A 72089-nucleotide genomic window follows, 5' to 3' on the forward strand; every position below is an offset into this window, starting at 1 on the left:
CTCCAGTGAGTGCAACAGTAGGGAAAACGTTGGATAGCGTAGAGGTAAAAATTACTATTCCCACTCCAAAGAGTGCAACAGTAGGGAAAGTGTTGGATAGCGTAGGGGTTAAAATTAGTATTCACACTCCAAAGAGTGCAACAGTAGATAAAGCGTTGGATAGCGTAGGGGTTAAAATTACTATTCCCACTCCAAAGAGTGCAACAGTAGGGAAAGCGTTGGATAGCATAGTGGTAAAAATTACTATTCCCACTCCAGAAAGTGCAACAGTAGGGAAATTAAATACTTCATATATTATTTCAATAAATATAAATTACTATCTATAAAAAATTAATGAAAAGTAATTACCAATTTAATATAATATAATAATAAATCAATTAGAATTACAAATTAAATTTAATTAATACAATTATTTACCTATTAATACAAATTATTTACAAATTAACAATTAATAATTTAACATTTAAAAATTAATTAACAATTAATTCAAATTAAATACAATTAAATAAATTGATTTATTGAATTAATTATAAATAAATTACTTCCCACCCTATTCCCCTATAAACCCACAACCCACTACAGAAAATAAATTAGTAAAATTAACATAATTAGCAATTATTCAATTAAATAAAATTAATTGGCAATTCAAATTTAATTAATTGCCCATAAAAAAATTATTAACAATTGATTAAAAATGAATACCAATAAATACATTTACATATTTAATTAATTATAATTAAATTACTTCCCACCCTATTCCCCTATACACCCACAACCCGCTACAGAAAATAAATTAGTAAAATTAACATAATTAACAATTAATCAATTAATTAAAATTAATTGCCAATTAAAATGTAATTAATTACCAAATATAAATTAATTAACAATTAATTAAAAATGAATACCATTAAATAAATGTACATATTTAATTAATTATAATTAAATTACTTCCCACCCTATTCCCCTATAAACCCACAACCTGCTACAGAATTAAATTACGCAAAAATTAAAAAAACAAAAATAATTAATTAAAATAAATTATAACATAAATACACACTTCTCACACATATAATAACATAAAAAACACTATAAAAAATTCGATATTATTAAAAATTAGATAATTTTAATAACCTATATTATATACTTCGATATTTTAACTGTCTATATTTTTAACATTCGATATTACATTACTTACCTTAAAAACGATATTTTTGATGTCTATATTCTGTCCATTCGATATTTTGTCCATTCTATATTTTAAACTCGATATTATGTCCATTCGATATTTTGTAGTCGATATTTTGACTGTTTACCGCGTGGCACTGATGTCAGGAAGTCCATTCATGAAATTGTGTGGGAAAGAGGCAGTAGTTGGATTGTGTGTGTTGGCGTCGCGTGCTGTTTTTTATTATTTCATACATTATTGATTTGTGTTGTTTTTCAGTTAATTAACAAGTTATTTGAATGGTTTGTTTTTCCATTCTCCGCAGAAGAGTTTATGGTTCAGGGGCAAATACGCTCCAAAAGGAACAGACGTTGACATTAGAGTTGACATGTTTTAAAATAAATGCAACAAACATGTAGTTTTTTTATCAAAATTTAAGGTATTGGGAATAGTAAATAATCTGGAATGGGTGGTCTTATTTATAGTGTGTATGAATTTATGATCAAAATAAGGGCTAAATAATTCTAGATGTACCGGTCAGCTGATAAACACGTTTTAACAAATTGTTTTAATTAATGACTGGTTCAGTCGCGCGGAATGTCCTGTGTGCAGCAATCTTGGCCCTTTCACTGCCATGGTTTTGATTAATTCTTGTACGTTGTATTCAGCGCCAAGAAATCCTTTTAGGGGTGAAAGCGCGCGGTGCAAATACATATTATGGTATTTGTCAGAGAAGTATGGCTGGGGGGCTGCGACCTAGTAGTGACCTCTTGCCAGTTGGGATGGTGGTGAACGTTTTCCCAACTTTCCGGTTGCAGCTCTGAGGCAAAACATTTCGTTGGAGATATGTTTATGGTGTTCTCGTCCAAGTGTTGCCCGGGTGGTGTGATTCACTTGTCGGTGTGAGGACAGGGACACATGTTCTCGTGCTTCCCTAAGAGACAGTACCCTGAGACCAGCATTAAAAATGCAATAGGTCTCGACTTTCATTAAGCTAAAGCCATTTGCTTTGCTATACAATACCATTAGCAAAGCTAATGGCTTTAACTTAATCAAAGGCGAGACCTATTGCATTTTCAATGCTTGTTTAACACGTAAGTGCCATTTATTTCTAGAATGGATTCTTTCAGTTGATTTTTCTACAAAGTTTGCATAGATTCTTTCTTTTCATCTCTTATCCCTCCCAATAGAGCTTCCCTTTTGGTCAAGATGTGCAGGGATAACAGGGCTTTAAGTGAGCCGGGTCTTGCCAGTGCTCAGCACCGGAAGGTGCTGAAACTGGTCTATCGGGTTCTCCATTTTTACCCTCACCGTGAAAAAAAATCTTAACTCTGCAGCAGGACCACCCTTCACTGCCTTTGAAGTGACTTCAAAGAGACTCGTTATAGTTCTGTTACAGTCTAATCATTTCAGAACGGAAAGTCATAATCGTTGCTTATGTATCTTATGCAACGAACAACCATTGGCAACGCCCATAGCCCTAGCTTGTTGTAGGTGTAATGTTATTCGTTGTATTATACATTTAGAGGCAATGACAGAAGCAGCGAAATGCCACTCCGACGGCACACTATGCTAAACATAGATTTTTAACTTACATGTTTTAAGCCACGCCCTCAAGAGCGTGGGCCACGCCCCTTGGAGAGACCCCCAATTTATTCATCCCACTTAATGCCCTGAGAGTAGGGTGACCAACCGTCCGTAAATTTCACAGACTGTCCGTAATTTGGACCTCACATCCGTTGTCCGTGAGGATCCCTTTTACAGACGCCTTTTGTCCATTATTTTGGCCATCACAGGGAGCAGCACTGCTCCCTTGTGAGAAGCCTTAGTCCCTTGATGCTGGCGCCTCGCACTCCTCCTCGAGCACAAAAGCAGCCCCACCCAGCCCATTGTCATTGTGTATGCTGACTAATTGCCACATACAGAATGTCAATGGGGCAGTCTGGTGTGTGACAGCATGTGGTGGCCTCCTCCTGCCTCAGTGTACAGCAGGGCATTCTGTTTCATGGTTAAAAGGTAAAACGCCCACGCTGCAACGTGCGAATACAGTCTATATAAAGAAGCCTGTGAAACAAGTTAAGAAAAACAGGTTATGTTCTTTCACTATCTCATCATTTTAGAACTGAAGTATTTTCAGTATTATATTCAACAAAGCCATGGTTACTGTTTTTTTTATTTTAAGCAAATAACCATTGACAAAGCCAATAGTCATGGATTGTTGTTGTTGTAATGATACTTGCTATATTATATATATATGGATGCAATGACAGAAACAACAAAGTACCCGTCGCGCGAAACACTATGCTAAGCACAGATTTTTAGCCTAGGTGTTTTAAACCACGCCCTTAATTACATCGAACACCCCCTTTGAAGAGACCCCCCAGTTTTTTTATGCCACTTAAAGCCCTGGAAACAACACCATGTCACAGTCACCTCACATCCTGGCACTGTGCCTCATGCATGACTCATGACTTCTAGTTTTCTGATTGTCTATGTGCAGGGGCATGGTGAAGCCTCCCCCATCCCACCCCACCGCTTGCTTTAGGAACTACAACAAGGTGAAGTTCTTGATGGGCCTCTTCTGTCTGCAGCTCTGCAGACAAAGGCTAAGCTCACAATGTGAAAAGGTGGGTGAGAAAATAAGTGAAGGAATGTCTGAATGGCTTGATGGATTAGTGAAAGGATGAATGGATGAATGAAAGGGTGAATGGATAAATAATGAAAGAAAGGATGGATGGATGAGTGAAAGAGTGGAAGCATGGATGAGAGAAAAGGTAAATAGATGGATGTATGGGTGGAAGGGTAGATGGATGGGTAAAAGGGTGGATAGGTGTGTGAAAGGATGGATGGATGGATGAGTGAAAGGGTAGATGATGGGCGAGTGAATGGGTGAATGGATGAGTGAAAGGATGGATGGATTGATGAATTGATAAGTGAAAGGGTGGATGGATGGATAAGTTAAAGGGTGGATGTAAGGATTGATGAGTGAGTAAAAGGGTGTAGATGGACAAAAGGATGGATAGATGAGTAAAGAAGTGAAAGGGTGGATGGATGAGAGAACGGATAGATGAGTAATAGGGTCAATGGATGATTCATGAATGGATGAATAGATGGGTGGGTGGGTGGGTGGAAGGGGGATGGAGACAGAAGGGGAGGATGAATGACTAAAAGGGTGAATGGGTGGAAGAATAACTGACTGGGTGTATGGATGAGTAAGTGAAAGGATGGCTGGATGGGTGAAAGGGTAAATGGCTGGATAGATAAGTGAATAGATGGATGGGTAGAAGAGTGGATGGATGACTGTACGGATGGATGGGGTGAAAGGGTGGGTGGATGAATAATGGATGGATGAGTAAAAGGGTGGATGGAGGGATGGATGAGTGGAATGATGGATGGAAGGATACATGGTGGATAGGTTTGCAAATGGTTGAATATGCTTGGATATAGATAGGCACATAGATGGACGGACAGAATGAATGGTGAAAGACTGAATGTTATATAAAAATGATTACACCTTGTAGCACCCATCTTATCTTAAATAACATTTCCTATACATTGACTTTCATGTTTATATGAGTCATTGTCTCTACATAATGTGTGTGTGTGATGTAACGCACTCTGACACCCTGCCCTACATACTTGGGATGAGTAACACTATAAAAGAAATTAAATACACATGAGAGACGGTCTATGTGAAGATGAGGGGCACCATTGGAGGGTGGTAGCAAGGTCGCACTATCCAACCGGTCATCAGGTGTTTCCCTGGGAGGCTGGAAAGGGGGGTGAGCAGTTTTATTACTTGGGGCTGGCATGCCAAGTTCCTTGTATATCCAGTAGTTTTCAATCAACAATAAAAGCGTCCACACTTATATTCAGGTGTAGTTCACCACCGTCTGGTGACTAATGTACCTGCTGGAGCGAAATCTCAGTTTTGAATCGTCTAAGGTAGCAAGCAGCAGCCATGCTGAAAAACCGTGAAATGCACGATTGTCTCAACCTAATAGAAACTTATTTTGACTGAGGAGAACACTGGGCCCACACATCATGTTGTGTATATAAGTTCAGTTAAGGTGCACAAAGATGTGATCTGTGGGCATAGCTCCCAGCTTCAGAATCATCAGGATCCGCTGAGCTTTAATGACCACCAGTGGAACTTAGTACCAAAGAAAATCGGAATTTCAACTGCACTGCGCGCTGAATATTTTGATTTCGCCGTTCAGCCTAAACTGCATATGCCAGCTGGTAATATGTCAGTATTCTTTGTAATTGATATTAAAAAAAAAATAAGTCTGGTTGATACAACTGTATTTTATCCAGACACTCTGTTGCGTACGCTCACATTCTGCAAGGAAAGCTAACCCACTGAGGCATCCACATTTTTCTCTGGGGAGAAAACGTCATGCCCCTCTTGCAATCGCTAAGTGTTCTGCCTAGTTTGATAAAAACATGTACAATTTAATCTTCTTGCATGGCACAGATTCCATCATGAACGCTGCATGGGTCTAGTAAGAAAATGTAATAGTGTGAAATGCAAATACACGTTTTACACAGTATGGCGGGGAGATGGTGTAAACCATGTGCGTCCTTGGGGGACGTATTGTCCTGGAAGCCTGCTGCGCTGACAGTTAAATGATACACCGAGGCCATAAAAACTTGAATGAATTTTCTGCTCTGCATGGAAACCATTATCATCTTATTAAAAATAATGTGTTTGTGTCTGTATTAAAGTGAGATCTGCTTTGATAAATTGCTTAACGTAGTAGTATGATTGTTTGTTCTGTCTGTAAGCTGGAAACTATCATATGTCTTGCATTTCTAGCAGGAAATATATTTTTTTACGGTTCAGAATATAACTGTAATAATATTGCTATTTGCGCTTTCGTTTAGCTTTTGAGAGAAACTCCAGCCAATCACCTAATGTGATGAAATCTTCTTTATATTTTAGGCGAGTGGAAGTGTGACTGTGGATTTATACATTTTAGTATAACATCCGACACTATGCACGAACACACATACCCGTACTCATTTTCGCCCTTTCTCTTTCGTTCCCTTTCTTTAGCTCGATTTCTCTCCCCCTCGGTTTTTCTGTACTTTCTCCTTTTCTCTCAGCTGTCTGTGCTTCTAGTTCTCCCGCATCCTCGTTTCTCTCTCTCAATATTTCTACTTGGCTCTCTTTCTCTCTCTAGCCACCTGCAGGTGTAGTCTGTAGTTCTTTCCCTTTTGCCGGATCCTCTTTTGTATCTTCGCAGGAATCATTGATAGCCCTGTCCCCTCTCAATGCGTGACTGGTCCTACTCCCATTCTGCGAGGTTTAGCAACAAACATATGAGATGCGAGGATACATGGCTGTGGCGTTGTGGGCCCTCGGCCCACATGTTAGGTAATTGACCACACAGACACATGGTAGGAGGTACTGGAACTGTCTCAGGGCACGTGCGCCCGGCCCCTTTTATTAGCAGGGTCACCTGACCGGTGACGCCTGTGAATGGGTGGGTGTACAGTGTGGGCGTAACACAAAGCTGAACACTAGAACGTGTCCAGCAGGACACGTTATTTATTTATTTTTATTTGAGTTTTATTTAGCGCTGGTTAGACCCGGAGGTATCAGAGCTCTTTACATAAGGATCCCCAAAGTTACAAAATTACATCAGTTACAAGTTACATCAGTTCAAGATAACATTTCCAGAGAGTCAGAAGACAAAGTAAATGGAGCTTAGAAGGAAAAGGGGGTGGGGTATAGGAGGGGGAAAGGATGGAGATAGGGTGATGGAGAGACGAAGGAGAATCTGCCCAAAGACCGGCTGGGTAGGTGTGGGTTGAGGGGGAAGTCCACAGCCCATCTCCTCTATAACTATCAGGTAGCTCCACCGGGCATCAGTCAAGCGGCTAGGTCTCAATGGGAAAACTGTTAGAGAGCAAAGAGGAGGAATAAATGGAGCGTAAAGGAGAAAGTGGGTGGAGTAAGGGGTAGGGGGAAGAGTACGATGGAGAGACATAGTAAGGTCTGCCCAATGTCCGGCTCGGTAGGTGAGGGCTGAAGGGGTAGTCCACAGCAAATCTCCTCTATAGCTATCAAGCAGCTCCACCAGGCATCGGCCAAAAGGCTAGGTCTCCACGGTCAGAGGTAGGTTCACAGATTCGGTATCCTGAAGGGTAGGACGGATAGGGGATGAGTTTCAGGATCGGTCGAGGTCTGGTTTATTCTTAGAGGAGTAGCAAGACGTGGTAGGGAGCACAGTGACAGCCATTTTGGGGTCAGACAAGGGATCAACAGGTAGTAACAGGGAAGGCAAACAATCTTGCTTGCCAAAAGATCATGGTGGTCACCATGCCCTTCACCACAGACCTGGCATTGGGGCGCATCCACCGAAAAACCAAAAGTATGCAGCAGCAGCTCAGCGCGTGGAACATGGACATGCTTGAAACTTGCCGAATAGATGGGATCCATCGCTACCTCAAGATCGCATGTGGGTATGAAGCACTCAGGGCCCCCCTCTGTGCAGCGTCTGACGATCAGGCATGATGAGACAACGGGCACCACTTCCAACACGGCAACCAGGATGACTGGGGTAGCAGCATGCTTTCCACCGGTCATGACCAGCGAACTCCGCTTTCGAGGGTCCCCACTGCCTCCCAGGGCTATCCTTAGGAATTCTTTTAGGGCATTATAAGTAAATGCCTGCTGATCAAGTCTTACTGAGTGCTTGCAATTGGAGACTGGCAGGGGTGATGTATGGTGCTGCAATTTTCACTGTTGAGCGCTGTCAGTGCTTGTTGGTCTATGGGGAAGGTATAGAGCCCCTTCTACTTTAAATCTCATTTGCTGCGCTGAGGTATTTGATGTTGCTGGGGCATCTAGTGCAAATCATCTTTCATTTAGTCATTTATTCACTCTTCTGCTGAGTGCCAGCCGCCATTTTAGGGTCAGGCAAGACTCCGGTTCGATGCTGTTGACTAGCCGGTGTCAGGCTGTCAGATACTGAAATTGCTCCCGCTGCCCTTAAACCACACCCGGTCGTTTAAGTGCGCCCTGCCTCACCATAAGAAATGTAACTCCGGTCGCAATATGCAGCGTCCCGCTCACCGCTCATTCAGGGATCACGATGGGAGTGCAGCCACCACAAACCCTCCCAGTCTGCTCTGACGAGGCGTATAGGTATCAGCGGCTCTTTCTCCCTCCGAGTGCGACGGTCGCCATTTTGTGCCGCTCTGCTGCTGATCTCTCGGAGCACCTGCGATGCTCAAAAAAAGGTCTTATCTCAGTAAGCGTGGCACTCGTTAAGCCCAACAATGGCCAAGAAAGAACATACGGAGATAGGATAGGGCAAACTAAGGGCACTTGCATAAAAGCAGGTAATTACACAGAGCATAGTGCACACACATGTATTCGGTACAAGCTGCAAAACTGCAGCCCTCACTCCTGGCGAGAAGGGTATGAGCCATTGACAACCACCTGAATTTAGCAGGTTGATGAAGACTTGGAATTTTTTAGGGAAGACCACAGGAAAAGGACAAGACAGATCTATTCACTACACCCTATACGACTAAGAAAAGTAGTGCCTTATTTCAGTACTGGCAAGAATGAACTGTGCACCACACATGATGCTCCAGCCCTCCAATATGACCAGACCCACTGGGGAAAGGCTACAATCAATTATAAAGCCCAGACTCCCATAAAGAGCCACTCAAGGAGAGCTGCCCGGCTGGGCTGAAACAGTGTGAATCAATATATCTTCTTAGGACAAAAGGGGCGCTGAAATGCAACACATTTCTGTGGTAACGCTATGAGTAACTTCTGAAATAACATTAAGCACATTATAGCTCATGCATATCTCTTTCGTGACCAAACAGCATGATGGCCAGAAATGCACTACACTACAGCATGACTAACCTCCTTAGCCTCTTCAGGATAGATTAAGTTGTATGGCAGTTTTTAACATCCATATGAAGCAAATTGCAAGACAAATTGCATGACATAATTGTTACAAACTTCATGACAACTGTGTGATAAACAGCTTGACAAACGCTACATCCACACGCATGACGAAGATTGTAATGTTGTGAACATCCCATGAAATAGCGTGCTCCCAATATGAGAAAAACCACAGAGTCTCATCAGTGGTAGTAAGCAGGAGCTGATACCGTCCCATACCATACAATTGGCAGCTCTTTGTGTCTGTGCCTTGGGGAGGTTTAGCATCATGCAGAATGGCACAGGGTAAAACAGCTCCCTCTCCTGCGATCTACTTCTGCCTGTACCTAATACAACAGTGAGCCGTGAGGTCTCATTGAAAGCCTCAGAGCTGTCGGGAGATAAGTCTCAAAGGGTAATGAGCTGCAGGCCAAGAGTTGTGAATGTCTGTGTGAGTGTGTGTGTGTTTGTATATCACTGCCTGGTGACCCTTGCATGTTGCGTCCCTGGAATTTCATGTCCATTTTGGAAAACAAGAGGAATACAAAGAACTGATGGATGAAATGCTTGAATTGATCTCAGAAACTGGTAACTATCACAACCTTGTCTACTGTTTCCCCCCAACATGCCACCTCTGACAGAAAGCAGCCATATGCAAATCAGCTTCAGTCCTGCTACAATGAGAACAGCCCAGTCTGAACTCCCAGGACTGATTCCTTCGGACCAGGAACACAAGCAACTCTAGACCGGTTTTGCCCTAGTTTGGGCCTCAGTAGGATGGCTTAGCTTGAGCCCAGGACCCAAGTCTGGGTTTACTCATCACACTTAGGGCATCATACGAGAAATACAAAAAAGTGATGTGTGGAATGCTAGAATTATTCTCAGGGTCTGGTATTTACTCAAGGCCATATCCCAGTCTAGCATTCTTTGCCCACCATGCCCAGTGGCATAGCTAGGGTACGGAGGCAGGGGGTGGTCAGCCCAGGCCGGCACTGTTTTTGGGGGTGGCAGGAGTCGTCTCCGTCAACAACCACCATCCCCCGAGAACAAGTCGTCCGTCGGCCGCACCGCCATCTCCAGCTCTTACCTGCACCCTGTCGGCAAACTTATTGACCGCACAGAGTCTACAGGCCCCTCCACACAGGCAGACCATGGGGCATAATACTGCTCACTAAAAAGTACGTTCCTTTTCCCACTCGCCCAGGGACAATACGGAATGTTGCATGTCGTGTCTGTTTGGTGTGAATGTGTATATATGTTTTAATCCTTTATGAACAGGATCACTAGGAGCAGATGGAACACCACCCACTAATGTTGATAGTCCATTTGTTATAGGAGCACTGGAGCATGCACCACAGTCTTTGTTTTTTACACTTTACAGGCACAAAGCACACCAATGAACGAATGCCCTTTTTACATGGACGGCCCAATAGAGGCAGGCACTGTATACTAAGCTACAAATTCTTTTTTTCCCATTACACAGATACTACCGGTACAACGTTAACCGTATGTATTTTGACTAGATACACACATTAGGTGTGTCTATATGATATTTCCTTAATATTTAGGTTGAATCAGAGGAGTGGCATACATGGGGCTGGCCCTCATGTTGTCCTGAAGAAAAGGTGTAGGGGACACCTTAAAACACGTCGACAGGATATTAGGGACTGTGACCACATAACAGTTATTTTTCCTTTATCCACCCCCCCTTTTTTTAACATACCAACTAGAGGCAAGAATAAAATGTTGGCTTACTAGCTAGGTATTTTTAATTATCACTAATCACCACTCCACCACACACTTCACTACACATAGCTTCACAAAAAGTGCTCCTACGTATCCCTCGCAAGTCGTAGCACGCACCAAGCAGTAGATGCTTGGGATGGCCCCAATGATGTCACCTAAGGGCAACCTTGGGTGAGTGAGGGGACTCAAGAAAAGAAATTTATTTTCCAAGACGGCACAGCGCCAAATTTTGGACAGTCCTGCTAAAACCTTCTCCTTGGCTAGGTTCACACGATCCATTTTATGGATTTAAGTGTTAAACAAATAATATACACATGACAGTATTGTTTGATGACATATACATATGCATGCACATTTCGGCGTTATAGTATGCATTTGACAGTAAGGTACGTAATCCCGTGAATAACTATAGGATTAGAGAATAATGTATCTTTGAACATCATCAAAGCATTGCGGATTCTCTTAGTATATATTCCTAATCGAGTACATTGGTATTATCTGGCATTATTGGAGAGATTAGGTTTTCTCTTTGGTAGACTGGGCGTTCCAATGGATCAACAGCTTTTAATGATTCCAACATCCAGTCCCATTCCATTGAAATGGGTATTTAACGAAAACCTCTAGATTCTTCTTTACGTATAATGACACTCTCTGAGCTGCCCCATCGGGTCATTTCTGTGTGCCAGGTAAGTAGTGTAGGGGAAAGGGCTGATTTCCATCTCAGAGTAATTGCGCGATGGTTATAGGAATCGACATGTCCGCAAACCTATAGTGTACTTTCATCCCTTTCGGGCAAGGATGTAACCCCAATAGGCAACACTCTGGTGTTGTCCAGACAGTCGTGCCTGTCAGTTCTTGTATCAGGTATCCTACACTGTGCCACTATCCTCTCAGGCGTGGGCACTCCCAAAGCATGTGGAGTATATCTGCATCAGGTCCTGACATCGAGGGCAGGAGAGTCGATCCTTCGGTACATACTATTAAGATGGTGTGGTGTAAGGTACGCCCTATGTAAGATCATACACTGTATATATTTAAATTTAGCATTCCTAGATACCTTTGTAGGAAATTCTAATATAGTTGCCAATTCTTTGTCCGTGAAATTCCTGCCCAGGTCGCCCACCCATTTTTCACGCATCGAGGCGAGTGATATTTTAGAGTGTGACCTAATGCCCTTATATAACCGTCGCGTTGGGTAAGATGTCATCCTTAACCCATTAAATGTACCACATGCATTAGTTCATGAGTAGAAGGCTCCACTCCATCCGGGGACCAGAGTCTTTTCATGTAATGAGAGATGGCAGAATAAATAATGTCTGAGGGACACCTTGTGCATGAGTGAAATAAAAATGATCTACTAATGCCTTATCTATAAACAATGCCACAATTGTCGACACTTATTCCTGTGTCCATTGTAGGATTTTGCAGGCAGTGATCAGTCCATTGGCCACAGGTATTCCCAACAAGGGGATTTTGGGTGAATACGGGGAGGCTCGCTTAGTGTATTGTAGTGTTCGCTTCCAGTCCAAAATCGAAAATTTAAGATAGCGAATGTAGGCCTTGAGACCTCAGCCTAGACTGACAGAGTTTGAGGCCCTAAATCTTTGGGAACAGGTTGAGAATAAGAAGAAAAGGAAGAAATATGAATTAAAAATCCACAAAAAGGTTTATTCATGGATAAATGCACAGGACAATGAGAGGCAAAAGAAATGGAGGGAGGAAGTGATTGAGGAAATTGGAGCTTACCCACTGATAGAGGGTGAGGAAATAGAAAAAGAAAAACTTAGCGAGAAAAAGAAACCTTAAGATGAGCCGGAACAGGAGCACAGATGAGCTCCTTAGAATAAGACGTTCCCCATATAATGCTGCATCTGCCATGAATACTACACCACACGTGGCTGAAACTGCAACAAACACTGTAACCCGTCTGGAAGTTAGTGCAACCCCAAGTTACTCAGAGACCGTAGTTTTACCCCCTGCTCAGACTTTGATACCCATGGAAATAGGTACTTCACACTCATCTGTGACACTGAATGCTTCCCCTACTCTGACTTCTATTAGTACGTCCCAGAGTCATAAACTTCCACGTGTGCCACAGGACCTTACTGAAGGGAGAGGCTTGCACAACTCCTGTAGCAGTAGGTGACACGACCACTGCGACTCTACCAGTTAACCCACAAAGTAAGGAACAGACACCCCAAAGACTAAATGTCTCCCAACTGAAAGCTGAATTTGACTGAATTGTTTAGGGTAATGTAGGGATAGACTTCCTAGGACATTACAATGAGAGCAAGTTACTTTACATGAGCAAAGAAACTGTGAGGGTGGTGTGAGAAGCATATGCGAAAATGAAGAGAGTGGCACATAAATGTGGATTCAGGTTGACTCAAAGAAAGAAGTTATGAGAGAATGTCAGTATGGCTATGGGTGACAAGGAATTGAAGCTGTTGAAACCAAGGGTATTAAAATGCATGTGAGGGAGTTGTTTGAGAATATCAGGGACTGGAGTGAGACGGAGAAGTTCTTGGAGTTTTTGTCCAAGATGTAGAGAGCAAAGTAAAGCAGAAAAAGGAAGTCAGCAAGAAGGATGAGGAAGAAGTTACAGGAGAGCTAGTAAAGGGATACCCTTAAAGTGAAGTACAGAGAGGTGCAAATGTGCATGTCCAGTGGTCTCAGACAGATCTCTTTAATTTCACAAATTCTCTCCCCCGGCTGAGGGAGAATGCTGATAAGTAGTAAACGCAGAGAAGATAGCTACCATTTCAAAGGTTTTATGGGAGGATTAGGACGTGCTGTTTGAACTGCTAGTCCCAAATAACCTATGGGGAGAATGTAAGAGACCAATGGAATGGCTGACACAGGAATCCCCTAGGGTATCGAGTACAAATGAACATTCACCTTTGGTTAAAACCAAATACAATGCAGTCAATAACCACCTGAAAACCAAGAGGAAATTAATTGGCCTAAAATCTTCTGAACATCCCAAGAACCCAATGAATCTGTACATGGATACTTTGTAAGATTAATGCAGGTGTTCAGGCAGCATAGCAGTCTAAACGGGCCTCCCAGAAATAACATGGGAGAGTTTCTCGCCTTCTTCATGCAAGTGCTTTAAACTGAAATCAGCTATCGAATCATATAAGGTGTTTTTTTGCTGGCAGAGTAAGACGAGATCCTGCAGTATGTAAAATATTGAAGTGATATGCTAAAAGCTAAAATTATAGGCTGAAGGAAAGGTTCAGGATCGTCCAAATGCAGTGGGCACAGAATGGAGGTGAGAAAGGACCTACATTGCCCATTCAAAGACCGAAATTTGAACCCAGTGCAGGAATAAACCTGCAGGGAGTCTCTATGGCATACTCAGGGAATGCTCGGGAAATAGGAAGAGGTTGAGGAAGTATGCCTTGAAATAGTATAAGAGCCTTAAAGACGGTTAGGTTACCCTTTGTCACATTTGTAACAAGATCAGGCACTGGAAGCAGGAGTGTCACTACAATCCTGATTGTGCAATCATTGATGCCCAAGCTTTAAACCTCACAGTGCAGGGAGAGCTACCCCCAGTACCCAGACGCCCTTTGCCGACCTAAAAAATCCCGAAATCGGGCATGCTGCAGATTTCCCCTGGACCTATAGAGATGTAAGGAGGGAATCCTCATTTACAACTGAGCAATAGTGTTCTCCACTATCCGTTCACATTCCAGATTCCCATAATGTTTGGGAGCTCCACAGATTTTGAACAGTCCCAATGATGGTGGCTGAGGGTAGAGGAGAAGTGCTTACTTGGCGTAGTCCCGGAAGTGGATCAGAGAGGCCCATATTTTGATGGAGAGGTCAAGGATTATCCTGTGTCCTTTCTGATAGATATGAACAAAGAAGGCAACTCTGGCAGCAGATTCTCTCAATTTTCGTTTCTCGGGAAAGGTGAGCCAAGATGTGACTGTACCACTATTTAAATGGCAATTCCTCATTGCGGTCATTCTGATTCTAACTGCCTTTTCCCACAACCTTTCGCCTCTTTGGCTCTCTTCCCACCACAATCTGGATACTTTAGCCACCTCATCATTCTCCAACAGGGTGATGAAGTATCTTAGAGCCCGGGTGGCGGCTGCCATGTTACAAGAAACCAGACTGAACTCTCTCCTTATAGCCTGGACCATGGTAAATTGTGGGAGTGATAGAAGTATTTTAAGTACTGTCCCTTCCAGTCTGTCCCATTCATAAGTTTTACAGGCCTATTGGTGGAATCTTCCCTTCACAGGCCTTTAATAATGGGATATGGGATAGGCCCCCAAATCTACTATTAAATCCAGATAAACAGCTTGCCTGCAAAAGGGCCTTCTGCCTAGTGGCATCCCAATGTGCGCCCCAATTCAGATTTTTCCCAAAAGTTAAACTCAGGGGGACGTGGCCAAGATGGCGGAGTGAGCGGTCGCATATCCCGAGTGCTCCTCCAAGCCTGCCCGGCCCGGACCGTAAAATTCAGCACTTCTCCCCCCGCGACATCATAGCAGGGGTGGGGAGATAGTGGTGAACCACCTGCCAGACTGGGGAACTGAGGCGGCCGCAGTCTGTGCGACAGAAGCTGATTTCCTGCAGCACCATCAGCGGTTGAGGTGAGGTGACGGAGGCCGCATGAACTGGCGGCGGATGGAGAGACGCCCTGGCAGGGTCTGAGGCGATTCCTAGAAGTGGCGCCGACCCCCACGTCGACTGCTGCGGTGCCCGGTGACCTAGCTGCCATCCCGGAGGAGCGACGCACGGGGCGGGTGAAGAGCGAGGCCCCAACAGAGGTGAAGCACCCGGACACCGGCGGCGCCAAAATCGAGGCCGGAGATGCGGCCTAGCACAGGAGGAGATCGGGCCGGCCCGCGCCGGGCGGGTTCACCGGCGGGCCCTCGGCGCACCATCAGGGGCTTTGGGAGCTGCGTCTAGCCAGCGGAGTGACGCCACCGCAGCGATCTACCCACCCGCAGAGGCGCCAATTTGGAGAGAGCTGCCAGAGCTCCTGGGAAGGGGGTCCGACTCCGGGGGCTACGGCGGGGGTCCCGACCACTGCGGAGGTGACGTGGTGGGCCCACGCTGGACGCGCCGTAGTGCCGCTATCTGGGGCGCTCTTGAACTCTGGAAATGCCAAACTCGAGGGCGAGGTCGCGGCCTGGTGCCAGCGGTGGTTGGGCTCGCCCGTGCGGTCTGGCCCGGCGGGCGGACCCTCTCCACACTCAAAGGAGCCCAGCGGAGCGCCAACGGAGCAGTGCAGCGCCCCACTCTTGGCGGCCCCCTCCACCCGGCAGCACAACTACGGAGAGAGCTACGGAAACGGTGAAAGGAGAGGCCGGGGACCGGTCACCAGCCCGTGGGGCCTACTCCACGCGGGGGGGAAGCTACCTGCCTCAACCGGACATGCAGTGAACCCTATGCCCCATGGGCCCGGAACAGTACAAGAGGTGAGGAGCGGCGGGGGGGGTGCAACAGCAGAAGTAGCAGGCCCTACACCACCGCCAAGAGCCGGAGCCCGGGAGGAACATGTCGGTGGGATCCAGGAGCGATAGGCCTGAGGAGGGTGAGCAGGCCCCACAGCCTACCCAGTGTCGGAGCGACCCACCAGCGGGCGTAGACACGTCTCCTAGCATAGCGGTCGGCCTGAGTCTGGTTCCTCTGACAGGGAGGACGAAACAGAGGTGGTCCAGCCTCACAGTACCCAGGAAATAACCCCATAATACCAGCAGCCAGCACCCAGTGATATAGCGGGTACAGAGGGGGAAGGTTCCTGCTAACGCATACTGAAGACTCCTTCGCACCCCCCACCACCCAGCGGTGGCCGGTACTAGTGGTGGCTGCGACCCCACCACACATAGCGGAAGGTCTGGTAGACATCAGGGATCCGCTTGGGGAACAAAGCAGCAATAAAAGATCGGTGTGATCAGGGCCCCCACGGGCGGTGCCTAATGGCGGGCCAACGCAAGAAGGGGGAACGTACCCTTCCGGAGATGTTGAGCAGGGGGCAGTCAAAGGGAGATAAGGGACAGGCATCCGAGCGCTCTCAAGCAGACCACTAACTCTACAGAGGGCGAAGTACCCATAACCAAATCCTTCCTTGAAAGCCTTTTTAACTCCTTCCGGGAGTAGTTCCACACCTTAATACAAGAAGTCGCCGGAGAGGTCCGGCATCGAGGAAACGGACCATGCTCGCAGTGAAGAAGTGGAGCAGTTGCAACAGGAGGTACTGCACCTGAAGGAGCAGCGCGTAGACCTTCAAGCCCACGCAGAAGATTTGGAGAACAGATCTCGACGGAATATCATAAGGGTCCGGGGGGTGCCATCAAAAGAAGAGGGGCCGCACATTATGGGATACCTGCAGGCCCTCTTCCGGGAGATCCTTGGGGAATCGACTGACTTTGAAGTTAGAATTGATAGAGCGCACAGAGTGGGAACGACACGCCGGACGCCCGCCCCCCCCCCCCGGACATGGTAGCCTTTTTACCGGACTTTTCCCTCAAAGAACGTATCCTTAAAGAAGCTTGGAAGCGGCAACCCCTGAGGTTCCGCGACCACCCAGTCGCGCTCTTTCAAGACTTGTCAGCAATCACCCTTCAAAAGCGCAAGGCTTTCAAAGTCGCCACAGACTTCTTGAGAAACAAAGAGGTTCCCTACTCATGGGGACACCCGTTCCGCCTCATCTTTAAATGGGACGGCGCACTTCGCCAGCTACGCTTCCTTCTGGAGACATGCGCCCTGTTGGGCATCGCCCAGAAGGAAGAGACCACGCCGCCTAAAGCATCCCGGATGCCCCCTGGGGAAGGATGGCAGCAAGTCCCTATGCGACGGTCATCGCCACCGAACTTGAAGCCGGACACACAGACCATCAAAAGAGAGATGGCCAATGCCATCCAGGAAGTAGTCAGAGACTCTGCGTCCGCAGAATGAGCATCTCCATGGGGGGAGAGCACTTCAGCTTTGTCATGGCACGTGTCCGGGGGGCGGTTGGAGGGGCAACGGGCAGCGATGTGGCTGCAGTTCCTGTAAGTACTTTACCACAGCCCTGCGCTGCGGCCGAGCAGGACTGGGACAATGCCGTTTTTCTGGGACACCGAGTTGGAGTTAGGGAGGGGGGGAGAGGAAGGTCGGGGCAAGTTGGGGTAGGGGTAGGGGGGGTGGCGGGGGAGGCAGGCAGAGGGGGAGGGGAGTTGCAGTTGGGGGCTTGGGGAGGGGAGAGGGGAGGGGATAAGGAGGGGTGGGGGGGCAGGGATGGTCGGTAGTCCAGTGCTCCATTTTTGTCTCTTTACACTAGGTCTCATTCCCACACAGGCCGATAGGCGTCATCTGGGGAACCCTTTTCCTCCCCCCTGCCAGGGGTCACCTGACCGACGACGCAACCATGCCTTATTCCACTACACACTATGACGCTCAACACCCTTAAGATACTGAGCCTAAATGTGCGGGGTCTTAATAACCCGGTCAAGAGACGGGCGGTCCATTCCTGCTTGGAAAACGCACAAACGGATATTTGTCTGCTTCAGGAGACAAACCTGTTGGCTCGAGATTGCCATAGATTCCGCTCACGCAAATTCCCGGGACAATACTTTTCTTCGGACCCTACTAAAACTGCAGGGGTGGTGATTCTGGTGGCACGACACTTCAAGGGAGAAGTCCTTCATAAAAGTGCGGAACTGCGAGGCAGACTGCTGGCATACCGCGTTGCCTTGGGCGGCCTCACGTTCACGATTGGCTCCTTGTACTGCCCCAATGAGGGCCAGGAACTTTTCCTTCACTCAGCCCTCACCGACGTCATAGCCACATCAGATAGGCATATCATACTGGGAGGAGACTTGAATATGGTCTTTGACACGGTCCTTGACAGGTCAGGCCAATGCACTCACCAGGCAGGGACACTATCCTCCACTTGCACAGAGAGACTGAAAGACCTCGACTATCACGATCTGTGGCGCCTAAGCCATACACACGAGAGGGAGTACTCCTACTATTCCAACGCACACAAAACATATGCCCGATTAGATCACTTTTTAGCTACAGGACCGGTGTGCACTCTTGCTACATCTACAGACATAGAGGTCATTTTGCTGTCAGACCACGCACTAGTCATCACAACACTTGCCCTACCACCTGCATCATACCCCCCCAGAGTGTGGCGACTCCGCGATACACTACTACGCAGGAAGGACGTAGTAAAACATATTCAGACCGCTATACAAGATTACCTGACCCACAATGCCAACTCAGACACCACTCTCGCGACTCAATGGGCTGCCTTGAAGGCAGTACTCCGCGGGCAATTTATTGCTCTCTCCTCCGCGGAAAACCGAGCTAGGCAAGACAAGCGGGACGAGCTTACTCAAAGGGTGCATGAATTAGAACAAATGCACCAATTGACTGGGGCCCCCAGAATCTGGAACCAACTTAAGGTGGCACGGCAACTTCTAGCGGCTCGGGATATGGACCGCGCAGAATACCCTGCGCTGAGTCTCAAACACGCCTATTATACCGGTGGAGATGGCCAACCGGTTGCGGGTGGAGTGACAACAACAGAAAGTCAAGGAGATATCCCGGCCAGATGGGTCCAAAGTATCGGATGACGCGCAGATTGCGGAGACATTCCGCGATTTTTATGCCAAGCTATACTCCGGCGGCCCCCCGAATGTGCTGGCCGCGGCACATTACTTAGACTCGGTCACGCTCCCTTCCCTCGCCCCGGTACAGACGGAGTATCTGGAGAGGGATGTCCGTATTGAGGAGGTGGTTGCCGCTATTGCCCGGCTCAAAGTAGGGAAAGCACCAGGGCCGGACATTTTTCCGCCATTTTTTATAAGACCTTCTGCACCACTCTGGCCCCACTCCTCACCCGCCTGTTTAATACCTTCACCAAACCTGGGGCCATCCCGCCTGATCTCCTCCGTGCATCCCTCTCGGTTATTCCGAAACCTGGGAAGGACAGGACTAAATGCAGAGCCTACAGGCCGATATCTATCGTTAACGTCGACCTCAAACTATATACCGGCATTCTAGCGGCACGTCTAGCCCCCTATCTACCAGGCCTCGTTGACCCAGATCAGGCGGGCTTTATCCCCGAACGGCAGACAGTGGATAACACCAAGGGGTGGTCCACCTGATCGAAAAATCCTCCCGCATACCGGGGGAGCGTATGATGCTGGCAGTCGACGCCGAGAAAGCGTTTGACCGAGTACACTGGCCCTATCTAGAACTGGTTCTGGCCAAGGTTGGGATTGGGGAGAAGTTCCGTACTCTTATCTTTAATTGTTACAGATCCCCCACCGCAGTGGTGCGGGTACTAGCAAAGAATTGTATAAAATACTTAGGGAGTTCACCTCCCCACAGGTGGAGCAATCAGTATTTGATCCCTCCTTGGAGTGGGTGAATTCATTGTCCTCCTATTTTCATAGTAAGATTCAGTCAATGTATTCTTCGTTTCCTTCCTCTCATCAAAAAGTGGCGTTAATTGGGGTGGCTTCCCCTAGTCCTGAGCCCTCCTTTGAAAACACCGACTCTCCATCCACGACAGAACTTGAGCCCACCTCCCCAGCAGAAGGGCTATTGGCACTCAAAAAATTTAAATCAGGATTTCCTACTGATCCCCTGCTTCCACGTAAGTGCAACAAGCTATTCCCGTTGCTGGTAGATGGTTTGACCAGTATTTTTAACACCTCTTTTGAGAGTGCTTCCTTTCCCAGTAGCTGTAATCTGGCTCAAGTCAGGCCGATTCTTAAAAAACCTCACAGTGATCCCTCCATCCTGCCTAATTACAGACCAATATCTCTACTGCCTTATTTGGGAAGATCCTTGAATATTTAGTCAACAAACGTGTTTCTTCTTATATTGAAACACATGCACTTCTTGACTCGTCGCAGTCAGGTTTCCGTGCCGCTCATGGCACTGAAACCGCAGTGATTGAAATAGTGGATAACATCCGGCTTTCCTTGGATAGGGGCGAATCAGCCATTTTGGTACTATTGGATCTTTCTGCTGCCTTTGACACCATCTCCCACAGCATTCTGAAACATCGGCTGTGGGAGGTTGGTGTCAGAGGCAATGCCTTGGCTTGGTTCGTGGACTATCTCAAGGACCGTCACTCCTACGTCAAGATGAATTCTCATGCATCTGTTACCGTCCCACTTTCTGTGGGGGTCCCGCAGGGTTCGATCCTTAGTTCCTTATTGTTTAATCTTTATCTTTGCCCTCTGGCCCACATTATAAAATCCTATGGCTTCACTACGGTATCTTACGCAGATGATACGCAGGTGCTTATCACCTGCAGATCCAATCTCCAGGAAATCTGCGCTAGTTTTAAACAATGCATGGTTCACATCAATAACTGAATGAGTGAAAACAAACTTCAACTCAACTGCAGTAAGACCGAACTTTTGCTATTCGGCAAGGCCAAGACTATCTGGTCTACGGACTGGTGGCCTCATGATCTAGGGCCCTGCCCTGCGCCTAAAGAAGCCGTAAGAGACTTAGGGATCATGCTTAACGGTGCTCTCTCTATGAAAGCTCACGTCAATCAGGTTGCCGGAACTTGTTTCGGAATACTTCGGCAATTGCGTAAAATCTTCAAATGGTTTCCACCTGAAGCCAGAAAGCCTCTGGTCCAGGGATTGATTATCAGCAGGATTGATTATGGTAATGCGATAAATGAGAATCTGCTGACTAAGTTACAAACTCTCCAGAATACGGCTGCAAGACTAGTGCTAGGTCTGCCTCCTAGGTCTGCTTCCAAACCCATCCTTAAAAAGCTGCACTGGTTACCTGTGTGCCAAAGATGCCAAATCTTGTGAAATCTTGAGTCTAACCCATAAACTCCTTCATGGCATCGAACCTTCTTATCTAGCAAACAAATTTGTTTGGTATACTCCGTCCAGAGCCCTCCGCTCTAGCTCAAAGTTCTTGCTGTCCCAGCCTAGAGTCCGGACGTCCAGGAATGGATGTCGGTCCTTCTCATATGTGGCTCCTCAACTTTGGAATAAGTTACCTATCCATCTCCTGTCCCTCTCCAATCATCTGGAGTTTCGCAGGGGTTTGAAGACGTGGCTCTTTCCCAAATAAAGATCCCCCTGAGATGTGTCTCCACCTAGGCAGGTCAATGCCTTTCTTCTGCAAAACGCCTTGAGACCTCTTTTGGTGATAAGTGCGCTATATAAAAGCATTTGACATATTGACATATTGACAATGGCTACAGCTCGACTGGCTTTCCGATTGAGAGAGGGACGAGGCAGGGATGCCCGCTGTCGCCCCTTCTATTCGCCCTATACATGGAACCACTCGCTCAAAGGATACGTCACAACCAGGACGCAAACGGAATAAAGTTCAGCAGCGACACACATACCATCAGTCTCTACGCTGATGACATACTGATCTCCCTAGATCACCCACGCTCTGCTCTTCCGGCCTGCATTGCCGAGCTTGACGCCTTTGCTGCGGTGGCTGGGTTTAAAATGAACACAGATAAGTCCACTGCGTTGGACTTGTCTCTCTCCACTTCCACCAGGGCTTTCCTGCAGAACCTCCTCCCCATTCAGTGGGCGTCTGATACTGTTCCCTATTTGGGGATTCAGCTCGCCCCTACACTCGCCAGCATGACGGTGGAGGACTATACTACTCTCCGCAAGCGGATCCGAGAGGAACTGAACCATTGGAGACATCTTCCTCTCTCCTGGCTGGGAAGAACAGCTGCAGTCAAAATGACCATCCTGCCACAAATCCTCCACCTTTTCTGGGCCCTGCCGCTGCGACCTCCCACTGGATGGATTCGGCAAACACAGGTGGACCTAGCCCAGTTTATCTGGCAAGGCCAGAGGCTCAGATTGAAGAGGACGATTGCTATGCTGGCCCCGGAGGCCGGAGGGCTGGGCATCCCTGATCTGCATAAATATTACCAGGCGGCGCAGCTACGTTATTTAGTAGAGTGGAGCAGGTGGGAATCTGAAAAGCACAGGCTCTTTCAGGACCAGGTGGTGGCGGGACGTCCACTACAGGAGATTCCCTTCCTTCCGAAGAAGCACAGGCCGGCAAACCTCTACGCTTCCCACGTTACCCGGGTCCCCCTGGAGGTCTGGGATGCTACCAATAGCACTTATGAACTGACCACGTTTCCCTCCCCGCTAACGCCACTGGTGGACAACCCGGACTTTACCCCGGGTATGGAGAAAGGGACCTTTGCGCACTGGCGCCCAGCGAGCTGCCGGTTCTTATATCATGTCTACGGCCCGGACGGGGTGCTCTCTTTTCCACTCTTCAAACAGGAATACGGCTTTCCCGAGTCAGAACGCATGCGATACCTACAGGTGAGGCACTGGGCGCTACAACCGCAAGTCCAGGAGACCGCGGAGAGACGTTTCACACCATATGAACGGTGGCTAATATCGCGCACCTCCGACGCCAAACTTATCTCGGACATCTATAAGATGATCCAGACACCACCTACACACATCCACAATCCAGGCCGAGAACGTTGGGAGAGGGAGCTGGGCAGGGCCCTCAGCCACAAAGAATGGGGAGGGATTTCTTACAGAGCACGTCATTCTGCGTATCATACGGGGCTCACATGAGACATTCACGAAAATCACCACATACTGGTATTACACTCCGGAGCGGTTGCACAAGATGGATCACACCAAGGATAGGCTCTGTTGGAGAGGTTGCGGCCAGGTAGGCAACCTGGTACACTTATTATGGGAATGCCCTCACCTCCAATCATATTGGACGCACATACTCGACGAAGTAGATAACCATTTCAAAACCGGCATACCACGCTTCCCCTCATACGTTCTGCTGGGTCTCCCCAACGCATTGACATATCCATTGCGTTCTCGTAGGGGACGCCAAATAGCCATTGCATTAGGGTCAGCACTGCAAAACATCCTCACACACTGGCGCACCACCACAACTACCTCCACCACAGGCTGGCTTCACAGGATGTGGCACGTGCTGTCTATGGAAAAATTGTCCCTCACCCTGGCAGGGGATAGAGACCAATTTGAAGAAGTTTGGCAGCCATTTCGATCCCTGCTGCTTACGGAATTTACAGAAATCACATGTCCCCGTTACCTTCGATTATTGCGTCTTACTGAGCCAACGGCCACAGACCCTTAAGGCACTCGCCACTGGCAGGACTTCACCAGCTTGGGAACTTAGCCAGCCGGGAGATAACATGAGCACTGGGCGGGGGCCGGGTGGGGGTGGGGGAGGGGCTCAGGGAGGGAGGGGGTGGAGTTTGAGGGGGGGAGTTTCCTTTGGGTTGTTCCTAAATATAATGTTGCATATTGCTGCTTTTTCCCAGACAGGTCGGACTTTGATAATAACGCCAGGGCCGTCTTGAGCCTTTTGATCTCCTTATTGGGCCCTATGGGCATCGACCCGTATGGTAATTGTGAACAATGTACCTTGTTGCACTGTCTTTCAATAAAAAGATTTAAACCTAAAAGTTAAACCCAGGTATTTATACTGATCCACTTGTTCCACCACCTGAGAATCAAGATACCAGGAAAAACTCTTCACTTTTTTTCCCAAAAATCATAATTTTCGTCTTTTCCAGATTAATACAAAGCTTGTTCTGCTTACTATAAGAGGTCAATGCGTTGATTTTCCTCTGCAGACCAATTGGAGTGTAGTCCAATAATACCAAATCATCTGCATAGAGCAGACAAGCAATATGCTGATCCCCAATTTTAGGCGAAAAAGACTTTGTTTGGGAAATAACTGTTGGGAGGTCGGCCAAAAATAGACTAAAAAGTAGGGGTGCTAAAGTTAAAGAGTCCAGACTTCATATAGCGTAGTGAATGTTTTGTTTACTTCTTCTTAGTTTGGTCACACAGTCAATGCACATGTTCCAATAATGATCAATCAAGATGATTAGCTTCTTACTTAATTTAATCACACAGTCAGCACCAATGTTCACAGAAATCGTTTGTTTACAGATGATTCAGCTGACACTTGATTCTCCTACCTTATGGACTTTTTCAAGGCTGACAAAGTAAACAAGAAAAACGCAAATCAATATACAAATAGTAGTTGATGTGTACTTGTGCATTTGTGCATATTGCATTACCCAAATGTGCTCGACCGTGATATTTACAACTTTTCACAAAGAGCAAAGTCATTTGTGTTGAAGAAAGCAAGTAATTTATCACAAAAAGAAGTTAATTCACCTAGAAATGTGACAGATGGAAGAAATCAAGTGAAACAGTTACCTGTTGCAGCTTTCAATGAAGCTTTACCATTTAGATAAAAAGATAAATATTGGAAACAGCCCAAAATGAAAAAGAAACAGACCATGCCATAGAAGACTAGGATGCAGGAAACCCAAAAATTACCTCTGAAAGGTATTTTAACCCCAAAAATAATGCAATAAAAACTGCCAAGCTAATGATTACTTTAGATTAAAGATCCCACTAGCATTACAGATGGAAAGATCAAGGAAATATGAATGAAAAGAAAAAATTAAATCAGACAACCCTGATGACTGCAGACGGAGATTGAGACCAAAGGTAGTTCACATTAGAAAACCTCAGCAGCCTAACTACCAACCTTCTTCTATTCTGCTTCTCTAAGATCCAATTGAGTAAGAATATTGCACGTCATCAGAATCTTTGTTGGATCTCATTCAAAAAAGGGTGAGTCCTCCCTTTCGGATAGTTGGTCCAATGTCTATGAAGCAGTTTCTTGCAAGGGCAAAAAAACGAATTTTTAACTCCTTAATAAGAGAGTGTAATGCCAATGACACATCTTTAAAAAGTAGCGAAATTGGTAAAAGTAGCATGCAACTAAACAGACCTACCCCAATATATAAAAGGTCTGCTGGAGTGGCATTGGCAGACAAAGCTCCACTTAATCTGAACCAGACATCACAAGCACCTTTAAGGATCGTGCATCAACAGAAGAAGATTGACCCAAAACAAAGACGAACCAAAAAAGCCTGTTATCAGTGACAAAACGACCAGAGACCTTAAGAGAGGTTAACGAGTTAAAGAAATAAAAAGTTCCACAGCAACTAGACAATGAAGATTCGAAAAAATCTAAAAGAGAGAGGAAAACCAACCGTAAGTACGTTGATTCAACATACCTTGCAAAACTTGACATTGACATTGAATCTAAATCTGATTACTGTCTGACTGATATTGACTAATCTCCTTGAGCCCTAACCCGACAACAAATGTTTATCAGTTTACAAAGACCACTGACAAAAATCGAAAGGGGATTAGGCTAATGGTTAGAGGACTTTTGGAGCCTCAGGCCTCTAGTTGGCATAGAATATGATCCCTGTAGCTTTTGATTATAGTAGTGGCGATAAGGTAGAGATAGCAGGATTATTAGCTTTTTCTGAAATAATGTATTTGCTCAGTCTGATTTAAGCTAACAAGGCGAAGTGATGCTGCAAACTTCTGCTTGTGGTTTTGGCAGTTGCCATTTCTGTTTTTGTGATTCAGTGGGTGTTAGATGTCCATCTACTCGATGGAAATGATTTTCATATTGCTGTAAAAACAACAATTAATCTTGTTTGTCAAACAGTGTATACAAGTATGGTTTCGCTTATTTCTCCACTTGAAAGGTTTGTAGCTATAATGTCTACTTTCAAATGTTTGCTGAATATGTGAGAATCATGCAGGTAGAGGATTGTTTTGTCTGTTCCTATCTCCCGGCCTTCCCAAAGCTGAGTGGGCTACCTATCTCCACTTACCTTTGTCCATCACCAAAATTCCAATAAACTGTTCTATACTGACTATGACAACCCCTTAGAAAATATACCAATTGTAACTGATGCAAATACGTCTTTGAGGTCTACTTAATGTGCTTATCATTTCCTTAAGACTTTCAAACCAAAGGATCAGCATGAGAATATGATGACATTCTATATTCATGTGGCTAACAGGATTTCTACTAACTAAAGCATCCATGATTTAACTTGCAAAATTAGCAAAGATTAGAGGGTTTTTGTAGCTGAGCTGAACAAAAGGATAAGACGAGATGAAGAGAAAGGAAGCAAGAGGGTTAATACAGAGCACGTTTTCTGAAAGGAAAAGGACATTTTGAAGGCGCCACCCCCAAGGTTGAATATTGAGGTTGTTAAGATGGAAACTTTGTGCATGACAAGGAAACAAGAAGGGAATGAGACTGTTAAGGTCTTAGGTTGGAGCCAGTGTGAGCATAGTTATCTAGTAAAAGTTAAACCTTTGCCAAATTAGAGGTATCAAGGGTATCTATTATATATGTTGCAAACCAGCTTATTTCCAGTTACTACATAATTAGTTAAGTAGTTGTTATGCAGTTGTAGTCTTTCCCAGAATCTATCACACTAATGAGTTAAATTCACCCCTTGACCGTTATATAAAACTGAGTAAGTAAGACATTAGGTAGAGCCTTAGCAAATCCTTTGGAGCACTGATACTGATCCAGCGGTGATTTCACAGTAATATCTCTTTTTTGGTTTTATTTTATTGAGAATCCATGAAGCAGAATAAGAAAACAATATACATGATTTGAATGAAAAAGGCGAGATACAATATAAACAATCCACCTAAATTAACAATAGAAAGGTAATATACAGATCGGTTGTCGAATTACATAGCTTAGTATCTAATTGAATGATTCTTTTAAAACATCAAATAATTAATGTTATTAATATGAATATTGTAAATATTAAGCTGGCTACCGCAAACAAAAAAGAGATGAGAAAAGAGTATAACAATTGAGAACATTACCATAGCCATGGTCCTAAGGATCCTATGATCTTTCTACAATCTGCTAGCGCGCCAAGCAACCACTCGTGCCCAGATCTTCATCCCCACTTCTCTTGATTTTTTACCCTTAAGTTCATACAGAGCCGCCTCAACATTATGTATTCCCAATAGTCTGGACAACCACATTTGGAAGGTTGGGGCCTCAGTGTCTTTCCAAGCTGCTGAAATTAAAATTCTAAGTACAGCTGTAGAGATAAAAATTAGAGCTTCAGTTTCTATATTTAATTTCAATTCGCTTTGGCATCCTATAATCATGAGTGTTGAAGACAAGGTTATCTGAGCATCCAGCAGCCCCGCCCAGAATGATTCAATCTCTGTTTTGATTGATCCAAGTTTCTCGCACTGATAAAACATATGGATAATATCAGCAGGACTTTTACAGCATCTGGGGCAGTTGCTGTTCTCCCTCTTACCCCAATCATAAAGCTTAGAGGGTTTATAATACAAGTTAAATAATGTTTTAAAGTGCTGAGTTCTTAAATTGGAGGAGCGTAGAAATCTTCTATCCATTAAAAGAGCTCTGTCCAGGTCAATGTCCGGATCCTCCAATTTTGAAGCCCAGGCTGCCTCAGTTTTACCCATGTCATCCTGGGATTCCTCCACAAACAGCCTATACACTCCGTTGATTCTAAGTTCACTCCCCTTCAGATAATCCAGTAAATTACACCTCTCCCTTAAGATGATACGAGGCCTTGTTGATCTAATTGTACTGACCACCTGAGCATATTTGTAATCTTGGCTACCCTGGAGGGAGTGCCTTTGTCTCAGTTCTTCCAGGGTTCTACACTCATCTCTAACTATAACTTGCCCGAGTGTCAGGATACCCTGTCGCTCCCAGTGTTTCCAAGACCCATCATTACTTAGGTTAGGAAAGAGGCCCGAGTTCCAGAGTGGGGTGTGGTGATTATATTTAGAGATTGCCAGTGCTTTCTGAGCTGCTACCCAGACCCCCCATATCCCTTCAAGTGTCTTGAGTCTTGACTTATTGTAATATCTTCTTTCTGTTCTCCTTAATAATACCCCGGTAGCCTCACTGCCAAGCAGCAATTCAAAGATAGATGGAATAACATCTTGTCTCGGGGAGTTTGTGCTATTTCCCAGGGGATCAAATAATATAGCCATCTGCGTAAGAAGACAAGACCAATGATAGTATCTGAGGTTTGGCAGTCCCAAGCCCCCCCTTTCCTGAGACAAAGACATATATTTCATGGATCTTCTAACCTTTCCATATTGCCACAAGAAATTCATAAAGATGGATTCTATTTATTTGATAATTTTCCCCTCTATTTTAAAGGGGATCGACCGGAATTTATATAGCACCTTGATGAACATAGCCATTTTGATGGCATTAGCACGACCTATGATTGAAAGTTGTAATGTATCCATTCTTTTCAGATTCTCCCTCATGGATTTCATAAGAGGGATGAAATTGTCTCTAATTATCAACTCCGGCTGTGCGTTGATCGTTATCCCCTAATAAACCACGTAATCAACTAATCTGGAGTCTGATTTATTTATATTCTTGGAGCAGAGCACCTGCGTCTTACCCACATGTAAGCGATAACCTGATTGTCCACCAAATTTGCTCGTAATGCCCACCACTTCACGCATAGACGCGTCGGGGTCGGTGGTAATGATAGCCAAATCATCGGCATATGCCAAGATTTTTGTTTGGAATCCCATCGTAACTACCGGTTTGATTGCGATGTTATTAATTATTTGGCGTATTAGAGGATCGATATAAAGTGCGAATAAGATGGGTGAGCCTTGTCCCCCTCGTAATAAAGATCTTATCCGAGCTCTCACCCATCATTTGAATTTTCGCGACTGGGGTAATATACATAGCCTGAATAGCCTTCATAAACCTCAGTCCAAACCCCCTTTCAGCAAGCACGCTCCACAGAAAATCCCATCTGATGCGATCAAAAGCTTTCTACGCGTCAAGGAGGATCATTGCGACCCTGCCCCCCTGGCAGCATGGATATCAAACAACATAATAGCTCATCTGATATGATCGGTGGTTCCCCTACCGGGAATAAAACCATGCTGCCAGGGAGAGACCAGGGTTCCAATGATCCGTCCCAAGCGGTTTGCCAAGATCTTAGCGTATAATTTATTGTCCGCGTTTATTAGAGATATGGGTCTATATGAACCCGGATTTTCCGTGGGCTTGCCCTTTTTATGAAACACCACTATATTGGTGTTCATCCATGACTCAGGGATTGAGCCTGTATTTATAATCCCATTGAAAAGGTCTAACAGAAGTGTAGATGTTTCTTCAAATAAGCATTTATAGAGTTCGATTGGTAGACCATCGGGGCCCGCAGCCTTCCCAGCTGCTAAATCTTGTAGGGCCTCCAAGAGTTCATCCATAGTGATGGATTGTTCTAAAATTTCTCTATCACCCTGAGCCACTTTGGTCCCCAATCCTGTCCACTCAATCATTGGTTCCTCAGTAACCGGATCTTCCTGATACAGTGTTTGATAGTATCTTTTAAAGACATTTAAGATGTCCTTTGGCTCCTCGTAGGTCCTACCCTGCTCTTCTATATGTGTAATAATATTTTTTGAGGTCGCTTGTCTAATACGTAGTGCCAATGCTTTCCCGGCTTGTTCCCCCGTCTCATACATATTCCTTCTTTGTGCTTGGTATTTAGCGGCTGCTTTTTTAGCTAATTGCATTGGTATCTCGGCTTTAATAGTACTCACTCTTTCTAAACTTTGCGTTCCCTGCCTTCCCTGGGATATATCTTTCCTGTGCTGTTCATCAGCCACTGTTAATTTATTCATTAATTGCTCTCTCTCTAAGTTAAGTTTTTTCCAATTGCGAGAAGTGTAGCTGCTGGTTTCTCCCCTTAAGGCGGCTTTATAACTGTCCCAAACAGAGTTGCACGATGCGCTGTATCTATTTGCGTCGAAGAAGGCCTGTGACCAATTCTTCATATGCGCCATATAGGTACTATCTGTTAAAAGCTTCCTATTGAAGGTCCATGTTCTCATTGGTTTAGCTGGTCTGTTAAGAACTATTGTTAATAACAATGGATTATGGTCTGATATTATCATGGGCAATTTACTGATTTCTACTGTGCTAATCTCTGTAGTGGAAATCATAAAATAATCAAGCTTGGAATATTTCTTAAATGGGTGTGAAAAATATGTAAAACCTGAATTCCCTGATTCGATACTACCCCAGACATCCCTCAAACGTGTGAATCCATCATTACACGTACTGCCCGATACACCCGGGGTTTACGCCCGGTATATCCGGTTCCCCCTTCGAAATCTGCAGAGATATTAAAATCCCCACAGACCACTATGGGTGCTGGCCAACTTGCTAGCTCCTTCTCCATACGGTCGAAGGTATCAGGGTCGTCGCTATTAGCCCCATAGATGCAGCAAATAGTGATGCCCAGATTCATTTCACATAATGCCCACCACCCCATGGTGTCAGCCTTAAATCGTTTAGCTCCCCCCAGACCCACCTTGCCAATGATAGCCACCCCCCTAATAGTAGACGTTTGAGAGGAACAAGAAAGAGTCTCGAATCCCTTTAGGTTTAACCAGTGCCTTTTCCCCCATGGTAAATGAGTCTCCTGCATACACATAATATCCGTTCGTGTAAATTTAACAAATTCCTCTAATCTTCACCTTTTTTTCCAATCATTTAGGCCCCCTGTATTCATAGAACAGATCCTAAGCTTCGACATACTTCTGTCTTAGATTCTTCCTTCTATTCAGCCTTCTGTTTAGCATACTAAAAACATGTATGACTACATACCTTGTTACAACTTTAAATCTCAGCCTGATTTTAATTACAATAGTATCATGAATTCTCTTTTTTCGGTTTACACACCCCCAGCACCAACCCATCCCTCCCTCCCCCCCCTTCCACCACCCAGTCCCTCCCGCCCCCCCAACCACCCATTGAGGCATCCTGGGTCCGACCGGATCCAGGTGTGGGCGTCTATGTGATCCGTACACCAACGATCACTCTCAGAGCCTCTGGCCCCGCCATTAGAGAATAAGGAAAGAGCAGAAAAGCCAAGAAGGAAAAAAGGAAAAACAAATCAGAGAAATAAAAACATAAGCCCGTATCCTAGCAATAGTTGTTTTACGAATCTCCGGCAATTAATTTATCACCAATAGAATTAATTTTTTTTGTTCATGATGTTTATCATTTATCCTTCCTTGCAGTGTCCGATATTTCTTGCAAGTATCCTTCCGCTTGAATTTCACTATTGAAAAAACGCGTAGTTCCTTTGAAAATTACTTTCAGACGGGAAGGGTTTTGTAGGTAAACAGTAGCACCAACTTTTTCGAAAGGAGTGAAGAGCTGCCGCATTCTCCATCTTCTTTCGACTGTTGGATGTGCAAAGACTGGTCTTACAAAAAAGAAGAATCCATTGCGTTCCTGCTTGTGGTAGGCCGCGCAAGGTCGTAAATGGCTTCCCGTAAAAGAAAGTTACCAAAATGTACCAACTTTGCCCTTGGGTATTTAGTGGAGTTCTCAGTTTGTTTACGTTGTGTGAGGGTAAAGCGATGGGCCCGCTGAATTTCTTTGTCCATATCCCAGGATTGTAATTCCGGGAAAGTTTTTTTCAGAAGATTACTTATATATCCCCTAGGATCATTGCTCTCCACAGCTTCCGGGATACCAAGAAAGCGAAGGTTATTTCTTCTGGAGCGATTCTCCTGTTCTTCAACCTTGAACATTAAGTCTCTAATGATCCCTTCTTGAGTTTTTTCTTGCTTTTGAAGGCAAGCAACATCTTTCTCTAAATACTCAGTACGAGTTTCTAGAGATGCCATCCTTTCCGATATCTCGGTGCAGGTACTGCCTACTTTGTTAACCACCCCTTCTAGCTTCTGGATAGCGGCATGGTTCCTTTCACTGTCTTTCTTTATATCCTTGTGGAAGTCTCTGATAGTAGTCAGGATATCTTTTAAAGAAGGCTCAACCAATTTCCCTTTTCTTGCAACCGATCCATGTTGTAATTGGTTGTCGCTCCCATTTGAGTCCTCTTCCCTGTGCTGAGCCGGTACATCTTCATCAGAATTATTGGATTTGTTCCTGCTTTTGCTGGCTTGCCCATTGAAGCTTCCTTGGTCTGAGCTTTCTTCAAAGTTTGACTTATTGAGCCTTTGGTTCCTTGTTCTCCTTTTCTCGAATTTTTTTCCCCTCGGGGTATAGCCTTGATCTGAAGCGCTAGATTTCTTGGCGTCTAAGGAGTCTGTACCTTCGGGTATTGAACCTCGATCTGGATTAATATTATCATCGCTAATCTCACTTGTTGTAGATAGTCCAGTCTCATATATATCTGCATCCGATCCCTCAGATGGATTTTCCACTTCAGATTGTATCAATTTCGCAATAGAGGGATTGCGTAAGGAACTGGGAGTCTCATTATAACCAGGTTGCGTTAAAAAAGACTTAGCTAATGTTTCAGGGGCTGGTTCCAGAAGTATCATCATATTCTCCTCATTCTTAGATGATTCAGCCATTACTGGATGTTTTGAAACTTTTTTCCCCCCTTCCTTGGGTGTAGGGCTAAAGATACTGGATATACTGGGCTGAAGTGTACTGACTTGTTCGGTAGCTTTAGCGTTTGCTTTCAGATTCTTAATAGTTTGAAGTCGCTTCGCTTTTTTTGCCATTAACTCCACATCATCATTTACTTCGATGCATTTCTCCTTCTCTTTATCCTTTCGTTGAACTTTCTCTTTTTCACCAAGGCATTTTTTATTTCTTTCTTTGATTTTTTCGTTTTCTATTTCCATCTCTTTATCTTTGTTTTTGTCTTTGACTCTATTTTTATCTTGGTCTTTATCTTTTTCTTTTTCTAAACCTTTCCCTTTTGATTTATCTTTGTCTTTATCTTTCTCTCTCCCTTTCCCTTCTTCTCGTAATTTATTTTTTATTTCCTGTGCCTTGGCTCCCCCAGTTTCTGGTCCCTTTGTCTCTAGTCTTTTATCTCTGTTTTTATCCATCGATTTGCAGGAGTCAGCAACACTTTCAAGTTCAGGCGTGTAAGCATCCCCCTCTATACTCCTAGAAGGTGTCGTTAAGTTGCTTAAATCCCTTGATGGTTCCAGTATATTCTCCACTTTTTTTTCCTAGGTTGATCTCACTGTGCTTTATTGGCCCAGTTTGCTCCTTCTGCAGACTCGACACTGACAATGAGACTGACACTCCAGCTCCAGCTCCATGAACCGAGTCTTCCATGACTAATCTTCTATTAAATGTTTTGCCTGACCCAAAGATTTCAATATAAAGCGGTGAGCTACTGAGCGGAGAGGCTGTGGTAACGGCTTCTGCTTGAAACTTGCTTTTTCTCGCTTTCCGCACACCTCGCCCTCCCTTATGCAACTTCACATGGACAGGGATCCGTAACCTTGATTGTGCTTTGTATTCTCGAGGTGAGTTGTATATGCAGTTTATCGCGTATATGATACGATGACCACCAAACGCGATTTGAATTACCGCTTTCACCAATTGATACCTAGTAGGGCCAAAGGTAGACTGTATATGTTCATTTATGGAATAGATTTTCAATTTCAATCTCTGCTTCTGCTTCTGCGTCTGCCTCAGCTGTCCAAGCGACTTTCTATATTTTGCTGGCCCCACTCTCATTGCAGGCAGCTGGGAAAGTATTAGATCACCACTAGTCACTCAGCGCAATGCTTGTTGTACCCTAATTTTTCAGACTGTCAGACCGCCACTCTACTCAATATATTAGCTATCTATTAGCACAGTTCAATTCAGGGTATTGAGTGCAGGCTAATTTCGCCCCGTTTTACCCTGCCAATAAAGACCTTGCATGTAAAAAGCTGTAGGGCGAGGCTGAGGGCGAGGCTGAGCAACTACTGAGGAGTACACAAATTGTTTTTTTTCTTTTTTGCTTTGTCCTCGCGTTTTTTTTTTAAACTCGCCAACTTCCGCGAGACAAGTGATGACTGTTCCCCCCCACACGGAGGAGAGGAGAGAACTCAGGACCTCTGCACCGGACAAGAGTGAGGAGTAAATGAGGAGCGAAATTCTTGAAAAGCGTACTGTGGAGTGCTGTAGGCACAACACAATACTCGACCCCCCGAAGACTACTCGTGTCTACAACATCCACAATAATACCTCTACTGCCTGTATCGTCAGCATCAGAGACACACTCGCACCAATGAGGTCAGATACCAGCGAAGCCTTGGCATTGGGAGCAATGGGAACTATGGGAGCTACGAGTCCCCCTCCACGCCGCCTCACCTCGAGTCTCAGCCCACTTGAATCCTGCCGCCGTTGCCCCGACGCGAAACACCAGTCAGCACTTGTAGTTTGCAGCTCACCTACCCAGGAAGACTCTCTGCGGGTCCGCGGGTCTGAGGATCTGCGGGTCTGTGGGTCAGAGTATGCCGATACAAGGTTTTCCTGCAGGTCTCCGTCACCCCTCCATTGCAGAACACAGCATCCGGATGCGCTTCTCGTCCGGTCGAGATCCAGAAAAAGCCGCTAGCCCGAAGCACTTCTCTCTCGCTTCCTCCTGGGGCACCAGGACCTCATCGAGACCGCTCCGTGGAAGGCTCACCACGCTTTTCCGCCATGGCCAAGTAAAATACGTCCAGCTCCTTATACCACTTTTCTTTAATCTCCTAGCTTGGCTCTAGTCTCAGTTTAACTTAACAGAGCCATTATGAAAACCACGGCAAAAAACAGAGTACATGCTTAAGCTCGAAGGCAGAGCACAGAGGTCTGTGAGAGCGATACGGCAGCGTCCTCTCACTCAGGCGCCATCTTGCCCCCAGTACCCAGCAGCATCGATTTCACAGTAATATCTCAATGCAAAACATCATTTACATCTAGTTTACCGCTTTAAAGGTGCTGGACCATTGCCACCAAGTATCACCTTCAGGAGACTGTACATAAACATGAAAGATCAAGATGCAGTTAATATTTAAGCCAATAAAGAGAGTTGTGAATATTTTTAAAGGGTTTTATTTTCTAGTTAAAAGTTAAGGTTCTCTGACCCTTTATTCATTAGTCAAATATCAATCAGGTTACAGAAGTGGAAAACAGGAAAAGCAGAATTAATACAGAACATATTAAAGGTTGCATACAAAGCAGTCCATACAGGAGGGAATGAGGCATCAAGTGTCAGTCAGAATTCTTTAAAGAGTTCAGGAAAATATAATTCAAGAGTGAGTTTTGCAAGGCTAATTAATAATTAATAATTGTCAAAAATCTCCCATAAAGAGAAATACATGCATAAGACAAAAACCTGTCCTGATGTCTCAGCTGCTCTCTTCTCACTGGTCTGTTCATCTGTCTCTCTCCCGCTCCATTGTCTGACCGAGAGGCTGCTCCTTGAAAGTGCCCCTCCTTCACAAGACCACTGAGTAATGTGATCTGCTCAGCCAAAAATATGACGTGCAAGGGCTCTCTGAAAAAAATATGAGCAAGACCCCGTCCTCCCTCTGTCTCTCCTCAGACACAATCTCCTCCCAGGCTGCACCCGTGACGTTCACGTACCTAACCCATATGATGTCTGAGTCAAATCTGCTCTTCTCCTCTCTTCTCCACCTAGGCTCTAAGGCTGACATGCCCCCTAAGCTTCCAAGCTAAAGAGGCCACTGAAATCACAAGTTTTTCTACACTGCAAAAACACGTTAATTCAGTACAATTATGTGCTACATTAAAAGTTAAAAAAATATTCTCTAAATTAAAAGTACATAGTATAGTGAGGTTAAATTTAAACTAAACACATTAATATCCGTGATTAATTAATTAAGCATGGTTTTAAATGAAAGCATTTCAGACTGAAAGCATTTTGACCAGGCCTCATTTCATGTCTTTCAATTTGCATGCACTAAAAGTGCCACTTTTAAAAAGCATTTGACTAGGCCTCATTTCATGTGCCAAGTTTTTTTTTTACTTGCACCAAAATCTGTGTGCCATTTTAAATGCAGTATGTCTGAAACACAAAACAGAGTGATCCCTAATCTTGATGAAATCTAGCTCTATCTATACCCTCAATAGGAGTGACTTTAAATTACATTAATATTAGAAAGTTGCTGACTCTAGGCGACAGACTTGTCACTTATACAGAAGGCACTTTAATGGTTATTAACAAAGAATCGCTTGCTATGAGATCCATGATTATGCAAAACCACCTTGCTTTAGATTGACTTCTCACAAAGGAAGACAGAGTCTGCAATGTAATTCATGCAAGGGTGTGTTACGCATGAATCTAAAAAATAGATAACCAGCTTAACAGTTATGTCGCTAACATTATAAATATCACACATGAACTAACCAAATTGTAAGAGACAAGTGACTAGGAAGGAATAGGCTGAGTATACTGATCATTCGAAAAAGGATTTCCTAGGATAGGCTAATGGGTATGTAGTGGTCGATAGAGGAATACTGAAATTGCTTCCATATCCTCTTTTGTTGGTGTTGCATGCATGCTTAAAATACATTAACATTTTGCAAAGGAATTTCATCAAGCAATGGGTTAAACTGTAAGTTTAAGAGGCTGTCAGCAACTAGAGGAAGAAAGAGAAAGAGAGTTGTTGTAAAGGTTGAAGAGATGCAAAGCGAACTCTACAACACTATGAAGGATGGAGGAATTGAAAGAAAAGTACCCCAAGTTGATGAAAGCTGTGTTGTAATAAAGATGTAGCTGTGATGATTTAAAAATCATCGGTGGGGGGTTGTGAATATTGTATTACCTTTTCATAAGCTTCTAATGTGTTCGAAATCGAACTTGCCCTACACATAACTCCACACAATTTTACAAACATTTCCAGCTGCGGCACACACTCCTCACACATGTACCTCAGTCCAGCTTGCTACCAGAATTAAGTCTGCTAGAGGTCAAGCTTTTGATGGGACCACGAGGCAGAGGGGAAGTTTCCAAAACTGATTGTGCGCTGATAATTAACACTACAGGTACCCTGGAACATCTGAGGCTTCCTTGGTTGGGTCCCCTTAAAGATGATGACTGGAGAGATGCAATGATGCCTCCCAGAATCGTCACTATCTCTTCCAGGCTGCACCTGATCCTGACATATTACTTACATTGTGCCTACCTTTCCCTGGCTCGGCTGCACTGAGCAGGCATTATTTCTGACCTACTTGTCCCCGTTGCGGCGAAGGTCCTACTGATTTTTTCCACATTGTACAGCTGTGCTCCAAAATTCTAAAGTATTGGGCAAAGGTGGCAAGCGAACTGACTGAGATTTTAGGCCAGGGGGCTGTACTCTCACCTCTGGCGATCTTCGTGGGGGTGTTGGAAGGAGTTGGAGGCTCAAGAGCAGAACGCATGTTCATGGGTACTGCCCCTATGGTGGCTAAGTGAGACATTGCAACCCACTGGAAGAACCGTCTTCCTTCATCTCTTACACAATTGCGACAGGGTGGACTGGTGTGCGCAACAGGAATGTCTCATCTATGAGGCCCAGTGTGTGCGGGGGGAAATGGTTGTGACAGAATACTAAAGCCCTAACTGCTGGTAATGTGCACCTCAGCGCTGCCCTTGATTTTTGTCTCTTGCCACTATATGATGCCTATACACTACACTGTGATTGATAGCTGCATTATCTCTCTCAGTAAATATTAGGTGCTTTTTTTACTTTTTTTTCTCAAAAAAATCAATAAAATCTGTTTATCAAAAAAAGAAATCGAGCTTCACTAACATAAACCGAAAATGTGCTGCCTTCCATTTTGAAATTATGTTGCGATACACAATGGGATCATTGTTGTTGTTGCTTTTGCTCTAATAAGCTTTGAGCTAATGAGCTTTACACGAAAAAATGAAACTTTGCCAGTCTTTGGATTAAGATTGACCTAATCAAGGACAACCTGGCTATCCCAGACTGCCTTGCAATGTAACAGTATTATGAGAGAATCCTCAAATTTATTTTATAGTAAAATGTTTTGTGTTTCCTCTTCCCAATTGGTACATATCCTAAGAACCATACACTTGATAGTAATGTGTGAAATGCTTTATCTAAAGTTCTATAAAAAGACCTGCTTTTCCTAAATTTAACGGAACCCCCATTTTCCATTCTTAGGAGGCGAATCTATGCTGGATTTACTATTTAACTTTACTGAGTTATTTGTGCTTATGATCTGTATACTTTGCTGCTAATTTTACCATGGTATATTTAATGTATTTTGCCTTAATAATTATTTATATAAATCCTTAAAACTTTGGCCCGTGTGTACCATTCTTATTGCAAATGCTATGACCTTATTCCTATATTGGAGGCTATATGTATTAGAGGTGGATCCAATAGGGGAGCAACAAAGTCTGTATAGGGACTACACTGATCCCAGTCTGAGTAGTTGGCGCGATTGGGGTAAACAAAAGAGAAAGGGATTTGTGCACCCAACACTCACTCCTCACTCTCAGGCCCCTAGGAATCTAGAGCATCTATGTAAACAGCCTCGGGCATTGTATACCTCTCTCCAAAGTGGAGCAATGGTCAATCTCTCTCTCTCTCCCAAATAGGTGGTGAGTGGGATACTTCTTCCCTACCCTTCTGTGAAATGTCATGCTTTACAACGAGGCATCAGTAATGGATCAGTGTACAAGTACACCTGGGCCCCCTAGTATATTCTGGATTCCTAGAAAAGCTATTCTGGGTGTGAAGGTTATGCAGACGATAACACATGCTGCAGATGGAAGCCAAACAGTTGAATATAAAGGCACTCCCATGTGATGTGTGGAAGTTAGCCAGTGGACATAAAACACATGCAAGGAGAGTCTTTTAGCCCCGTCTTCCACAATTGCTCGGGAGTGACTTGGGTCCTGTGCAGTTATTTAAGTTGAATGAGGTGGGGTCTAAACAAAATAGTTAAGCATTTTGGTGTCATTGTAGCCCCCTTCCATTCCAGTATCATCTAGAGAGCTATGTCTTCCTCTCACTGTTCATAGAGAAGTAAAGTAGGGTCTGTGACGTTCCCTACCAATCGAACCAGAATCTGTTTGTATTTATCTAATGCATGACGCAGGTGTAGGTAGCAGAAAAATAGGGGCAACATAGGGAATATTTGGTCTTAAGCTCTTAAACAGAACGCATATGGGAACCCTTACATTCATCCCCTAGGGTAGGCACTCCAATAGCATCCCATTTATCAAAGACCTCCAACCTTAACTATGAAAATACTGCAGTCAGTCTGCGTGTGTCAAAGCCTTGTGCCAGCCTTGTAATGTGCTTCTAGTGTGCTCTGGCAGGGAGCTTGGGCTTTGAACACCATATAATATTACTGAGTTACCCCCGCCTCCCCCATGGAAGAGATCTATTTCAAGGTGAGTAAGATGACTTCGAGGAGGTCTACCATATATCCAATTTAGGTAACCTCTCTACTGGGATTTGAGTTTGTTAAAGAGGGTGTTCTCTATAGTGTATGGATAATTTTGTAGGACCGAGAGCCGTTTGGGCAGAATTATTTTCTTGGATAGGGCTTTCCTGCCTTCAACTTTGGCTCATTTTTTAAGGTCTTTGCATGTCATGGCAAGCAGAGAGGTGATTTTGAGATGCCCTCAGCCACTGTTTTTCCCCAGCTTGACCAGGACTGATATGTATTGATTGACAACTAAAACAAATGCTTCCTCAAACACCCTAAAGATATGCATCAGCCTATCACGGGTAGGAGGTCCTTTATGAAAATAAAAACATAATCTGAATATCAGTATAGATGATCATCAATTGATCCAAGCCATTGAAATCCCCCCAGGTGTGCATCCCTCCTGATAATCGCAGCTGGATGAGTTGTAGTAGACAGTGCCTTCGTCTCTGGCAACACTGAAGATTGCATTTCAGTCAGCTTAGTTAAAGAGACGAGCTATGAGTGGCTGAGGTGGAACCCCCAGGGGAGACCTCTTAGTCGGGGACTTGTCGAACCTTGCCCAAAATAAAGTAATTAGATAGGCTGTCCCCAGTAGCACATGACTGCAGCCAGACTGACACAAAATGTGTAGAGTTGGAGCCCTCAACCCCCCAGCTCAATCGCACAATTATTATATTATTACACCATTACAGGCATTGCACATCCTTAATTTTGTCTTCTAGGGCAGGTTCGCAGACTCTCTATAAACTCTTCCACTCCTGCAAGTTTATCTTCCACTTCAGTTACTCGATACACCTCAATTCACATATCCCGTCATAATAGTGAGATGTTGAGCCCCAGCCCCCAAACTTGCTCTCCAGCTATAATCTAGTTTCACAGAGTGCTTGAAAGAGGACCCCGCCTGTTCGGGGCATCAGATGCCTCACTCGCTTGAACCTCAAGTCCCTCTGACAAAGCCACAGGGTCGATGGGGTTTTGGACGTTTTCTTCTGGTAGAGAGAGGGCCGCTGCTTGTCCTTCACCATCTTGGCAGCAGGCAACGTCATGTACCAGGAAAGCCTTTAGCCCGACAATGGAACGGAAAGTTTTATGATTTCTGGGGCTCTAGAGCAGAGCACACGAAGTTGTGACCACCATATTCAGTAGCCATGCCACGCCCGCGTTGCAAACATTTCTGACAACATTTTGGTTACCTCCATCATCAAAGTAGCCCAACGTGACATAAACTGGTCAGTCTTGGCGTGAATCAGTTTAAAAATGTTAACTGACCCATCCTTGATATATTGTAATTGTAATTGTATTGTGAGAGGTCTTACAACATTCTGGCTATTCTGTGCAAAATAGGGACCTATTCATAACATGCTGCTTCCATTATTTATTTCTGACTATCCATAGAATAATGATAGTGGAAATCCCTGACATAAGATTGATATCTGTAATATCTGATAATGATAAATGGGAATGGATATTAGTATTGTTACGTGTGTGGCTGTAATATCTGAGAGTCCTTGAAAAAAATGAAACACTGATGTTTGGAGACCAAACACATATTGACTAAAACTTTAAAGCTGGTCTTTCAGTACAAACATATTGTTACATGTTTATTTGAGTTAATTGAACTCGTGCACTGCAATGAAAAAGGCTCTACTCAACAGCAAAATGTGTGCATTTTCAGAAACCGGCACAATGAATATAGGGGAGAAAATGGTTGTAGTTCTGATATTTAGAGCTAATCTTTGAGGACTGTTTGATGATAATCCACGAGGAATTTGGGAGGCTCATTGCTGATCTTGCTTCATTGGTATTATAGACCACTAAATGCTATGGCTTTTACTCTTTGCTTTGTGTATACACATTTAATTATCAAAATTAATAAAGCTTTTTGATTTCATCACTACTACTCCTGCATGTACATGGATATACATGCAGAGCGTGTGTAAGATTTGTGTAACATTTTTGAGTTGGGGTCATGTGATGTAATTTGAGAGGTAGCACTCATCTATGAGGTGGTATAATTTGTGTATCACTGATATTCGTGACCCACGATTGTGACATTTTTACAATTTTCAATGTTTCTATTTTGCTGTTTCCTAGCAGATGCTATTGCATAAACATATCATTGAGAATCTACTTTGAAGGGGCTAGTTGGAGCAATGAAAGGATGTCAAATGTCCATGTGAAGAAAGAAAAATGCTATGTACGTTTTGAAAAGTGATAGACTGCGTTGATGTTTTAAGCTGTCTATTGCCCACACCTCTTGTAGTGAAATTATGCTGAAAAATGCAAAATGTTTTTAAAGCTTTCTTGCAGACGATGAATCCCCATTGAGGTTAACGTTTGTCTGGTGCTCCATGAATGTACAGTGATATTTAAATAGCAACCCGCAAGAACTTCTGAATTATTAGCGAATGTATGTAGACATTGTACTGCAAAATATACAGCTAGATTCATGAAAGGGCCGTTTTGCGAGTCTTTAATAGCGATTCATAAGAAATCGCTATTAAGGACTTGCAAAACGGGATTCATGTAGGAATTGCTAAATAAATTGTGATTCCTACACATTCCTTATTTGCGATTAGCAAATTGCTAATCGCAAATAAGGAATAACTCCCCATTCATTCCTATGGGCCTGAAGGCCTGAAGGCCCATAAGAATGAATGGGGAGTTATTCCTTATTTGCGATTAGCAATTTGCTAATCGCAAATAAGGATGCGATTTCAAGGGTGCAGGGGTGTCCAAAGGACACCCTGTAGCACCCCTGAAATGAAAATGTACACATGTGTTGCGCACACGCATGTCCAAAGGACATGTGTGTGTGTAACATGCAACTTAGAAAAATGCATTTAAATGCATTTTTCTAAGTTTTAGCTATTTACCACGAGGTTTGACTTCGTGGTAAATAGCGGTCCTAAATTGCGATTTCGCAATTTCAAAATGGTTCATGAATTGCATTTAAGGAATCTCAAATAGAGATTCCTTAAATGCAATTCGTCGCAAATGTGCGAATTCTTTATTAGCGAATTTTGCATTTGGGATGATGAATCCCAAATGCAAAAATTGCACTCGCAAAGGGCCAGATTCTCAGAATCTGGCCCTTTGCGAGCGCAATTGAGCTTGATGAATCTAGCTGTAAGTCCACTGAAGGCCCACTAGAGTGTTTTTCATGGCAGCATTTGCACCCAACCTTTCTCAAAGGGCATCAACAGCTATTGACTATGATAAAGGACACCTCACAACATATTTACTCTATTTCATCTAAGAAAAAGGCATTGACATGTGGATGTTTTATCATAAGCACTAACAATTACCATTCAGGCTGGTTTTCTATCCACTCATTTTGCATCCCTTTCTGTAATGTTTTAATAGCTGTATTGTAATGATGTGCATTTATCCATGAAAATAACTAGCTTCGTTAGTCATTTAGTCGGAATTAAAGAAAATTGAACATGTTCATTATGTGCTGCTACATCTTGCTATTAATAAGCTACATGTGACTTTGTTGCTGGTTTGCCTTGAAGTACGTGTCTTCTATTTTATTTAAACGTGCCTGATTTTCGAGTATAATATCAGGTTTATACACCCTAGAGGAAATGGGGACAGAAAACATTGATTGATTCATTCATTACTGAATGGACTCATAAAGCCAAAGCACTATTTAATGACTGTATGGGTTATTGTTTATAATCTCAGACTTGAATAAGAAATCACACGCATTAAAAGCACAAATCCACATGCTAACAAAGACAAACAATTGTTCCAGGATGTTAATATTATATTTTTGGTAGATGGAGGTAATGGCGTTGGAATGTGTGAATTGTGCACTTACCTAACTTTATTGCCAGGATGCCCTAATTTATTTAGTTATGTCTTTTAATGAAGATATTGTAAATTAATTGGCTGTACCAGTAACCGGCATTAGCTAGAAGAATCGTACCAATTGTAGAGGAAGTAAATGATATGAAACACTTTATTGTGAGCCTGTATAGTATTATTCTATCAAAAGTGGCAGTTTCATCCAGAAGCACAAGAAGACTAGAATGCAACGTGCATTATCCACAATCTGGGCCAATGCTGTTTCTGTGCTGTGGCTTGGTCTGAAGCCTGATTGGAATTTATCAGATAATTCGTTGTCATAGATAGTATGAGCTGCGTTGCAACACATCTTTCAATCACCCTTGCAACATACGAAGATTAGAACCAGAGTGAATGTTGTTTACATCCCCTGTATCTTCTGTGGGTTTCTTCAAAAAAGGAGTGATGACTAATTTTAATGTAGTTTGGGAACACTCCTTGACGAAGAGAAAGAAAGACTTACTCTGTCAAAAGGGGAAACAATGGTGTGTCAGTCCCTTAGAAATGTTGCACAGAAATTATTCGAATCTTTAACCTTAGTGATCATTTTTCAAAGATCACCTCTGGAGACTTGATCAAATAAGAGCCAGTTTGCCTTGGATTTGCAACTAGGAGAGACATTTTTCTGGGAGTCTGCAAGATGGGGCAGTAATTAACAGTTTATTCTCTGAGAATGTGGAAAAATCATCAGATTTAGCACCCGGGTCATTAAAAGCAAGGGAAAGCGCTGGTTTGTTCTATTTGACTACTACAAATAGTTATTTTGGCTTAAATTTGGTCAAATTAATAAGGAATGTATTAATGGAGGCCTCACATTGAAAATAGTTTACTTATAAGATGTCCGAGAGAAGATCAAGGCTGGATGTAGAGTGCTTTGAGTGAATTAATTTCCCCAAAGATATCCAAGGTGTAGAGGGGTATATTTTTTCCTTTTGCTCTGCAATTGTATTATGTCATCCACAAGATTGGACATGCATTTGTTGAGGTTGGAGGTGGAGATGGTAATGTCATTATTAGGTGGGAGCAAGTGGTTGAATGCAAGTATCACCAGATAGTAACATTATTTCTGGGATTGGCCACATTTTATACAGTGGTTGCAGACTACCAAAACAGGGAATATGAGAGGACCGGACTAGTTCAACAGGTATTGGGTCCACAGAAGTGATCTTGTGATCATTTCAGCCTTCAAAATTATGAGGTTAGCGTTGAACCTTTCATATGGGTGGGTTTTGTATAGTATCGGACTAGGTCGTAGGAATAGAGGAATGAGGAAATCATTTTGATTCCATTGCCACCTGTGGGGGTTGAAATCACCTAGCAATATGGTATTTAGCGAGAGGCCAATAGGACAGCTTTTAAAGCAATACCAACTTTTTGCTCTGTGGAAATCAGTCAAATAACAAGGAGCGTATTCCCATCAATATTAGTAGTCCAGGTTTGATCATCAAACTTGTAAAAGTAGGTATTTTAAAACTTGGCAATTCATTGTTGTAGGAAAGTGGGTTTCTGTTGCAGTAACCCCCCCCCCCCCGACTTTTTGCCAGACTACTGATGCACTTTTTCTTGGTGTGCCCTGGGTCCCTGCCAATCAGGTTCCCAGAGCCTGTGTTCTTTCCCTAAAACTAGCCCAATTGGCATCTCTGGCCACAGGTCAGCCCCTGGTAAATGGTACCACAGGTACCCAGGGTACTGTGACCAGCAAAGAACTCTAAGGGTTGCAGCACTTATTGTGCCACCCTTAGAGGCCCTGTACCTTTACACACACGCACTGCCTTTGCAGGATGCGTGTTTTGGTGCAGAGCGAAGTGAAGAGTCGACATGGCACACATCCCTGTGTGCCATGCCTACAACCCACTGCACTGGCATAGATCAGTCACCCCTCCAGCTGGGTGCCCTATGCCAGTGGTGAGGGTACAGGTGCATAAGCCCTGTACCCCTAGTGTCTAAGTCCATTCTTAGACATTGTAAGTGCAGTACTGCCATTAAGATTATATGGTGCTGGGAGCTTGTCATTATGAGCTCCACAGCACCACAATAGCTACACTGAAAACTGAGAAGTTTGGTATCAAACTTCTCAGAACATTACATCCAAACTGATGCCTATTCATTTCAATGCACTGTTTTTCCTCCAAAAAACAACTGTGTGTGGAGTTTTGAAATCTAAAGATATGCTTTAAAAATCCTGCAAATAACCAAAACATATATAGTTACCTGTTTCCAGGAAATGTCCCAGTGCTGAATCTAGGTATCCAGCACTGAGTTAGAAAAGTAACGAGAAAAGTAACTTACCTGCAATTTACTGAAAAAGCATATTCATTCCAATGTACTGTATTTGCTAAGTGTTACAACCTGCTGCATTCCCTGTAAATCAAACAAAGTACGATTTGTATTGCATTTTCAAACTGTTCTATATCCAGTAACTTATTACTGAAAAATATATAATGCTTGCCTGTGCCAAGCTTGCGTGGTTCTAAAAGTATATATTTTTATAGAAACACAATTGGCCTAGAGTTCAGTTATTGCGTGTGGGAATTAATTTGCTGAGTATGTACATCAAATGCGTAATACTGTCCTCTGATACTGCCTTACTGCTCGACCACTCTACCACAAATAGAGAGTAAGGTTCTATCTCATTTTAACCTCTGCCTACCTCTGGGGTTACTTGGACTCTATACACACCATAGCTCATTTTGGTGTAGTATACATAGAGCCAGTTTCCTACAATTGTTTATTGTAATTAACCAAAGATCTGAAAAATTAACAAGAAACAAATTTGGAGATTCAAGCCTATGTGAGCGGGAACCTAGTAAATGCTCCCTTCCTGTAAACCCCTGGCAAAATTGTCAATGAGTTGCAGGAAAAAGAAACAAAGTTGGGGCCTAGCTGCCTTACAACAAAGTAGGCCTGCTAAGTCTTTTATTTCTTTGCCATATCACTTTTCTCTATTCCTTGGCTGTCTCAACCATGACAAGTATCTCTTTCTCTAATTTTTCTGTATTTTTCTTTTTAATCACTCCTCTTTCTTTCAGCTGCCTCTTTCTCAGTTGTTGCTATGCCTCTCTATCTCACCTTTTCCCTCACCTCAGTTACCTTTTTCTTATATTTCTCTATCTCTTTATCATCACTTTCTCACAAGTCTTTCACCTTGATCTCAGTCCCTCAGCCATCTCTGTCTTACCTGTCTGTCACGCACCTGTCTGTTTATCACCTTTTTCTATCTCTCACCTGCCTAATCTCTCAGTTGTCTCTTTTGAACATTTCTCTTCATCAGCGCTGTCTCCACCTTCTCGATCTTTTTCAGTTGTCTCTCTCATCCATCAGAACCCCTTTTTATCACCTATCTCTCTCTACTGAGACTCCGGCATACGGCTGACCGGAGTTTAGTGAATAAATAAATAAATAAAACAAATTACATTGCGCGCACTGTAACGCCATTTGCATTGCAGCACGTGCACTGTAATTCATTTTATTTATTTATTTATTCACCTAACTCCGGTCGGCCGTATGCCGGAGTTTACTACCCACCACCCCGCCCCGACCCACGGCCCGGCAGCACTCCCTCGAGGAGGCGCCACTGCTTGCTAATAATGTTAGGCCATGTTTGTTCAATATTAAACTAAATAAATAAATAAATAAGAACTCCCAATGCTTTTGCGCAATAAATAAAAATAGGAGTTTTTGAATATTTGGAAATGCATTCATGAAAAAAACAATCATAGACATTCTATGAAAACATGTGTCTTTATCCTCTAGATGGGTAATATTTGTAATTAGGATGTGACAGGTATTTAAAGAAAAGACATTAGGCAAGAGTCCTTTCTTACTACCCAGTGAACTTTAATTGGAAAGTTCCCCAGTGTTGGTATTTGATAGCATGTATTATTCAGAGAGCCATGTTAGAGTTGATTTCTATTAATTAAAAGCATTGCTAACTCACCTATGTTAACTTTAGGTTGTGTTTACACTGTTCTCCATCTTGCCTCAACGCCACAGTATACTACATGATAACTACTGCTGATTTCTATTTTAAATAAAGAATTACTAATGTTTGCATGACTAGGCAGAGAGTGTTTACAGAGATATTTCATCAAGGACATAACCAATTGTCTCCGGCTCTTGCTCAAACAATGTATCTGTTCACTTGTTCAACTATAAGCTGTAAGAACGACTGAATCTGCTGTTAAGTCTGTTGTATTTTTCTTGATCAGGAGGACTTATGTATATGTTATGCGTGTGAGATGTAACCCAGTGTATTTAATGTATGTCTTATGATTTCTTTTATGTGCATTTAATAAAAAGATTTTTTTTTAAAAAGAACAACTGAATCTCAATGTATTCCTGTCCTAAGAAAATTCTCAAACTTATTCTATAGTAAATTATTTCTTCTAGCCTGTTCCCTATTGGTACAAAATCCTGGGAACCATGGGAACCATATATTCCTACAGAATGCATGTAAGTCTTTGTCTAAAACCCCATAAAAGGACGTGGATTTCTGCAACCAAGAGGAGTCCCCTTTCCATGATCTTTAGAAGGCAAATCTATGTCGAATTTCATTTAGAACTGTATTAAGTTCTTTTTTCTCATGATTGTATGTTTGCTGATAACTTTAGTAATGGCATGATTGTAATTTTGCCTTTCAATTCTTTACATAAAGCTTTTAAACACCAACTTCTCTCTGTCATTCCTTAAGAGAATGTTTCAGCGTACCCAGGTGAACTAACTTTACCTAAACGTATTAAGAGACGGCTTCAGTAAGGGAGCACCAAAGTCCATATTGGGACTACACCACTCCTGATCCAAGTCATTGGTGTGCCCCATGAGTTAGAGGTTGGAAATTGATTTTTTGCACCGACTGCCACATGCTTGGGGGTATTTGCCTTCCTACTTTCCAGTGCAATTAGAGCTTGCCTTGCTTTATATTTGATATCACTGTCTGTGGTAAAACTGGTTTTGTAGTATCCTTCAACAAAAACCTTACCTTTCTTCTGCCTCTTAGTAATATACCAGGTTGCACCCAGACTTTCAATTAATAAGGTCTGTATCTTCATTCTTCATTGTTTCTACATTTGAAAAATTCGACAACAATGTTAATTATTAAAAATGCTGATCCTTTTAGTGATCTTATGTTTTTGTCCTTTTTTTTCTATACAATTGCGGTCAAAAATATTATATCTAGATCTGGCGATTCCTCATCACCATAGAATTGGGTGTAAGGCATCAAGATTATAAGTATCACACAGGAAGGTGGAATAACTCAGTATTGTAGTAACAATATTTTAAAATACTTTTTTTATGTAAAGTCTTTTACTCCTCTGAAGAATTTGTGTGTAATGAGGGTTCTATGTGCTATCTAAAGGTGTTATCTGCTCTGATGGAGTAGATTTCTTTGATGATGTGTCATGAGCTATTTCTAGTGACGGCTGACCCTCTGTAGAAGACACTTTGGAGTACAAGAACTAATATTTCATGCAACGCAACACAAGTAGACAACTAGCTGTGTTGTGTGAAAATTAGAGAGCAGAAATGCACCTTATCTACTAAGATATGGTGAACTTCTGTTCTCTCCTAGCACTGGCACAATGTTTGCTTCCTAGTGCCATAGCAGTAACTCTTACTCCATGCTGCCTGTGTCATGTTATGTTATACTGATTTATATAGCGCACTAATCACCCAAGAGGGTATCCAGGCACTTGGGGAGGTGTGTCGGAGTGTGGTTCCTATGGTGCTTATAGTAAGAGCCAGGCCTTCAGCTTCTTGTGGAACTCAAAAAGTGAGGAGGAGGCTCTGACTCATTGAGAGAGGTTGTTCCATGTCCTGGGTGCAATGTAGGAGAATGAGTGACCTCCAGTTTTGCTTTTGCCTGATGCAAGGAAAGAGTGTGAGTGAGAGTGAGGCAGAGCATAGGTGTCTAGTGGGTTGGTGAAAGTGTATGCAGCTGTTCAGGTATTCTGGTCCTGTGTTATGCAGGGCTTTGTATGTGTGCATGAGAAGTTTGAATTGGCTGCGCTTTTAAATAGGGAGCTGGTGAAGCCCCTTAAGGTGCAGTGTGATGTGGGTGTGAGTGGGTATTCTTTTATGAGTCTGTTCTGGATGGTCTGAAGTCTGTGTAGGAGTTGTTTGGAGATTCTAGCTTAGAGGGTGCTGCTGTAGTCCAGTCTGCTATTGATAGTGCTTGTGTGACAGTCTGTTTAATGTTCGGAGGCAACCATTTGGAGATCTTTCGTAGCATGCACAGGATGTGGAAGCAGGAGGTGCACACTGCGTTGACTTGAGCCATCATGTTGAACATGTTGTCTAGGATGATACCTGGATTTCCTGCATGATCAGTGGGTGTGGGTGTTGGTCCTAGCTTCAACGGCCACCAGGTGGAGTCCCAAGCGGAGTTCTTGTTGCTGAAGACCAGTACTTCTATCTTGTCAGAATTGAGCTGCAGGCAGTTGGTTCACATCCAGTTTGCTACCAAAGTCATGTAGTTGCTGAAGTTGGTTCTGGTGGTGGTTGTCTTGTTCGTCTGGGAGTGGATGAGTTGGGTGTCATCGGCGTAGGAGATGACAGCGGTATCTTGTGATCAGATGATATGTGGTGAGAGGTGTCATATATGTTGAAAATGACGCGCTGTGGGACAATCATTTTGGGATTCTGCATACCAATTTCTTGGTTTTTGATGTGAAGGATGTCAGTCTGACTCTTTGGTTCCTGTGAGGAAGGAACAGATACATTTGAGAGCAGATCCTTGTATGCCAATCCCGTGGAGTCTTCTGATGAGGGTGTTATGTGAGACAGTTTTGAAGGTTGGGAACAGGTCGAAATCTTTTTATTACCACTTTATTTTTCCAGCTTTCTGCACAACAGTGTTGGGAGGGGGTGGGGACGCTCCTCTGCTCCAATGGAGGAATCACTGCTGCTGCGGCTACCATACGTGTGACTCTAACCAATTGTAGTGGGTCCCAATTTGCAGCCTACCTCATGCATATTATTGAGGTATGTTGAATTGTGACCCACTATTTTTGTGAACCAACCTATTAATACATAGATTGATTCACAAAATATCAATGCATTCGGCATAAGTCTGTGTGCACATTGCACCCACTTCTACCAAATTCATTTTGGTAGATTTCTAACAAGAAATAGCAAACTACAAATCATTACTTGATACAATTTACGATTTCTTATTAAAGCCATATCCAGAGATACTTGAAGAAAATACCCAGATTTGCCCTAAAAAAGTGCAAAAGCATCTCAAAGTATGCCTGAGTAAGTAAGAAAAATATGGCTGAGGATCTAGGAAAAGATGAATGCTGTGGCCCTAACACATCATATCACTGAACATATATACAAAATATGGTATGATCTCTGGCAACTTGCGAAAGAGAGGCTTGCAAGCAAAAGGAAGATCTCTCACAGAGACACCAGTCGCTCCCATGAAAGGATTGATAGAACTGACATTACATTCTCAAGCAGTACCTTGAGTGAGCCTGATCGACACCTGCAACACTTACCATAGACACAGGTAAGTGCCTTCTCTCTCTACCTCATGCATTGTTGTTGCTAAATATGTCACCAAAACAAATGCCTGGCAGTATGTGCAGTGCAAAATCATATATCAGCACGTAAACAGCACAAGAACCAATATCTACAGATTTGCAGGTGTTGAAACTGAAGAAATACAGTCGTAAATACTGATGACATAAGACCTTTGCACCTACACATTCAGCCTGAGTGTAGGTAAAGCTTGTTGTGTCTCAACTCACTTAAACTTTATGCTATGCAATACGTTTCCCTACAGAAATCCCATCATTTTAGGAGGAATAGGCAAGATGCAGGGAGTAGGCTCAGAAGGATGGGAGCCCAGCAGAACTGCATCCAAGACCACCCAAGCTTCACAGCCCACAGCCTGAGGGCCAAGAGTTGACAGGCACCCAAGCATAGACATGCAATCCGCTGTACAGCTAACACTGCTGTGACAGGCATAGGAAGCAGTGAGGTTAAGCCTTTTGAGAAAGAGACTGTTAAGTAGACAGCATGCTTCAGTCACTCAGGACCATTTGGCCAGAAAGAAGAGGGGTGATCCCTACAACAAGGGTATTCCAGGTGCTAGACACTGGCTTTGCAGCACTAGGAACTGAAGGCTCTGTAAGGCATAAGCATAAAGGTTGGGAGTCTTGGTACAAGCATTAAGGAAGGATAACAGATAGTGTACAATACCATCAAAGAGGGTACTAAACACTCTCTAACAATACGCAGGCAATGACAGAGGCTGTGACTGCCCAGTGTAGGGGGATATATGAAGACACATTCACACAAAGGCACAGACAATGCCATCATCTATCCAGAATTGAAGGGTTTGGCAAATCTGTAGACAGCTGGCCACTGTAAGCGGTGTGCGGTTCTAATGCACAGCAGATTTGCAGATAGAAATACGTCATTACATGGGGAATGTTGTCTGAGGCCTACAAAATGGGTGGGTTCCAGCTAGTTACTGGATTTTGGCGCGAACCAGTGCCGGTACACTTTCACACGTGGAAGGTATGTACCATTTAAAATGAAATGTTTGCCTGTTTTTAGATTCAGGAATCGACTGGCGATTTGGGGCGACTCACAGGAGGGGTTTTGCCTGCATTTTAATCCAATCCTTACGGCCGGTAGGAGACACCTTGGCCGCGTAAGGGTAAATATGATGACTCTTGGGCATGTCTCTGTACAGTTGGTGTGTCTATATGAAATTCATTTGCAGGGGCAGTTTGTAAAGATTTTATATGTTCGTTTTTTCATTGACAGTCTTGATGAATGGTGTGTCCAGCATTGCTGCAGTGGCAAGAAAATTACCGCCCTGAAGAAATTGCCTAAAATACATAAGGCAATGAAACATGTTGGCTTGTGGCTTGTGGTTGCATAATTAACAACCACACCCTGCTTTTTAAACAGATAGGCTGCACGAAGAAAAAGAATAAATGTTATAAATACGTGCATCCCTATTTTTGCATTACACTCTTTGCTTGTTTGTTTGTTTTGCACTTTCTTTCTCACTGGACTTATATGCACTTACACATCTGTTTGATTTGGACACATTTATTTAAGGCTTGATGATCGCCGATGATGAGAACAGGGCTACACTGGTGAGTACCGACCAGGTTCCCCGATCGTGGTTCGCCCGTGGGGGGTCATCTCGCCTTTTCACAATTTCTTCACAGTAGCTACACATTTTTGTGTGTTATCCATTGATCACGACTGTCATAGATGGGATGGAGGCCTTTTAAAATTGGCGTGTTAACGGTGTACTCTCTACCCCAATTGTCCTTAAGGAAGGGGAGATATGTGCTAAAATTGCAATACGATGTACACTTGTTGAGAAAATATATAACATTGCCTAATTGGACCCGGTCATTGTTGTTTGCATGCCTAGAAAAGGTAAACACTGCTCTGTAGGAGCTGCAGATCACACATGTGGCAACTGTGGGCTAAGTGTCAGCTACAGAAAAAGAGGAGGCATTGGTGCCAGTGGTGCCTTCGTGACAGAGGTACAAAGTGCATGGTGCTTAATGCCTGGAAAGGTGAGGGTGATGTATTTGGAGCACTGCAGGCAGAGGGAGGAGGATGCACTGAAAAAAAACTGAGGCACCCTCATTTCTTTTTTACATTTGATTACTACATATTTTAATATGTGTACTCTCAGATATTTTTATCACAGTGTGCTTACCAAGACTGGCTGATGCAAATTTTATGCTATATATTCAACCTGTGAATGAACATGAACATGTTGTTAATACTACAAACTGTATATAAGCGTTAATCAGTTAGCCATTAGCTCTTGTGGCACTTATCTTAGAAGGTTGATTGTTACGTCTGTTGTAGATGCCCTTCCTTCAACAGTCCTAGCTGAATACTGCCCTGGTGGTGGTGCCAAAAGGGGGGGGTCCTTATTATCCAAGGCACTATAGCCAGGCACTAAGGGGAGTTACATTTACCTTGTTGAACTGTTATGCAAAATGGCACTACTGCCAATGGCTCTGCAAGAAGTCTCAGGAGCCTACTGTAGTGCTCCATCACTTTTGAGTAAACACTCAAATGTGCCTGTGAGTAGACTAATGTACGCTTCAGGACAGACCCTGTTTTTTCATGTTCAATGTTGTATTATCTTTCACTTGGGGTACCTTGATTGAGGTACGATTTGAGGGGTCAGATACAGATTGCATATGTACTGTGACATACAGCATGTATGAGACTATTTCAAATGATGCAGATAGTGGTGATCCAGCGCCCCTATAGAAAAATTGTCTCAACAACGCTACCCAACACCATGATACTCACCATTAATCATAAATCACTCACAAGGCCCATAAACCAACAAGACAATTTTTGGGCAACTGAATCATGTGACCTAATTAATCAGAACCTATTCAAAAACTATTTACACATTTATATACATCTGCAGTTTACATCTCTTACCATGGTTTTTATGCAAAAATCATTTTAATTAAGTCACTAAGGTAAATGGATCAGCTAATGATAACTAGACCATGAATAAACAAGACCAGCTTGTTGAATCAAAATCTAATTTATTAATTTTATCCTTCAAAGAAAAAGCATTTTATTCAATGAATCATTATTTTATTAGCAAAAATCAGCATTTAATGAGGAATGATCAATTAGACTGACATTTTAAAGCAAAACAGTAAGCATGTTTAAAGTATATAACCGTTTCCAATCCCTCAAGCTATTTCCCTAACTATTCTTTGCTCCACCTGAAAGGAAAAAATCATTTAGGCCTATTATCCTTACGTGCGCCAAGAAAGTTCATCAGCACGACACGCCCTTCTGGAATCGAAAAGCGAGAAGCGCCCTCCTGTCAAAGGGGCCAGGTTTTAAACCTTTTCTGTCTAGCTAAGCTCACTAAAATGTATTCTTTCTTTTGCTATCCAGAGTTCTTAATGGCTGACAGATGTCAGTCCATGTTAGCTCATCACATTTTCAACCCAAAACCGAGCCTTTTCTTTGACTTCATTGTCCGACAAAATACATGTCATTCGGCTTCCTCGGAAATGCTACATTCTTCAAGTAACAGTCCATTACTTCCTTAACTTGGCAGATTTGCCGCATCCTGTCCTTGATTTTGTCACATTCAGAGCACGTCTTTCACAGAAAACTATTCATTATATTTCTTTGACAACTGTCGATGTGGTAAAGTTTCCACTTCTGAATACGTGCAGGGCTCCACTCCGGACAGGATTCTAAACACCATCTTTAAAACGCTAGGCCTTAGGCCTCTCTCCCGAAAACTAGTATTCAAACAAACACAAGACATTAATTAATTAGAGAATTGAGACCCATTCTGTTACCCACCCCTTTGCTAATTATTAACCCATTAATCTATGTCACCTAGCTTAAGCACAAGCCACAGAATTCTCTACAAACTGATGCCACATAAGAACGAAAAGACATAACATAGGCACACAAATAAGCACATGCCAATAGTTAAACAGCCGCATTTAATACTGACAAAGACAATAGACAAGGTTAGTTTATTATTTTCAACACACTTGCAAATGCAACAAAAGAGCACATGTATTAGTCCCTCGTGTCATGTAAATGCATTTTAATCTAGGTTGGTTAATAATTCACCACAAATCAATTAATACGGTTATTATTATGGAAGTTTAACTTTGCAAGTCAGAACAAAATTTTATTCTGAAACTCGCTCCATCATCTCCCTCATCTGGTGATTTCAAAATCACCAAACTACACCCAAAATTTTTGCAAAAATTTAAACCCATGAACATGTTTTGACTTTCACTGTATTAGTATTTCTAAAGTTTTGTTTCCGCTGTCTGCTTGTAACTCTCATACTGTGATCCAAGAAACTCTTCTAGTTCTATTTCCTTATCTTGTTCCTGTCTGAGCTTATAAATTCTCTTCTTTTCTTTTAGATATTTCTTTCTTTTGTGTAGCATGCAACTAATTTTCAACATAAGTATCACAAAAACTATAACTAATAAAGGAGTCAGTATTTTGCCTAAAATTGAATTACCAATCTCTTGAAACCAGGTTTTGATTGCTGCAAATCTTTTGCTCAAGCGTTCTGAAAAATCTTCATCTTCTAAAGGTACAATGTCTGAATGTATTTCTGTAATGTTTTTAATGTACATTTCAATATTCTGACTCTTGTCAGGAATATATGTGCAGCAATGCTGGACATGTAATATTCCACAAACTCCTCCCTCTTTTGCTAGCAGAATATCAAGGGCAAGACGGTTCTGCATAACCATAGATCTCATAGCAATAATTTCAGTATCCACTAGCTGGAAGCCACCGGCAGTATCAGTGGACAATCTGTCGACAATCGTAAACAATTTTCTGATTTTGACTGCATTCCGAGTTATACCCACAAAAGGTATTACTGCACCAAAAATATCTCCCAAAATTTCTGAAAAACGTTCTCTCTTGAATCTACTCAGATGATTGCTAATTTCAAATTAACCTTTTACATTTCGATCTACATGAAAAAAATTTGGAAAAACTAATGCGATATAGCAAGTGCCATACCAGTGATCTGGGAGATTATAATAGGCTTTATCTCCACACACAAAATAAATTCCAGGAAAAATTGGATCTTTACCACCTTTAAATCCCCATCCACCCAAGATTTGATAAGTATCCTCGCATTGACTTGCACCCACAAAATAATTGTCAAAAAGCGTATTGTCTCTTCTAATACAAAGCTTTCCACTAACAGGTTTATCTATGTGAATAGCAACATTTCCAGTTTTACCATTTAACTTTTCATCCTCAATTTGCCAAAACTTAGATTTTGTTTGTTTCAGCATCTCATTTATTTTATAAATTGCTCTTCTCTCTTCAACTAAATTTAAGAAAGACTTTTCTTCAGCTCTCAACTTACAAGTTAAATTGTTTCTAAAAGCATACTCATAAGTAAGTTCATTAGTTACAACGAAAAATTCCCTCATCTGTTTAGCTTGTTTATGCTTATTCAAGCTTTTATCAACTTTTAAGTTTGCAAAAATCTCATCATAATTAGAATAATAGTACTCTAAACGACCTGTTTGATAAAACAGACTAGCTATCATGCTGCAAGTAATGCCATAAGTAAGGGGAAGCATATTATACGTTACCCCTTCCAAAACAGAAGCGGGTAGTTTCACAAAAATGTAACAATCCTTGACATCCATAACCCTAACATATTCAGATAAAAGTCTTGAAAATGTATTACTAGAAAAATCACCAACAGATCTATCTTGGTGGATCCCTGGTTTATGATCAATAACTCTGTTAGTTTTGCCTGCTGTACCATGATTATCTTGTTTAGCCATAGTTTTACTTGTCATATTAGCTTTGTACATCCCTTTATCAATTCCAAAAGGAAAAATGACAGCTAACATTAACCAAACTAGAATTATTAAAATCACACAAATAAAAGACATTTTACAACATCTCCTTAAGATGGAACACCTTGAATTATTGTTAACATAAGGCATCTTTTACTCAGAACAAGAGCCTTACAGAATAAATCAAAAATCAAACATCTAAAAATTTGTAATATACACCCCCCCTGTTTTTAATTATTTTTTTTAAAGAAAACCCTACTTTCTAACAGCTTTTCTTCGACCTTGCGTCTTACATCAAATGTATTTTTCCAGCGAACACAATTTCTTAGACCTTGTGTCACCTAACACAATTTCTTCAGCCTTATGCCAAAAACAGATTTTAACTTTAAATTGGAACAAAATCAGTCATTATCACTTGTGTCATTTAAATCTTCCTGACTACTGCTATTTACTTCCACTACTGGTGGGATAATTATATAAGTCCATTCAGGGGACTTGTACTTCTGGTTAGGTTTCACAACTCTTTTTGCCCTACTGCTAATTACTTCAATTGTTTTCCCTGCTTGAATTTTCTTATCTGGATCTCCTTTTTGACTTGATATTTCATTAATTTGCTCTTTTGATCTGTTGACTAATTTGAATTTCAGACCTTCATTCTCATTAGGCCAGTTATCTCCTTTTCTTGATAATTTCTTCTTTGATTTAGTCGAGTTACACTCTGCTCTCCAAGCTCTTTTTCTTGAACTTTTCAGTTTGGATTCTTCATCACTTTCATCTGAATCAGTATCTGAGATTTCAAATCTAAATCTAGGTTCTTCTTTACTCGGCAGTTTCACTCTGTTAGGAACATCATCCTTATAGCTGGTACTCGGAATTTCGTCTTCTTCTTCTTCTGAAATAACTTCCAACTTCCCAGTTTCAGAATTACCGTTCCTGCCTTCAGAGCTTCCGATCTGCTTTTCAATACTCTCCTGATTTTGAATCACCACTTGATCAGACTTTTCTTCTGCTTCTTTTTCTAGCAGATTTTCATCATCTTCTGAGTCAAGTATCACGATTTCTTCAGTATCTTCATTCAATGCGTTATTCGCATTTGAATTTTCCAGATGTCGACCTTCTTGTCGATCTTCAGGATCTGGATTTCTTTCTGGTTCTTCTTCAGAATCTGAATCAGTTGTAGTGTCACATTCGTCAGGATTTTCAGGTGTTGGCACACGAATGGTAGGATTAGCATGAATCCACCTTTTCAAACCTCTGCACTTTACTGCATTTGTTATGACAATAATCACCTGTCTTGCTTTCTGCCACCTTGGTACTAGACAATTCCTTCTTCGGTGTATTTTTGTCCTCACCCAGTCTCCTGGTAACAGATCATGAGCTTGTTCCTTTTCTCTTGTTATCACTTCAGTTCCCACCTGATGGAACACAGAAGTCACGACGTCAGAAAGGTTCCTACAGTATTCCAAAATGACGCTATCATTTATACTCATTAATTTACCAACTGGAACAAATGCTTGTCTCATGACTCTGCCCATAAGTATATCATGGGGGCTCAAACCTGTCTTTTTATTAGGAGTGCTTCTCAAAAACATCAAAACAAGTGGAAGTGCGTCAGTCCACTTTACTCCTGTAGCTAGACACATTTTAGCTATTCTATTCTTGATTGTACCATTTATTTGTTCAACAACACCTGATGCTTCTGGTCTGTAGGCACAATGCAGCTTTTGTTTTATATTCAATGCTTCGCAAATCATTTGTAATAGTCTGTTTTCAAAATGTGTGCCACAATCAGTTTCAACAGTCACTGGAAAACCGAACCTAGGTATGATATTCCTTAAAAGTAATTTTGCAACAGTAACTGAATCATTGTGACGTGTTGGGAATGCTTCCACCCATCTTGAAAACAAACAGACTATCACTAAGACATATCTCAACTTATTATGGGGTGGCATGTCAATGAAATCCATTTGCAATCTGGCAAAAGGACCACCCTCCCGTCCTATGGTTCCCATACTCACAACTGTTTTTCTGTTTGGGTTGATCTGCTGACAGATCAGACATCTCTGACAAAAAGATTCTGCAATTAATCTGAACTTTGGATTGTACCATGTCTGCCTAAACAACCTGATCATAGAATCCCTTCCAATATGTCCTGGACCATGATACATTCGAGCCATGTCAGCAATCATGCTATTTGGCATAACTGGTCTGTCATCTTTGTAAACCCAAATTTCATCTTCTTCTAGCTGTCTGCAACCTGCTTTTAACCATGTGTCTTTTTCTTCATCATCTGCCTCATCCTGTAAATCTTTTACTCCTTGCCATGTCTCAACTACAGATATTAGCATAAGTGAATTCAAAACATGTTCATTGTTTTTCTCCCAATTGATTGACATATTATTTTTTGCACAGAACCTTGCAATCTCGTCTGCATAAGCATTTCCCTTAGTTATATAATCATCACCCTTCCTGTGCGCTGTACATTTCACGACAGCGATTTTCTCTGGAAGCTGAATGCCATCAATCAACCTCTTGATCAATTTTGCATTCCTGATTGGTGTTCCCGCAGAAGTTAAATAACCTCTTTGAGACCAGAGCTGGCCATAGTCATGGACTACGCCATATCCATACTGACTATCAGTCACTATGGTAATCCTTAACTCCTTTGCTCTTTCACAAGCACGAATCAAAGCAATCAATTCTGCTACTTGAGCTGAACGAATTCCTTCGAGACATGAAGCCTCAACTACATCCGCAACTGTGCAGACAGAATATGCTGCTCTCAGAACACCTTCATCTGTTCTTAAGCATGAACCATCAACAAAGTAAACAAAATCTGATTCAGCCAATGGAACATCTTTAATGTCCTGCCTGGGTTTAGTGCAATATTCTAAAACATCCAGACATTCATGATCAATGTCATTCTCGTTTCTGATTTCTGTTACTGTACCATCAGGCAATAATGTGGAAGGATTTAAATTCACACACCTTGCAATCGATACATTATCTGATCCCAGAATAACTTTCTCATACTTAGTTAACCTGTTACTTGTCAAGTGCTGCGTTTTACTTCTAGTAAGAAGAATTTCAACTGAATGGGGTACATAAACTTTTACAGGAAATCCCATTATAATTCCTTCGCTCTGTTCAAGGCTTATACTAGTTGCAGCCACTGCTTTTAAGCAGCCAGGTAATGCTTTTACAACAGGATCAAGAACTGCTGAGAAATAGGCTATTGGCTTTCTCAGTTTTCCATGTCTTTGAATTAAAACTGATAATGCACAACCTTCCCTTTCACTGCAGTACAGCTCAAATTCTTTTTCATAGTCTGGCATTCCCAATGTTGGTGCTTCACACAAACTTCTTTTTAACTGCTCAAAAGCTTCTAACTCAGTTTCTGTTCGAGTAATGGGGTCTTTTATGTCTGCTTTTGTCAGTCTCTGAAGTGGTTTTGCAATTACAGAAAATCCACTAATCCATTGGCGACAATAACCAACCATTCCTAGAAACATTCTGACCTGTCTCTGTCTCTTTGGAGGTTGCATTCACTGAATCATTTTAATTCTCTCAATTGTTACCTGCCTGATTCCTTTTGCAATTCTGTGACCAAGATATGTCACTTCTTGTTTGCAAAACTGTAATTTTGCAGGAGACACTGTATGTCCCTCATCTGCCAGATGATTCAAAAGAGTAATGGTATCAGTTACACAGTTATCTCGTGTTTTTCCAGCCACAAGGAGATCGTCTATGTATTGCACCAATGTTGATTTTCCAGGCAAATCTAAGTTTTCCAAGGATTTCTTTAGCAACTGATTAAAAATAGATGGACTCTCTGTATACCCTTGTGGGATACGACACCATGCTAAGATGCGATCCTGGAATCTAAACGCAAAAATTTGTTGGCTTTCTGGATGCAATGGAACAGTAAAGAATGCATTGCAAAGATCTATAACTGTATACCATTCTGCATCATGCGGAATCTGATAAAGAATTACCGCGGGGTTTGGAACAACTGGGCAACATGGAACAACTATCTGATTAACTTTTCTCAGGTCTTGAACAATCCTAAAAGTTCCATTTGGCTTTTTACTTCCCATAATCGGTGAATTATATGGACTGCTTTCAATTTCTTTTAGAACACCTTGTTTTATGAATTTTTCAATTACAGGTATAACACCTTCAATAGTTTCTGCCTTCAATTTATACTGAGGAATGTTTGGAAAATCTACTCCTTGTTTTACTGTAATTTTAACTGGGTCTACATTTTTCATTAAACCCATTTCACTTCCTGACAAATCCCAAATTTTAGCATTGACTGTCTCTTTTAATTCTTCTGGAAGATTATCTTTATCAAATGCAGGAAATAATTTACTTTCCTCTGCTTCAACCATTAACATTGTTAACCTGTAAAGCCCATCTTCCTCTTGAGTTTGGAGCTCAATACCATCCGGTGAGCAATATATTTTACAATTCATCTTGCATAAAATGTCCCTCCCTAACAAGTTTACAGGACTGCTGTTACAAACTACAAATCTATGTTTGTCTTTGAATTGACCAATTTCAACTTTGACAGATTCTGTTAAATCTGTTTTGATTTGTTGATTGGCTACGCCAACTACTTGGATAGTATCACCAGAGAGAGGCAGGTGTTCTATTTCCACTGATCTAACAGTAGAACGGGTAGCACCTGTGTCCACAAGAAAAGTGATTTCTACATCATTCACTTTACCATTTACAAATGAACCTGATTGGTCTACCTCAAGAGTGGCTCCTAGCACACACTCTTCCTCCTCTCTCAGGCACCGTCATAAGTATCCTCAGAATCACTCCCTCCATTTTCTTTCATCAAATATTGTTGAGAAACATTTTGCACATTCACTCTTTGCGATCTGTTTACCTGTTCACCTCCGCTGAATCCCGTTTCTGTATTGTATCTCTGCACATTTACACAATTTGGAAGTGGCGGTTGTGGAATCTGACTCTGCTGATTCACTACCTGTCGCGGTAGCTGTTGCTGTAGCTGTTGCTGTAGCTGTTGCTGCAGATTTATCTCATTCTGCATCTGCAGATTTAATGATGCATTTTTAAAATTTCTGGGCGGATTTTTACATTCGCGCTTCCAGTGTCCAATTTCGCCGCAATTAAAACATGGGAGTTTTTGCTTTAACTCCTCAATATTCCCCATCAATCTAAGCTTATTATTTTTTAATTTTCCTTGATTCTGATTAACATTTTTGTTTTCCAGAGTGGCTATTTGTTGTTCAGCTACCTTCACCTGTGCCCACATAGCTTTCTCCTTAAGCTTCCTCTGTTTTGCATCTATTTCGTCGCTACAATATTTTGCTTTTCTCAAAATGTCATCAACTGTTAGTGATTATAAATATAAAAAAGTAAAGAGAGAGGATTGGCTACAATTAAAGGATACCGTAAAAAGGATGTTAGATTTAGCCCAGGAGGAGGAAGTTATTAGTAATGAGGAGTACAGATTTCTCTTGAACAATAATCCTGTAGTACCCGCACTCTACGGGTTACCGAAAGTGCATAAGAATCTTAACAACCCCCCATGAGGCCTATAGTATCCAGCAGAGGTTCCCTTACGGAACCTTTAAGTAAATATGCGGATATTTTTCTGCAACCACACGTCATTAATCAGAAGGCCTATATTAAGGACACATGTGATATTATCCAAAAAGTTGAAGGGCTTGCGTTTAACCATGAGACCCAAATCTTAGTAACCCTTGATATAGAGGCCTTGTATACAAATTTACCGCAGGGCAGTACAATAGAGATGGTAGAAACCCTTCTTTCATGTCAAGATAGGGATTTGAACGCACATGACATTTTTATAATTGATTGTGTCACTTTAGTTTTAAAAAATAATATTTTTATGTTTGAAAAGGACTATTTTAAACAAATAAAGGGAACGAGCATGGGAGCCACCTGTGCTCCAAGCCTAGCTTGTCTGTATGTAGCAAAATTCGAAGACACCCATATATTCAATCCTATGGCTCCGTTTTATGAAAATATATCGAGCTGGTCTCGATATATTGATGATGTTTTTTTTATTTGGACTGGCCCCAGTGAACTATTAAACGAATTTATTTCATGGCTTAACCTGGGTGACATCAACTTAAAATTCATTTCAAGTTATGACAAAAACCAATGCGAATTTCTGGACATTTTAATCAGACATGAGGAGGGTAAATTGCAGGTTGAACTCTTCACCAAAAAGACAGATCGCAACACTATGTTGCACTATCAAAGTTTTCACCCACCTTGTCAGAATGATAACATTCCTTTGGGACAATTTCTGAGACTTAAGCGAAATTGTACACAAATTAGGGATTTTGAGAAACATGCGAATATTCTATCTGAGAAATTTATAACCAGAGGCTATCCGAAACGCATGATTAAACATGCCTATAAAAGGGCAAAGTACTTCAATAGAGACAATCTATTCCAAGGAAAACAAAACAAAGCCGAAAAAGATAAACCGCTGATTTTTGTAACTAACTATAGTTCGGTTAGTAACAAAATTAAAAATATAGTGAACAGAAACTGGCACCTCATAACCAACAAAAAGAAGGAAAAGATACCCAAACCAATGTTCGCATTCAGGCGGAACAAGACAATAAGAAACAGTTTGGTTCACACTTATAGAGAGGAAAATCATGAATCCCAAATAAGTATTGATAGGGCGCCCGGAATCATATATAACCAACCGAGGTTAGCGCTCCAAATCCATTCGAGGACAGAGACACAAGTGGAGCAGGAAGGCCGGCATACAAATTGAAGGTAAGAAGGGCCGTCGTATTGGGCGAACCTCGGTTATTTGTACTCGGCTGATACCGTTAGAGGGTTAGGACACCCATAACGACAAATGCAAGTTTTAGGCTTGAAATGTTAGACGATTCATCATTCAAATAAGATCTATGCCCATTTGCTAAAAACCAGCAACCCGGTTTAAATTGATACCCGTGCCTAGTTGAAATGCTCTCTTGTCTCTCTGAATTGTGTAATGGGTAACAAAACAGCGGTCTTACGCTATTCTAAACCGCAGCGTGAGACAGAGGAGTAAGCCTTAACGATTAACTTTGGGTGTAAGAAAAATATTGAGGTTATTTAACACACGACAATTATAAAAACAATACGCAATCCATTTGAGCCGTAGAATCAAGGGCTAACGCTGAGAATAATTGCGCTGTTTTTTCTATAATTGACAATACTGACCATAAGTCCGGTAGATAAACATAAGAATAATTTTTTCTCTCTAGAGCTCGATAATTAATTAAATCAGTTCTGGGAGAAAGCAAAGAAGGTTGCGACAAGTAAACTAAGCGGTTTATCAACAACAAAAGCACCATAGCGCCTAGTGAACCGCTGCTTACTTTGGTGTGACTCCTATATCAGTGGGTAAGTGTTATTCTTGATTTGTCTAATTTTCACAATAGAAGACCATTATTAGATCTTTAAGGCCTATTATGTCTCCATTCTTGTCACCTTAAATTAGGATATCCCGACTATCATCATAATAAACGGTGGCTCCCTTGACTCTCAAAGGCTGTTCCTAACGGATAAGGTAAATGTAGAATGATTGATGGACAAAATTTGGATAGGTTATTCATCTACGGTTTTGCCCATCAACAAACAAATGTATTGTTGTTTTTTCTGCCAAACAGGACCTAACGAATTAATAATCAAATTTCCAATTGAGAAGGTATGTGTAACCATCAGCAATCAAAGCTGTAGTGAAGTTTGGAACGAACGAATTAAACATACCGAGATTTTAAGGTAATCAGTCCTTAAAAATGTAGACAGAATCTAGAAAGAAGGCTTAAAAACTGTCTACATGGTAATACTATACTTTTAATTGTTTAGCAGCTCTCAATCATCCAGAGACACTACACCACTCTATAAGAAGGTGACTGAAAATGTTAACGAAGCATCCTTGAATTATATAACAAGGATTGATCCATTCCCCTCATAAGGTAATTTTCCAAGGAGGTGTTCTGTATCAAAACCCCATGGAATAAGTTATAAATTCTTATTAGATAGTTCTCTTTAGGTATACAATAGTTCATGAGATAATAACAAGCCCTTACCCTTCTTGCACCTTGAAGTCCACACCACATGCATAATAAAAAAGAGGATACTAATGTGCCCCCATTTAAGAAAACTTGATACTGTTTCTAATTGATTTTTATTAGATGTGATTGTTGAATTATGTAAAAGAGAAAAGAATTGTAAAAAATGTTGTCTAATTGAATGTCTCTTTTTTAAACTAGAATTTTGTCCTGATGAAGGTCGCATCATAACACCGAAACGCTGCGTCGACAACTCTGTGTATAACTTTTTTAATGTATTCTCCGTGTGCATTCGCACATTTTTAAATTGTTTTCTTTGGCACCAAGAAGTTTTTATGAATGTATAACTGATTGAATAAATTGTACAATTTTCTATACATCATTCTAAAGTGTTTTTTTATGATTGTTTTGTGATGACTATTTTCCTCTACTATTGTGATTTATTATACGTGTGGTGATGGCATTGAAAGGGTAGTGATGTATCCCCTCAGCATTAACTTGTAGCAGGTTTTTCCCAATTTATGGGTTTTCTAGGGACTTTTGTACTTTCTTTTCCAGTGATTGCCAACCAACAATTCCATTTCTAATCATTTCACCAATTTCAGGTCTTAAGCCATAAACAAACCTGTATATAAAGTGGCTCATGTCCTTTTCACTTAATTTTTCATAGCCACTGTACTGTTTAAAAACGAACAGTAACCTTTCATAAAATGAATGTACTGATTCTTTTGGCTCTTGATTTGTTCTGTCTATTTTAAGCCAATCAACTTCTTTTGGGGCAATCTTGTTTTTCAACCATACAATTACTTTGTCATACAGATTCATAACATCTGCTGATGGAGCACCTGTTATTCTATCTCGAGCAGGTTCTTCTTTGGGCCAACTTACAGAAATTTTACATTCTGTCCAAAGATCCGATGGGACAACAATGTCAAAGAATCCATCAAGATCAATCCACAGAACTTTTGAAACTTTAATAAATCTATCCACCTGTCGATACCATTCCACAGGCTTTTCTCTCAGTCGAGGGAAATCATTGGTAAACAATAAGATATCCTGTCTTGACCAGGGAACATGCACATATCCACCACCAGCAATTTCTCTCATTGGAAACTGACCTGCTACCTCTCCTCTTTCTCTCCTTTCTTCTTCTCTTTTCTTCATCCATTTCACTCTCCACTTACTTAATTCACCTAATCTTTTTAGGAACACAATTAATTCTTTTATATGAATAATTCTTCCAGTGGTGTTCGGGTTTTCAATGTCTTTTTCAGTAAAATCTACTCTGTAATGTTTTCCCAAATTCTTTTGCCTGCTCAAATCAACTTCTAATTCAGTAGCTAATTCTTCTAACTGTTCATACTTGGTTTTAGTTTTCCATTGTATACTTTTGCAAATAAACAATAATTCTTCATCCTGATACAGCTTTAAATTTATATCCCCCGACACCTTATGCATACATGCCCCAGACTTGTCTGTACTACAGCTTGGTCCTCTGTGTTATTATCTCCCCACAAAGCGGAACTAGCGGTACCTAAGCCAGTGTATTCCGCTACTTCTACACCTTCTTAAGATGGCCGCTACAAAATCGGCCGCGCACCCGTGATCTTCAACAGGGGGCGGTACTCAGATGTGGCGCGCAGGGTGTCCGTTGTTGCTGAAATAGCCCAGCCGCCGAGCTCAGTCATCTACTCGAGCTCGGCGGTAAGGGGTAGGTCACCGCACACGGACTCGGAGCACTGAAGGTGAGTGCGCTTAGCGCTACACACAGGACACACGTGGAGCCCTTCGTCCCATATTGACTACTGGGCATGAGACAGCCCACTCGTTTGTAATACAGGGACGCTCTCTCTCCCCTTTTGTCCACCTCCTATCTAGCCACATCATATGGGCTCAACTCTGAAGTACCACACCGCCGATCCCTCATGTGGCCTCTCACATATGACCATTAGGTGAGTAGGGAAATATACTAAGTGGGTCTAGTGTCGGTTTCGGTTTTGTATTCACAGGTCACAATGTATGTTGCTTACCTTATTTGTTTAAACTACCCACTGGTGTCTGCACTGTCGACCTGCCCAGTATTGCAGACATTATAAGAAGGCAATCATGGATATACTGCTGCATTTTTAACAAGAAATCTCCATGTTTTTAAACATTACCCTCACCTATCACAGTCCTAGTCACAGTTCTAGTTTGTGTGTGCTACTCACCTTGAACGGTGCACGCCCAGTACACTTGGCATGCGATGGATGTGGATAATCACCCCCAGTACCACCAGCATGTCAGTATATATATATAGAATTTTCTCCCTGGCATTCTTGTGACTCACATATTTGTATTGAATATAATGATTGTTTCCTTATCCCTTCTCTATGTATAGGCATAGGAAGATCCACTAAGGTAACAAATACAACATATATGACATTAGCATGTTGTTGCTTTCACTTTGGTCCTGAAGAATCGCGGTTACTATAGCCCTAGCGAGAAACATGTTGACCACATGCACCCCTAGCCTCTTCTAGAGTCACACAACCCTAACTAGTTGACACCTAGGAAGCTAGCCCCACCTTTTAACTGTAGCCAGAGGACCACTAGAATAAAGGTAATTCCGGTACCCCTTGCTACATTTTTAATCAGTTCAATAGGAATACACCATCCTGCCCACAGACCCCCACTTCACCAAAAGGCAGTTGGAAAAAGATCTCCGCCAAAGAGCCCCTCTTTGAGGTGAGCCCGTCGGGGGTTGCACCGCCTCCCCGACGAGGAGCAACCGCCGATGATGAAGCATGACACTCTTCGGGGTGTGTGAGGCAATCACATCCAACACAATGGATGCCCCAGGGTACCATAACAACACCCTTGGTCACGCCAGGCAATTCTTCTCCCACAACCTTCCTTAAATCCTCACCTCTTTTCAGGAACAGTGCAGCACCCTCTCCCTTTGTTGGTATCTCTAGTACAGCTTTAAATTGTCAGGTACAATTGTGCCAATAATCAATTCCTCCAAATCTGCTTTCAATTTTGCGACATCAAGTAATTTAATTTCTGGAGTCTTTGGGGTATGCGTTAAATCTATTTTATTTATGCTCTTTTCTGGCGAGTCAGTATCAGATTCTGCACCTGTTGGTGTTCTACATAACGGACTTTGATTAAAAGTTAAATCAGGCATCATTGTTTTCTCTCTGTGAACTTCTGATAAATCTGAATAAAATGTTTCAGCCACTTTCTAAATTTCTGTATTTAACGGAATAGTTTAATCTGAGTGTCTAACTTCTCTTTGATCAAATACCGGTTGAACAGGTCCAATTGTTAATGGTACCCTTACTGCTTCCATGCTTTTAGTGAATTGCAGTATTAATTCATCTTTTGATCGAAAATATTCTGAAGTATTTGGCATTTCCCCACAACCTTCTGTTCTCATTACATTTCTTGGGGCTTCATTCCTGCGAACTGGGGTTTCAACATAGTTTCTATTTTCTCCAGATATACTGGAACTAGATCTTGTTTCTACTCTTTCAGGAGTTTTTGCATTATTCGGGTATAATCTGGGTGATGCCTCATCAATAATTTCTCTTGGAGGAGCACTTGGGGAAGTTCTTGGAGGAATCATTGGGGAAGACCATGTACAAGCTGGTTGATAAGGAGGAGGCTTTTTCGGTTTTGTAATATAAATCTCTTCTAAAACTGAATCTTCTAATTCACTTTCTTCAGCATTATTATTTTTCTTTCGGGCATTATTTTGACTAGTTGTCTCACCAAATCTTGCTGGATACAAACCATCACATGCATTACGTCTCCAACGACGCATTCTATCTTCATGAGTTTCTCGATCAATATCTAATCTGGTACCTCTTGTTATACCTTTATTCTCCCGTTCCAATTGAAATAGCTCATCCTCCCATTCAGCTAAAGCTTCAAATTGTGTAGGTCTAGGCTTTAGTTCAAGTGTCATCATCTTGTCTCTTAAATTTTTCATAACCTAAATGTTAAAGGAACCATCTTCCGGCCATGCTAAAACACCATAATTCTTGGTATAATCCATCCAATTTTCAAACCAAAGGCAAGTATGATAACCATATTCACCTTCCATATAAGCTGCAGGTGTTTTGTACTTATGAAGTAACTTTCCACCTCGTGTTTCAATTTTCTTGTCAGATTTCAATTTATTTTTCAATTTCTGAAACCATGAAAATTTCTTTTTCTGCTTAATAGAATAATAATCCATGTTTTTAAATGATTCTGCTTACTTAGAATAGATCGTAAATGTTTCTTGGTTGTTCCGCAAAACCAACCAATCCGTGCGAGAAACACACCAACAAGCCAATCAGGTTAAGCTACGTCACCACCTTGCTCAACTAATAGAATTGCTGTGTTCAGAATAAGCCAATCAGCTGTCAGCTCGTCTTAGTCACGTGAACCAATCAGCGCACTTGCTGAGACGTATGTTAGCCAATCACAGTGCGGACCCTGTGACGTACACTGCCGCTGCAGCTTCTCGTCTCTCGCTCCTAGAGCCTACCGCTCCTTCACAAAATATTTTCACAGCGCCATTTTAACAAAACTTTTCAATGAAATTCAGTTAGTAACTCCAGAAAAACAAACCATTTGTCTGTTTCGCTAAATACAGTGATAGCTTTTACAGTCACTCAAGTATTCTTTTGCGTGAAATAGACAACGCTATTTTCACAGAATATTCATACGTTAATAAAGTAAGTAGCCTTACTCCACTCTACCCTTCTTGCAGGTAATAACAAACTTGTTTCTCTCTGAATGCACTTAAAGTGACAATTCTAAGTTTCACTTGATCGTGTATTACAAAATTCATTTATGCACATTCAAACGGAAAATATCCCTAACCATACATACATGAATCTTGGTAGGACTTTAACCAACCAATGAAAACCTCACTCGCCAGTAAGATAGACAACATTCCTTACCCTTCACTCAAGCTTAGATAAATTCTACTACTCTTTTCACAGTTAAAACGGGCTCCAAGTCCCTATACTCAAAAGCTAGAATTTCATAGACAATCCTCACTATACATTTTACCTAGCACACCTAGAATCCCTAAACTTGTGCTGTATGGCCACAACACTAGTGATATGTAACAATACCACTATTTTGAAACAGAACAAATGCACTGTGCAACTTCACCTGTTACACTACTCTTATGCTGGCACAAAACCAGGAATTTTCCCATTGCTGGAAAAAACCTTTCGACTACATATAACAACTGAACAAACTCAACATATGTTAAACATCGATCCTATGTAATTACCATATAGCATGACAGTTACCATAGCAACCGTAACTCTGCTACCAAGGAACTGATCCAGCGCCCCTATAGAAAAATTGTCTCAACAACGCTACCCAACACCATGATACTCACCATTAATCATAAATCACTCACAAGGCCCATAAAGCAACGAGACAATTTTTGGGCAACTGAATCATGTGACCTAATTAATCAGAACCTATTCAAAAACTATTTACACATTTATATACATCTGCAGTTTATCATCTCTTACCATGGTTTTTATGTAAAAATCATTTTAATTAAGTCACTAAGGTAAATGGATCAGCTAATGATAACTAGACCATGAATAAACAAGACCAGCTTGTTGAATCAAAATCTAATTTATTAATTTTATTCTTCAAAGAAAAAGCATTTTATTCAATGAATCATTATTTTATTAGCAAAAAGCAGCATTTAATGAGGAATGATCAATTAGACTGACATTTTAAAGCAAAACAGTAAGCATGTTTAAAGTATATAACAGTTTCCAATCCCTCAAGCTATTTCCCTAACTATTCTTTGCTCCAACTGAAAGGGAAAAATCATTTAGGCCTATTATCCTTACGTGAGCCAAGAATGTTCATCAGCACGACACGCCCTTCTGGAATCGGAAAGCGAAAAGCGCCCTCCTGTCAAAGGGGCCAAGTTTTATACCTTTTCTGTCTAGCTAATCTCACTAAAATGTATTCTTTCTTTTGCCATCCAGAGTTCTTATTGGCTGACAGATGTCAGTCTATGTTAGCTCATCACATTTTCAACCCAAAAGCGAGCCTTTTCTTTGACTTCATTGTCCGACAAAATACATGTCATTCGGCTTCCTCGGAAATGCTACATTCTTCAAGTAACAGTCCGTTACTTCCTTAACTTGGCAGATTTGCCGCATCCTGATACACAAGGGGATCTGTGCACACGCCTAATTTAGTAAGACCTTAATGTCAATATTCAATAACATCCAACCACTGCAAACAATAAATCAGTGCACATGTAGTCTTGATTGTTGTTTTTCTTCACATATTCTTTAATTTCACGCCCAGCCAACACGTGTTTCGTCAGGGCAATCAGCCCACGACTTCATCAGAGCTCTACAAAATGTATAATGGTTACCTGTTACAAACGAGCCATGGTACCTCATATATATACATCTTTCCACAATTTGCGACAAGGTGACTTAAAGTGCGAGAATCCAACATCCAATGACATAAAGACTCAAAAGGACCTGGCCAAAGAAAACTAGCACCCATGTGTGTCTTGTGTTTCTGAAATGCTAATGGGTAACTTCTGCCAGGCCTAGCATTCCTGGTTTCAGTGAAACAAAGATTTCGTGCAAAAGTTGATATTCAAGGCTAATTTACATATAAAAGATTTACATAATTGTCATAAACATTTCACATTCTCCTTATTCTCTAAATCTTCACAGCATTACCACCTAGTTAATTTATTGGACAAGTGGTTGTGCCTTAAGCTCCCAGTGTGGAAACTATACTCATGGTAAATTTAAGAAATGGTGGGGGGGGGGGAAGGGGTTAGTACGGTTACCAGGAGTGCAGGGACAAACACCCTTATTTATAAGTGAACCAGTCTAAAAGTA

This window comes from Lissotriton helveticus, chromosome 2_1 (assembly GCF_964261635.1).
Source record: "Lissotriton helveticus chromosome 2_1, aLisHel1.1, whole genome shotgun sequence".
Classification (NCBI taxonomy): domain Eukaryota; kingdom Metazoa; phylum Chordata; class Amphibia; order Caudata; family Salamandridae; genus Lissotriton; species Lissotriton helveticus.